Genomic DNA, 71,881 nt, shown 5'->3' with positions numbered 1-71,881 from the left:
ACAAAAAAAATGAATATCCACTGTATATACATATAAGTACAAAAAAATCACTATAAATCAATATTATATATAATTGAATACAAATAAATGAATATACACACCATTTTACACAAATATAAATAAATGAATTTATACCCTATTTTACATATATTTAAAAAATGGAAATAAATCACTATACACATATAATATATAACTACATGGAAATGAAAACAATACATAAATATGCAAACTTTTTCAATAAATGTATAAATACAAATAAATGAATCTATACCCTATCATACATGAATAAATACACGTAAATGAATATATAGCCTATTTCATATAAATATATAAATCCAAAATACATAAAAAATGAATTTACATATGAAAACTTACCAAAAAATGAATATCCACGGTATATACATATAAATACAAAAAAATCACTATAAATCAATATAATATATAATTGAATACAAATAAATGAATATACACACAATTTGACACAAATAAAAATAAATGAATTTATACCCTATTTTACATATATTTAAAAAATGGAAATAAATCACTATAGACATAAAATATATAAATACACGTAAATGAATACAGGAAATAAATATGCAAACTTTTTCTGTAAAGGTATAAATACAAATAAATGAATCTATACCCTATCATACATGAATAAATACACGTAAATGAATATACAACCTATTTTATATAAATATATAAATCCAAAATACATAAAAAATGAATTTACATACGAAAAAAAAATTAAATGAATATCCACTGTATACACATATAAATACAAAAAAAATCACGATAAATCAATAAAATATATAATTGAATACAAATAAATGAATATACACACCATTTTACACAAATACAAATAAATGAATTTATACCCTATTTTATATATATATTAAAAATGGAAATAAATGACTATACACATATAATATAGAAATACACGTAAATGAATACAAGAAATAAAAATGCAACCTTTTTCTATAAATGCATAAATACAAATAAACAAATGTATATCCTATCATACATGAATAAATACACGTAAATGACTATACAGCCTATTTTATATAAATATATAAATCCAAAATACATATCAATGAATTTACATATGAAAACATACCAAAAAATGAATATCCACTGTATTACATATAAATACAAAAAAAATCACGATAAATCAATAAAATATATAATTGAATACAAATAAATGAATATACACACCATTTTACACAAATACAAATAAATGAAATTATACCCTATTTTATATATTTTTTAAAAATGGAAATAAATGACTAGACACATAAAATATATAAATACACGTAAATGAATACAAAAAATGAATATGCAACCTTTTTCTATAAATGTATAAACAAAAATAAATAAATCTATACCCGATCATACATGAATAAATACACGGAAATGAATATACAGCCTATTTTTTATAAATATATAAAGCCAAAACACATAAAAAATGAATTTACATATGAAAACATACCAAAAAAATGAATATCCACTGTATTACATATAAATACAAAAAAATCACTATAAATCAAGATAATATATAATTGAATACAAATAAATGAATATACACACCATTTTACACAAACACAAATAAATGAATTTATACCCTATTTTATATATATTTAAAAAATAGAAATCAATGACTATACACATATAATATAAAAATACACGTAAATGAATACAATAAATAAATATGCAAACTTTTTCTACAAATGTATAAATACAAATAAATGAATCTATACCCTATCATACATGAATAAATACACGTAAATGAATATACAGCCTATTTTATATAAATATATAAATCCAAAATACATAATAAATGAATTTACATATGAAAACATACCAAAAAATGAATATACACTGTATTACATATAAATACAAAAAAAATCACTATAAATCAATAAAATATATGATTGAATACAAATAAATGAATATACACACCATTTTACACAAATACAAATAAATGAATTTATACCCTATTTTACATATATTTCAAAAATGGAAATAAATGACTATACACATATAATATAGAAATACACGTAAATGAATACAGGAAATAAATATGCAACCTTTTTCTATAAATACAAATAAATAAATCTATACCCTATCATACATGAATAAATACACGTAAATGAATATACAGCCTATTTCATATAAATATATAAATCCAAAATACAAATAAATGAATTTACATAAGAAAACATACAAAAAAATGAATATCCACTGTATTACATATAAATACAAAAAAATCACTATAAATCAATATAATATATAATTGAATACAAATAAATGAATATACACACCATTTTACACAAATACAAATAAATGAATTTATACCCTATTTTATATATTTTTTAAAAATGGAAAAAAATGACTATACACATATAATATATAAATACATGTAAATGAATACAAGAAATAAATATGCAACCTTTTTCTATAAATGTATAAATACAAATAAATGAATCTATATCCTATCATACATGAATAAATACACGTACATGAATATACAGCCTATTTCATATAAATATATAAATCCAAAACACATATAAATGAATTTACATATGAAAACATACCAAAAAATGAATATCCACTGTATTACATATAAAAACAAAAAAATTACTATAAATCAATATAATATATAATTGAATACAAATAAATGAATATACACACCATTTTACACAAATACAAATAAATGAATTTATACCCTATTTTATATATAAATATAAAAAATGGAAATAAATGACTATACACATATAATATATAAATACACGTAAAAGAATAAAAGATATGCATATGCAACCTTTTTCTATAAATGTATAAATACAATTAAATGAATCTATACCCTATCATACATGAATAAATACATGTAAATGAATATACAGCCTATTTCATATAAATATATAAATCAAAAATACATATAAATGAATTTACATATGAAAACATACAAATAAATGAATATCCACTGTATATACATATAAATACAAAAAAATCACTATAAATCAATATAATATATAATTGAATACAAATAAATGAATATACACACCATTTTACACAAATACAAATAAATGAATTTATACCCCATTTTATATATTTTTTTTTAAATGGAAATAAATGACTATACACATATAATATATAAATACACGTAAATGAATACAATAAATAAATATGCAAACTTTTTCTATAAATGCATAAATACAAATAAATAAATCAATATCCTATCATACATGAATAAATACACGTAAATGAATATACAGCCTATTTTATATAAATATATAAATCCAAAATACATATAAATGAATTTACATATGAAAACATACAAAAAAAACGAATATCCACTGTATTACATATAAATACAAAAAAAATCACTATAAATCAATAAAATATATAATTGAATACAAATAAATGAATATACACACCATTTTACACAAATACAAATAAATGAATCTATACCCTATTTTATATATATTTTAAAAATGGAAATAAATGACTATACACATATAATATATAAATACACGTAAATGAATACAATACATAAATATGCAAACTTTTTCAATAAATGTATAAATACAAATAAATGAATCTATACCCTATCATACATGAATAAATACACGTAAATGAATATACAGCATATTTCATATAAATATATAAATCCAAAACACATATAAATGAATTTACATATGAAAACATACAAAAAAACCGAATATACACTGTATTACATATAAATACAAAAAAAAATCACTATAAATGAATATAATATATAATTGAACACAAATAAATGAATATACACACCATTTTACACAAATACAAATAAATGAAATTATACCCTATTTTATATATATTTAAAAAATGGAAATAAATGACTATACACATATAATATATAAATACACGTAAATGAATACAATAAATAAATATGCAAACTTTTTCTATAAATGCATAAATACAAATAAATAAATCAATATCCTATCATACATGAATAAATACACGTAAATGAATATACAGCCTATTTCATATAAATATATAAATCCAAAATACATAATAAATGAATTTACATACGAAAACATACAAAAAAATGAATATCCACTGTATTACATATAAATACAAAAAAATCACGATAAATCAATAAAATATATAATTGAATACAAATAAATGAATATACACACCATTTTACACAAATACAAATAAATGAAATTATAAGCTATTTTATATATTTTTAAAAAATGGAAAAAAAAGACTATACACATATAATATAGAAATACACGTAAATGAATACAAAAAATAAATATGCAACCTTTTTCTATAAATGTATAAATACAAATAACTGAGTCTATACCCTATCATACATGAATAAATACACATAAATGAATATCCAGCCTATTTCATATAAATATATAAATCCAAAATACATATAAATGAATTTACATATGAAAACATACAAAAAAAATGAATATACACTGTATTACATCTAAATACAGAAAAATCACTATTTTACACCTTTACAAATAAATGAATTTATACTCTATTTTATATATTTTTTAAAAATGGAAATAAATGACTATACACATATAATATATAAATACACGTAAATGAATACAAAAAATGAATATGCAACCTTGTTCTATAAATGTATAAATACAAATAAATGAATCTATAACCTATCATACATGAATAAATACACGTAAATGAATATACAGCCTATTTCATATAAATATATAAATCCAAAATACATAATAAATGAATTTACATACGAAAACATACAAAAAAATGAATATCCACTGTATTACATATAAATACAAAAAAATCACGATAAATCAATAAAATATATAATTGAATACAAATAAATGAATATACACACCATTTTACACAAATACAAATAAATGAAATTATAAGCTATTTTATATATTTTTAAAAAATGGAAAAAAAAGACTATACACATATAATATAGAAATACACGTAAATGAATACAAAAAATGAATATGCAACCTTTTTCTAAAATGTATAAACACAAATAAATAAATCTATACCCTATCATACATGAATAAATAAACGTACATGAATATACAGCCTATTTTATATAAATATATAAATCCAAAATACATATAAATGAATTTACATATGAAAACATACCAAAAAATGAATATCCACTGTATATACATATAAATACAAAAATATCACTATAAATCAATATAATATATATAATATATAATTGAATACAAATAAATGAATATACACACCATTTTACACAAATACAAATAAATGAAATTATACCCTATTTTACATATATTTTTTAAAAATGGAAAAAAATGACTATACACATATAATATATAAATACACGTAAATGAATACAAGAAATAAATATGCAACCTTTTTCTATAAATGTATTAATACAAATAAATAAATCTATATCCTATCATACATGAATAAATACACGTAAATGAATATACAGCCTATTTCATATAAATATATAAATCCAAAACACATATAAATGAATTTACATACGAAAACATACAAAAAAATGAATATCCACTGTATTACATATAAATACAAAAAAATCACGATAAATCAATAAAATATATAATTGAATACAAATAAATGAATATACACACCATTTTACACAAATACAAATAAATGAAATTATACCCTATTTTATATATAAATATAAGACATGGAAATAAATGACTATACACATATAATATAGAAATACACGTAAATGAATACAATAAATGAATATGCAACCTTTTTCAATAAATGTATAAATACAAATAAATGAATCTATACCCTATCATAAATGAATAAATAAACGTACATGAATATACAGCCTATTTTATATAAATATATAAATCCAAAATACATATATATGAATTTACATATGAAAACATACCAAAAAAATGAATATACACTGTATTACATATAAATACAAAAAAATCACGATAAATCAATATAATATATAATTGAATACAAATAAATGAATATACACACCATTTTACACAAATACAAATAAATGAATTTATACCCTATTTTACATATATTTAAAAAATGGAAATAAATGACTATACACATAAAATATATAAATACACGTAAATGAATATCCAGCCTATTTCATATAAATATATAAATCCAAAATACATATAAATGAATTTACATATGAAAACATACAAAAAAAATGAATATACACTGTATTACATCTAAATACAGAAAAATCACTATTTTACACAAATACAAATAAATGAATTTATAGCCTATTTTATATATTTTTAAAAAATGGAAAAAATGACTATACGCATATAATATATAAATACACGTAAATGAATACAAAAAATGAATATGAAACCTTTTTTTAAAATGTATAAACACAAATAAATAAATCCATACCCTATCATACATCAATAAATACACGTACATGAATATACAGCCTATTTTATATAAATATATAAATCCAAAACACATATAAATGAATTTACATATGAAAACATACAAAAAAAATGAATATCCACTGTATTACATATAAATACAAAAAAAATCACTATAAATCAATATAATATATAATTGAATACAAATAAATGAATATACACACCATTTTACACAAATACAAATAAATGAATTTATAGCCTATTTTACATATATTTAAAAAATGGAAATCAATGACTATACACATAAAATATATAAATACACGTAAATGAATACAATAAATAAATATGCAACCTTTTTCTATAAATGTATAAATACAAATAAATGAATCTATACCCTATAATACATGAATGAACACACGTAAATGAATATACAGCCTATTTCATATAAATATATAAATCCAAAACACATATAAATGAATTTACATATGAAAACATACAAAAAAATGAATATACACTGTATTACATATAAATACAAAAAAAAATCACTATAAATCAATATAATATATAACTGAATACAAATAAATGAATATACACGCCATTTTACACAAATACAAATAAATGAAATTATACCCTATTTTATATATAAATATAAAACATGGAAATAAATGACTATACACATATAATATAGAAATACACGTAAATGAATACAAAAAATGAATATGCAACCTTTTTCTATAAATGTATAAATACAAATAAATGAATCTATACCCTATCATAAATGAATAAATACACGTAAATGAATATACAGCCTATTTTATATAAATATATAAATCCAAAATACATAAAAAATAAATTTGCATATGAAAACATACAAAAAAATGAATATACACTGTATTACATATAAATACCAAAAAATCACTATAAATCAATATAATATATAATTGAATACAAATAAATGAATATACACACCATTTTACACAAATACAAATAAATGAATTTATACCCTATTTTATATATTTTTTAAAAATGGAAAAAAATGACTATACACATATAATATATAAATACACGTAAATGAATACAAGAAATAAATATGCAACCTTTCTCTATAAATGTATAAACACAAATAAATAAATCTATACCCTATCATACATGAATAAATACACGTAAATGAATATACAGCCTATTTTATATAAAGATATAAATCCAAAATACATAAAAAATGAATTTACATATGAAAACATACAAAAAAATGAATATCCTCTGTATTACATATAAATACAAAAAAATCACTATAAATCAATTAAAATATATAATTGAATACAAATAAATGAATATACACACCATTTTACACCTTTACAAATAAATGAATTTATACCCTATTTTATATATTTTTTAAAAATGGAAATAAATGACTATACACATATAATATAGAAATACACGTAAATGAATACAATAAAATAAATATGCAACCTTTTTCTATAAATGTATAAACAAAAATAAATAAATCTATACCCGATCATACATGAATACACGTAAATGAATATACAGCCTATTTTATATAAATATATAAATCCAAAACACATATAAATGAATTTACTTTTGAAAACATACAAATAAATGAATATACACTGTATTACATATAAATACAAAAAAATCACGATAAATCAATATAATATATAATTGAATACAAATAAATGAATATACACACCATTTTACACAAATACAAATAAAGGAATTTATATCCTATTTTATATATATTTAAAAAAATGGAAATAAATGACTATACACATATAATATAGAAATACACGTAAACGAATACACGTAAATGAGTATGCAACCTTTTCATATAAATGTATAAATACAAATAAATGAATCTATACCCTATCATACATGAATAAATACACGTAAATGAATATACAGCCTATTTCATATAAATATATAAATCCAAATAAACTACTTTACTCCCTATTATATAAATAAATCTATACCCTATTATACGTAAATACAAATAAATATAAACCCGATAACATATAAATACATAAATACTGAATCGATACCCTATTACATATAAATAAATGAATTTACATATGAATACATACAAATAAATGAATATACACTGTATTACATATAAATACAAATAAATCAATAGAAACCCTATAATTTATAATTCAATACAAATAAATGAATATACACACCATTTTACATAAATACAAATAAATGAATTTATACCCTATTATATATATATTAAAAAAATGGAAATAAATGACTATACACATATAATATATAAATACACGTAAATGGATACAATAAATGAATATGCAACCTTTTTCTATAAATGTATAAATACATAAAAATGAATCTATACCCTATCATACATGAATAAATGCACGTAAATGAATATACAGCCTTTTTATATAAATGTATATATACAAATAAATGAATCAATACCCTGTCATACATGAATAAATACACGTAAATGAATATACAGCCTATTTTATATAAATATATGAATCCAAATAAATGACTATACTCCCTATTATATAAATGAATCTATACCCTATTATACATAAATACAAATAAACATAAACCCGATAACATATAAATACATAAATACTGAATCTATACCCTATTACATATAAATAAATGAATTTACATATGAATACATACAAATGAATTAATATACACTGTATTACATATAAATACATATATATCAATAGAAACCCTATAATATATAAATACTGAATCTATTCTCTATTATATATAAACCCTGTTTTACATAAATATATATAATTACAAATAAATGACTATATACCCTGTTACATACAAATACATGAATATAAACCCCAGTATAGAAATACAACTAAATGAATCTATACTCTATTATATATCAATTTATACCCTCCTATATATGAATAAATAAAACTAAATGAATATATGCCCTATTACATATAAATGCAAATAAATGGACACCCTATTTTATATAAAGATTTATAAATACTAATATACAGTGTATTATAAATACATATAAATACAAATAAATCAATATAGATCCCATTACATATAAACAAGTGAATATATACCCTGTTGTACATAAATACAAATGCACATACATGAACCTATACCCTGTATGAATAAATACAAATAAATGAAGATAGACCCTATGATATAAATGAATCTATACCCTATTATATGTAAATAAATGCAAATAAATTAATAAACACCCTATTATGTATTAATACAAATATATTTTATTCAAGGATCTATAAATACATACAAATAAATATAAATACAAATATTATATATAACTATATAAATACATATATATACCCATATATAATGAATATATACCATAATACATAAATATACACACCTATGTAAGTTACTGTGTACCCTATATATATAGCTGCATATATATATACACACACACCAGTATCTACCTATATAAGCTATTGAAAATTCATTTACTTTTACTATTTGATAGATTTTTACCAGAGCATCAGGTTTCCTCAATTCGTCTTCTCCAGACTACCTAATGTAACAACAATTTAATATCAAAGGATGTGTCCTAAAAATCTTATTTCCTGCACTCCCTATTCCCAAGTCTTCTTAGGGATAAGCTACTATCAATCCGGGCAGTTAATTTTATTATCTAACTCTTTCATATCATTTTTTACAAAGGTGGTAGACAAATAATACAACAGGCTTATTACCTGCACTGTTAACAAGTATGCTTTAGGATAAGCTACGACCAATGCATTTTAGTTTATGAAGCATTTGATTTCATTTTTAATGATAACTAAAACACCAGTTAGTTAATCTGAACTATCTCACACTGGCACCAGTTGTCCCAGACTGCCCTGGTCTGTACTGCAGACTTTGCTACTATGGATTCCAAGATCCATCACTTTGAATCAGGAAACCCTCATATGAGCCATTCCCCATCCACAGCATCACTGTCTCCTTTTCTTTCCTGACAATCCTGCCTCTTCCCCTGTGATCACTGCAACACCGAGTCTACACACACCAAGATCTTCATAATCCAACAATAAAACAACCTGCAGCACTTAATGACAGAAACCTCATGTAATTGTGGCACTCACAGCCCTTTACAGAGATTCTTTGGAGCTTACAATGGGCCACGTACTGCCCAATCCATGTGTCCTGTTCAACACCGCTACAAAAACTAACTCGGGAAAGTGAAGTTCCCCTTACGAACCAAAGCAGACTTTGTCCCTAAGGGCTCCTGTAAGACAATTGACAGTATTCCTGCCCTTCTTCCTACATTATCAGTGAACACTATCTTTTTTTTATCAAAGGATAATTAAGCTCCATAGAAAAATATCACAAACTAAAATATGACAATATGAGAGCAGGCAAGTGAAAGATCAAGCTACTGTACCATCCTCCCATGACTGAAAACAGGCATTAACACACCCATGCTTCTCCTCTATGGTAAAGGGAGGAGAAATCACCACTGCAGCTATCCTGTCACCACAAACAGCAATGGAAATGATTACGAATTCTTGGTTATAGGGTCTGCGTGCCTCAGTTTAAATCACCGCCATCTCACTTACATACTTATGCCTTAATTCCTGCTCACAAAAGCAGAACGGGGACATTGAGAACAGAGCATTGCTCTGCGAAAAAAAACTCGGAATATGCAGTGGTTTTTAAGCATCTGCACAGACTTTGGCTCACCATCTATAGACCTACCCATTCCAAATCATGCCTTGGGAAATTCCTTCATTTTGACATGGCTTAACGCACACTGCAAAGCTTACACCGTATTTATCCCTACCATCAGGACAGACTGGTTTCTTAGCACACAACCCATCATCCCACAGCCTCCCTATGGGTCACAGGGCACACAGGTGTTTAGTAACATGAAATAAACCACCATTGACCCTACACGAGAAGCAGCAGCATGAAGCACACTGCGGCGCAGCAACCCCTCCTCTGCTCACCCAAAGCAGACAAACTGGGCTTTGCTTTACACAACAAGGTGCATTCCAGACCTTTGGGAATAAATACTGCGTACACAACCACCTGTTTCGGTTATCATGGCATGGTTTGGGTTCGAAGGGATGTTAACGCTCATCTACTTGCACGGGGCAGGGACGCCTTCCACTGGAGCACGTTGCTCCAAGCCGGCCTTGAGCACTGCCACCCTCCTAGGGAAGAGCATCCCAACATCCCACCTCCTGCATCCCTTCGCACACACCGACAGCTTTCCCTACACGCGTCACCGCCGTAGCCCCGCCCCTCCGCAACGTCACCGCCCCCGCCAGTGGCGAGAGCCGCTCCCGCCGGTGACGTCGCATGGCGATACCGGGAGGCTCCGCCCCGCCCCGCCCCGTCCCTTCCCCCCCCGCCGGTTGGCCGCAGCCGCCGCCGCTCCGGGACCCACAGCAGGTACGGGGGGACCGGGGAAGGGGAAGGGGGGCACCGCGGGGGGGGGGGGGGGGTACGCACGGCGCGGGGCCGCTGGCACTGACACCGCGCCCGGACGCGTTTCCGCATCCAAACGCATCAATCCCGACCCCCTGCGCCGGTATCGCCCCGCTCCCACCGGGACCGCCGATAGGCGCTGCTGGGATCGCCCTGAGAGCGACAGATGCTGCCATGCCCCCCCCCACCGTGCATCATATGCTGGCCTAAACAGGAGCCTGTGCTCCCCAAAGCCTACACACCGCTGCCACCCTTTCACCCGGATGGGACCCTGTCCTACAAACAGGGGAGCCCGTACCTGTTGTACGGCATAAAGACCATGGAAGATGCTTTATACCCCACAACCTCCATCTCCCTGACATGCCTCACACACCTGGCTAAGGTACATGAGGCATATCAGGACCTCCCTGCCACCATGCGTGAGGCATCTAAGGGCTTCTCTGCCCCCATGATCTAATGCAGTGCTTGGACCCGACCCCTATAAGCCCCATGGTTGAGCAGGGGCTGCAGAGGTGGGACACCTCCCGCAACCAGTCACACTGACCCTTTCTCTTTCCCGCAGGAGCCACCATGGACCTGGTCCTGGCTGCTGCCGACCAGCACATCCTCACACCCTACGTGTACCCCTCCGGCTGGCCCGAAGGCGAGCCCTTCCGCCAGCTCCTCAGCCTCTTCGTCATCACCAACCTGGGGGCCCTCGCCCTCTACCTCCTCTTTGGCACCCTCAGCTACTACTTCATCTTTGACCATGAACTCAAGAAACATCCTCAGTTCCTAGAGGTGGGTGCACCCCAGGCCACCCCCCCAGCTTTTCTCCCATATATCAGCCCCTGCTCATGGGATCATAGAATCACAGAATAGTTTGGGTTGGAAGGGACCTTAAAACTCATCTTGTTCCAAGCCCCTGCCAGGGGCAGGAAGGGCAAGGACACCTTCCGCTAGACCAGGTTGCTCCAAGCCCCATCCAACCTAGCCTTGAACACTACGAGCTTCTCTTGCCAACCTGTTCCAGCATTTCACCATCCCCATAGTAAATAATTTCTTCCTAATATCTGATCTAAATCTTCCCTCTGTCAGTTTGCAACTGTTCCCCCCTGTCCTCTCACTGCGTGCCACCATTTCTTGTATATTTCTTACAGATTTCTTGTAGGCCCCCCTTTAGGTATTGGAAGACAGTTACGAGGTCTCCCCTGAGCCTTCTGTTCTCCAGGCTCAACAAGCCTGACTTAATCCCCTCCTCAACCTCCAAACTGAGCCCCTAGAAGCCCCCTACAGGCACCGAGATAAGCTCAGAGACCACCCCTGACATGAGTCTGGCAGAGATGCCAGACTGCCCTGTCCTCCTAAGGCTGGGACTGAACACTCCAGTTGTGGGTCACCCCCTGCCCCAGTAAACACCCAGCCCTACCGATACACTCATCACATCCCACTCTCCACCATCAACAGCCACAGGCTGCCTCACTCATCCCTCTGGTCCCCATCCATGCCCTCATTCATTCCTGACCAGAAACAAGTACCATCTGCACAGTGCATTAGACCCAGCACCCTGTCGTGCTGCGGGCATGGCTTTCCACAGACAGGCATCACACTGTGCCCCACACCACAGCACACATATCATGAGAGGCTGGGACATGGGGGCTCTGGGGGCTCTTGCCCACCTCCTGCAGTACCCTCGCCCCCCAGCCACTCTCTCCTGCTGCATCCTCACAGAACCAAGTGCAGCGGGAGATCACCTACGCGCTGCGCTCCCTGCCCTGGATCAGCGTGCCCACTGTCGCCCTGTTCTTCGCCGAGGTGCGGGGCTACAGCAAGCTGTATGACAACATCCAGGACTCCCCGTATGGTGAGCTGCTCCCCTGTGTCCCCAGCCAGGCCAATGCTTTGGCTAGTGGCATGCCCCTGTTTCTCCTGATGATGATGCACCTTGTACGAGTCCAGAACTGTCCACCCCTGGTACCTCCTGCCTCCAGCTGGTCCCACCTAATAGTCACAATCCCAAGTTCCCCTAAGGACAGCATGAGGAAGTGACCATCACCCTTGGCTTGGGGACAGACTGATTGACACATGTCCCACACCACAAAATAAGGCCTTCACTTCCCTGGGTGCTGCTCCCAATAAACCAGTGCCTGGCTCACTTTTTCCAAGTCCCAGGAGACTGTCTGACCCTATCTCCCTGGTGGGACAGACCCCAGTGTGACTCATATGTGCCTCCCTGGCCCCTGCAGACCCCAGATCCTCACTGCCTTCTAGGACCCCTAACACTCCTGTTCCCCCAGGCTGGTCCGGTGTCTTCCTCAGCATGCTGTCCTTCCTATTCTTCACTGACATGGGCATCTACTGGATACACCGTGGTCTCCACCACAAACTGTTCTATAAGGTACGAGATGGGTCTGGTGGGTTCCAGACAAGAGCCCTTATCCCATTCCAGGGCCATGACTAAGATGTTCCTCCCTGGGAGCATGTGGGTGGAACAGTGGGGTTGGTGTGGCTGTAGGAGGCCACCTCAGTCCACAACGCAGTGGGAACCAAAAGCCCATGAGGGTGTACATCTTTCTCTTGCCCTTTGAGTGGTGACAGCCCCTGGGCAATGAGTTGCCCCGGCCAGAAAACCCCCTAAAAGAGGGCACCATCACCATCAGCCTTGAGCACTGACAGTGCACCTTCTCCCTGCAGCGCTTCCACAAGCCCCACCACCTCTGGAAGATTGCGACGCCTTTCGCCAGCCATGCTTTCCACCCTGTCGATGGCTTCATGCAGAGCCTGCCCTACCACATCTACCCCTTCCTCTTCCCCCTACACAAAGTCACCTACTTGGGCCTCTACATCTTCGTCAACGTCTGGACCATCTCCATTCACGATGGCGACTACCGCGTGCCTCGCCTCCTGCGGCACATCATCAACGGCTCGGCCCACCACACCGACCACCACTTGTACTTTGACTACAACTATGGGCAGTACTTCACCCTCTGGGACAAGATCGGTGGCTCCTACAAGAGCCCCACGGCCTTTGAGGGCAAAGGCCCCCACGATTACTTGCGCAAGCTCCGAGAGAAAGAGCCGGGGGTACCCAATGGTGTCCCGGCTTCCAAAACTGAGTAGGCTTTCCCAGCCTATTCCTTCTCTGGGATGAGGTTCCCCGGCCGCATCTCATCCTGTTCCTCCCTGGCCTTGAGACTACTTTCCTACGGGCAAAGAGCCCCTGTCCCTTGATGGCATGAATGACACAGGATGATTCGTGGTGAGAACTCTAGCCTTCTTCCCTGCTCCCGAAACGGCGGAGTCCAGCCTCACTCTACATTACAGACCTGCCCTGCTCCCCCTGTTCCAATTCAGCTGCCTTTGGATCTCTACTAAGGTCCCTTCAGTACTGTGCTGCTGCTTTACAAAAAGAACAATGGCACAGATAGAACAATAACATGGCACAAGCAGAACAATAACACGCTCGCAGCAGGGTCTCCATTTGTGTGTGCTCCATGCCTTTGTCGCCGATCCGCCGCTGCCAACACAGAGTCCATTGGGATGAGTGCAGTCAAGTCCGGCCAAGATGCTGAAGATGCTGCTTTTTGGTTTTCTGTCTCTTTTGAGCTGTGTGTCACGAAAAAAAGCCGCAAACACCAACCTTTTGGAATTATGTGGATCCTCCCCATGGCTCCTCAGTGCGGCCTCAGGACGCAGCGTGATTCCTCAGTGCTCGACATGCTCTCATCCTTCTTCTCTCTTAGGGATGTCCTGCAGGGTGCTGAAGGGGTGTATCCTGGAAGCAGCATCCTGTAGGACAAAGAGAGGCATTGAGTCCTGTGGGTCCCTAGGGCTCCCTGAGGACATTGCGTTTGGGGAAGGAGTAGGAGCACAGGAGGAAGGGGTGGGGGCTGCTCTGCTCTTGAGGGCTCGTGGCTGGTTTTTCCTCTTAATGCCCGATGTGCTTCCTGCTGAAACCCGGTCATCCCACTTTGGGGTCTGACCTGCATTCAATAAATCTTACTTGCCAACTTGGCTGTTGGATGGTCCCTTTGCTCTCGCTCCTGAAGCCATTCATGTCACCTGAAAAATACAACATATAATATTCTATTGTTAGAATAGAAATTAAAATAGAAAAATAGAACATGCATCCAGACTGATGCAAAGCTGTGAGGATGGGCTGGGACTTCACCAGAGGCTGTTCACATGCAGCACGTGGAGAGTGCTGGAGTAAAGGGCACACGTATGTTTCCCTGGCATGATACAGCCAGGCTCCTATGCCTGGTGAGCCCCCTCCAGGGTTACAGCGACACAAAACCCCTTAGAGCAAAGGATTCTGCTGTTCCCTGCGGAACTATGCTCTATCTCAGCCATCCCACAGGCAAGATACAGCTGGAGGTCACATCACTGCACCACGTGGCACCCAACAGGATGAGAGATGCCTGTGCCACAAGGGAAAGCCTGCCCTGGGAGGTCCTGTTCTCCTGCTGGTGCAGTCACCTTCCTGGGCCATGCTGTGCTTTCACCTCCCTGCACAGCTTGTTCTCCCCCAGCTGCACAGGGAACCCTGACCCCTGTTTGCTGATTAACTTGGAGCCCGGAGAAGTGCCAAGGGTCAAGGCAAAGCCCACGTCAAATCACAGCAAACCACCACGGTAACCTTGCCCTAATATTTCCTGACATTAGACCCTTGGGAAAAGCCTTAGGCTCTCTCGTCAGCCTGTCTCTCTGCCTTCAGTAAGCCTAATGCACAGCAGTGGGCTTGCCAACCCCTAAAGTGTGCACAAAACCATTGCCGGGGTGGTCAGGCATATACCTTGGAGCAGGAAATCCATGGAAAGACACTTGGGGAGTGAGAAGCGGTCAACAGCCAAACGCAGTTATGTATTTGGGACCCTGGTGCTGCTGTTACCACAAGATGGAGATGTTGCACACCAGCAAGCAGGAGCTGCACCTGCATGGCCAGCCTTCCTCCTCCTTGCTGCCCCAGAAGCATGGGGCCCAGAGACAGGAAAGGTTTTGCTGTGCTGCAGGATGCATGAGCGGCATCCCGGAGCTGCCAGACGCTGCCTAAGGCACGGCTGGCCTGGGCTCACAAGACAGCACACTACTGGCTTTGAATGTCTTATCCTGTGTGGTTCCTTGGGACTGAGGGTTTATAGCCTGTTAGTGGCGAGCGTATGCTAATGCCTTTGGATGTTTGTCAAGCACAAAGACAAGGGAAGGCACAGGGAAATCAACTGCACTGGGGCGAGAGCGCGCTCTGAGATTGCAGCTCCTTGTGCCAAGGTCACTGGGACTGTTAGACCTGCCAGACAGCCACTGAAGGGCCCCTCTGTGGCAATAATTCCCTGGGCTGAGGAGAAAACCTGTCACACAAACCATAATAAGTACTTTAGTTGCAGAACAGATCCACAAATGCCCCAGGCATCCCCATTGCTTTAGCAAACTACAGCATCATCAAGGGCCCACTTTACCAGGGGAGATGTGCCCTCATCCTCCCACATAAACCAGAACAAAAGCAAATTCCCAGCTCTGCTCAGAGACCTGCTCATTGGACACACACCTTGGTTTGCTCACGGGCTCTCATCCCCAGCATCCCCACTTGTTGGGGCTCAGATCAGGCTGCTTAAACACTCCCCAATTCCAGCAACATGGAATGAATGCATCCTTTAAACAACTCTACCCACAGTCTCATTGAGGCTCTGTGGGGGGGCTGCTGTTCTGGCCCCCGTGGTCCTTTAAACCCTCCAAAACCTCTAGAGCTACACCAGGAAAAGGTGAATGGGAGAGGGGAAGGAAACCTGGGGGGCCAGGGGCTCCTCGCCTTGCTCTTGGAGTTCACAGTATTTGCTGCTGATGAAATCCAGATGGACCTTCAAATCAACTCTGCTCTGCTGCCCCTCCCCTCTACAGCAGGAGCCTTTTTCTTTTCAAGAAACAAAAAAATACCTTGGCAAAGGAAACGTGTGTTTCCCTGCACACAGAAAGAGCTATTCATCTGCTAGCATTTACCAGCACTGCATTCACCCAAGCAGTCCTTGATACCACCCTTGCACTCACCACAGGGACCTGGCACAGGGAGTTCCAAGGCAGGAGCAGGGACCATTGCTTGGAGTGCTCAACAGAGGCCAGGAGGAGGATGCTGAACCCACCACTCATCAAATTCCTCCCTTTACAAAGTGCTAACAAAGCCAGTTGCTAATTTCTTACTATTTCTTATCCTATCCCCGCACTATTCCTGATTTTTGGGAGGATTTGGCAAAGAACAGTCATTTCATGTGCAATGGGATGGACCTCCGGACATGGCAGTGCTTTTGGGAATGATGCCATGGCCTTTTTGGGTGCCTCTCAGCTGCCCACTCCAGAGTGAAACTGGGATTCCCATGCAATAAAACTCCCTCTGCCCTTACCCATGGTGACCTCCAGTCCTCTGGAGGGACATTACACTGAGTGAAGACCGCTAAAAGCTTTATTAGGAGGGCTTATAATTGTATTGACTTGGTAATTGAAATACATTAACTAGGTTTCTAGGTGAAAGCACCTCAGGGAAAGCACTGGACAATGTTTCTGCTGTTAAAGTAAGTGAAGGGAGGGGGAACGAGACTGCCTTGGTGCTGTCCATGGGATTTAGAAACTCCCATTCCTTCACTGCTGGGTCACATCCATTGTCTTTGAAGCTTTCCCAACAGTGTTAGAAATCCCAGGACAGCAGCAGGATCATCTCCCTTATGCATTTATACCACACAGACTTCACACATCTTTGGCTATAGGAAAGAGACATCTCTACTGGCTGCTCTTCTTTCCCATGACACGTAAGACATAGCAAGGAGCCTCAAACCAATGCATGGAAGACCATTGCTGCCCCAGTTGCATGGCTGTGCAAGGCTGGTGGGTGTTTAAAACCAAAGGGGGCTTCCTGGGAACAGAAATTAAAGGACCAGAGAAGCTGATTAGAAGCTGACCTGGAGAAAGCAGAGGGACCAGGTACACTGCTGTGAGCAGGACCTGTGGGAGCGAGCAGCAGAGAGCTTCCAGGAGGCTGGAAAGGGTTCCAAACCACAAGCCAAGCAGATCCTGAACACTTAAACCTCAGCCTGGGTGCTTGTACGAACAATCACGCCACTTCCCACTGATACTGGGGGTACTTTAGGCCTATGGCTGAGGGTCACGCACTGCTGGGGAGGAAAAGTGCAGCTTTGCTCTTCTGGGGGAGGGTGGGTTGAAAACCTCACGCATCCCCGCAGCAGGAAGATGCTGCAATGCTTTTGACGCGTTTTGAGTTTATCCCATTGACTCTCGTGCAATTTGCCTCCATCTCTCGTCATTCCGCTTGGCTTCATTCCAACCCCATCCTTTCCCTGTACCTCGCTCGGGTCCCGAGCATCCCCCGAGGAGGGCGCAGCGCCTTGTTCCGGGGAGGGGACCCCGCGGGGAAGGTTGGGGGGGTGTGGTGGGGAGCGGCTCCGCTGCCCATTGCACATTCTCTCCGGGCGGCGGCGCGGCGGCTCCGCTCCGCTCCGCCCGGCCCCGGCCGCGGCCCCCGGCGGCTCGAACATGGCGACGCGGAGCAGCGGCGGGGAGCGCCGGGCCGGGCCGTTCCCCCGCCGCCTCCTGCTGCTGCTGCTGCTGCTGGCGGCGGGCGGGCACCCCGCGCTGCTGCCGCCGCACGCCGACCCCGCGCCGCAGCCCATCCAGGTGTACGGGCAGGTGAGACGCGAAGGGGATGGGGGCACCGGGCGCGGTACCCACGGGGCTGGCGGCGGGGGGATGGAGGGGGTCCCCCCATAGGGATGCCCGGCGGGCCCTGGGTACGGGTCGCTGCCCCGTTCGAAGCGCGCTGCTGATCCCTGACCCCCTCCCGCTTCCCGTTTCTCCCAGAGCCTTCCCAAAGTAGTGGCACTGCTCAGGTTTGCGGGTTATATTCCAGGGTTCGTTTCCAGCGGGAGCTGCCGGGTGGCCAAGGGCATGCGCTAGGGAGATGGGCCAGGTTGTCCCCTCTCTGCTAGTTCTCCGGATGGGAAGCAGTTCCCTGCTGCGGGCGGTGGGCAGCAGCTCCTCACCCAGGGATGCTCGTGGTGAGCATCTCGATGCTCAGGAGCTGGGCAGAGGGAGGTGGCTGATAGAAGAGGCACCGTGACCTTCTCCTTAAGAAGGGCTCCTCCACTGCATTTTTAATCCATCCTCTACTGCTCCTTGAGAAAGAGGGGGAGAGGACTTGCTCATCAGAAAAAAAACCCATAGAAACTGCTATTTCTGAAAGTATCCCTTCTTGGGCTTGATTCATTGGCAAGTTTTGCTGGCAGGACCCTAAAGGCTCCCCCTTGCCCTCCCTTTTCCACACAACCATCACTTTAGGGGTGATAAGGAATTATACTCGAGCTGACCGGGTGCCTGCAATGGAAAGCTTCAGCCTTAAAGATTCTGCCCCACTTAACCCTCCTTGCTTATGCTGCCTGTGTCCTATCATGTGTCTGAAAGGCTGCTAGAGGGGGGACACGGGGACACCAGCCCGCAGAGGAACATCTGCATTTACCTCCTTAGATAACACTTTCACTTTGGGTGCCCTATGATTTCCCCTTTTTGTTACTTGTAGGATGAGAAAGAGCCGGCCGTGAGGCAGGGCTGGCTGCAGAGCTGCTCGAGGGGCACACAAGGGGCTGGTGCTGCTCCTAAAGCCCTGCTCTCATTTCCCCATGTAAAGGACAGAAAAAGCTGTTCCTCCTTGCCTTGAAAATCTGCTTCGCCTCCTCTTCTACCTCCTCAACATTTGGCTGGGTTTAGCATAACTCAGCTCCCCCATTTTAGAACAAACATGGCACTTGGTTCTCATCCACAGCAAGACATTTGTGGCACTTGCCCTTCTGTCTCCCCATGGCTTTCATCTCAGCCACCTGCCCGGGGCAGGTAAAGAGCTGCTTTGGTAGGAGCAGCCGCTATTGCTTGGTCATACAGCTGCAGCTAAAAGGCAGTGCAGTAACCTTGGTGCTATCCACAACAGAACTAATAGGAAGCAGTTCAACAGTTTGCCACTGTTTGGTCTTTCCTTGTTGCCTTGAGCTTTCAGAGGGGATTTGCCTGGAGAACAGGATGTACGAGTTTTAAAGCCCAGGTCCTTCGTGTCACCAGGAAGAGTTTATTGGCACTACACAGGGCTTTAAATCAGGGTCTGCTTTAATAAAAAGGGACAAGAGGGAGCCTGTGTGTCCTAGCCCCTGTACAGATCTGACCGCATGGAGATGCTAACACCTAGGAAGCCAGAAAGCTGTGCACGTGATGCTGAGGGGTCTCACAACTTGTCACAAGCACCTAATGATCCCCAAGTCCTCTGGGCACTGGCACCAGAAAATCCTGCAGTCAAAAAGTGGTCCTGTATCAGGGACATCATCATAAGAAGCAATGCTTGGACCGAGCATCCTAGTGCTGTGCTACTGCAGTCCCTTATCTGGGACACATCCTGCTCCTGTGCATTTGGCAGGTTGTTTAGCCATATGCTTCGTGCTGGCTTGTGCCCTGAAATTCCCTGCCCTTCCCCAGCTCTCAACTGTGGTCTGAACACAGCCTCGTAGGACAGCTTAGAGCCCAGCCTAGCTCTGAGGTTAAGGAAAGCACAGTGCAGAAGGTCAGTGCTGCCTGTTGCTACCATGGGTGATGATGCTGGGGGACCAGAGCAAGAGGGAAGGATGCCTCACACAAGCCAGAAGCGAGGAAGAAAGTCCTAACCCTTGTGGCTCCTCAGGAGCCAAACACAGTCAGTAACAAACACAGGCTCAGAGCCCTCTTGCCATAGACACCAAAGACATAAGATTCCTCGTCCAGATCCTCACCATAGATCACATCCTTGCTGGGCAGGCTTCCGCAGCTTGCATGTGTGGCAAAACTTTCTGGAACCTCAATGAATAAGATGCCCAGCAGCCTAAAACCCTGTGCCTTTGTAGCTTTACCTCTGCTTTTCTCACTCCAAAAGCACCAGCAACCAAGATACCAAACACACGATTCCAGATACCATCAGCTTTGAGACAGAGTGGGTTTTGTTCCCTTGCACAGCCCTCACTTCTACGGGACTCTTGGCGAGCGTTACAGGGGACAGACCGGCACAAAGAAAGCACTCACGTGAGACAGGTCTTTTCTAGGCTGCCACTGACAGCAGAGGAGCATCCCCATGGCAAGACAAATGCTGCCTACACCCCCCAGGTTCAGCAGCACTCCCCAAACCCCTTCCAGCAACCACAGCACCACACACTGCCCTCCTTTTCCTGTCACAGGCCCCTGAATACCAAGGCTGCAGCTCACCTTCCAGTCCTTTAACAGCCTCCATGCTCTTGCCTACACATCCCTACTCAGACCTGGATAAGGGTACTTGGCTCCAGGGTTTTATATTTCTGGGGCACATCCTGTAAATCCTGTCCCCTCTTAGGGAAAACCAGCCATAAACCGCATCACCTGCAAGGACTTCACTTAATGCAACAGAGAAGGGAAAGAAAAGCAGCCACTTTGGCTGCCTACCTGTGTGCTGGGCTGAAGCATCTTCGGTGCCCATAAGGCTGGTGTCCAGTGAGTGTCATGTCGTAGCTAGAACAGGAGGCCAGCCTCTGTCTGCCAGTCCTGAGGGGCAAGAGAGAGAATCACAGTTACAGAGAGCATTTACACTGCTGGGCTGCAAATACACACGTACAGGTCGAACCTTTGTCTGCAGACAGCCCCTTCCCTTCTTTGGAAAGGGCTTATCTGAAACCTCCCCCAAAATCATGCAACTCACAAGAAACCTTTGCCTTAAACCATGCTGAGACTAAAGGCATCTTATATCTAACCACTGGCTGCTCCTGCAGCAGCCAAATCACCCTCCGTTTTACTTCTTTGAGGCCTTGAGACTCCCCCCCCCCCCCTCCTACTCTGTGCCTGGCCATCACCTCTGTGCCTCCCCATCCGCTGAACCAGCATTACTGCCTGCCCTAACAACCAGCTCATCTCCTTCCCTTCTGGGGCAATCGACTTCATTGCTCTCAAGCTTCTCGTTTCCTGGTGACATCCAAACCTGCCTTCAGTGCAAAGGACAAGAGTGGCCTGGGTCATGTTGGCAAACTACCCTAAAACACTGTGAGTTTATGGTCAGGATAGAGCCTGAGCAGAGAGAGCTGAAGTTTCTCTTCTTCTGAGGCCATTAGGACATCCCAGGTAGGGAGTCCCACCTTAGCTCCCTTCCCTCCCAACCTGCAAACTGTCAAAGAGCCTTTCTTCTTTCAGAGAAGGAGAGAAGTGCAGGGCAAATGCCATCCAGCTATGTGAACGGACACATCAATCACTGCGTTGGAACTGAACCGTACTTAATTTTGACCTAGTTTGCCAGCCTGGCAGAGACCTTCCCAGATCAGACTTTAGATGATGGAGGTGCACTGGGTGGTGATGGCATGTCCTAACAAAGGGCTGAGGAGAAGAACTCCTCAGCCTTTTCATCCTTCCTCATGTTGGCAGATAGCCCTTCCCATCACTGCATCTGCCCCTTTCCCAGCCGCCCTGCGAAGGTTCCCAGCTCCTGGCACTCACTCTTGTGCCTGAGCTTGCCAGGAGAGACAGGTCTTTGGAAGCTACACAATTCCTGCTCCTGGCAGGGTAGCAGCCAGGAAGGTATTTGTGGGTTTATTCATTGTTTTCCCTTCAGCAGGTTCCTCTCAGATCCTGCTGTTGGACTAAGCAAGCGTTGCAGCGTCCCAGAGGCATCGCTTAAGCTTCTGTAGCTGTAATAACCAGCTCATGGCACGCTTCACCGGCAGCGCTTTAGACCTTTTCTGCTGCTTTACTCCGTGCCTTAGTTATGGAGGAGTGATTTTCAGCAGCACTTACCCAAATTTACCAGCGCAACCTCAATTCTCTGTCATCCCCCGACCTATGGGACCCTCTCACTGAGGGACCTGCTCATTTCTGGGGTAAGCAGGACTCATGCCTCAACCTCATCTCCCCCCTCCTTCCTCCTTAGAAACAACAGCTAACAGAGAGCTCTATTGCTGGTAGCAGAGAGAAAACAGCCTTGCAAAGCAGATGATTTCAGTATTAACAAAATTAACATGGGCCTGGCACTCTGTGAAATGAGTCACCCGTGTTTCATATCAATGATTTCAGACCCTGGCATTTTCAGTCCAAGCCACAAGCAGCGCTATGGCAGGCACAGCCTGTGTTTTCAAATACCACGGCAGGGCTAGAAGCAGATGCTCGGGCGCAGAGCAGAAGGTGCAGTAATGAAGCTTTAGTGGGAGCGTGGCGTGCCGGGAATGCAGCAGCCACCCATGACACTCGACTCTCCATGATGCCAGGCTATTGCGTAAGCCTTGCCGGGGGGGAGCAGAGGAAACCGGGACGCACAGGCCCGGCACTTGTCCACTGCGGCTTCCAGCGAGCTGGAATGATGAGGAGCCTGGTGAGAGCGCCGTGCCTTTTAAAGCCTGTGCTAACAGAGCTGCGACTTCACTTCTTACTCCTATCGGCAATAGCTTTCTTCAGCCCCATCCTCACTCCCCTGGCTATTGGGTACCAAATGTTTAGCTGATTCCCCTTCCACAAGCATCTCCTGACAGACTTCAAGTCAAGATTTGAGTTGCTGGCTAAACTTTGAGGGTTCCAACAGCCATTCATCACTACACAGATGCATTGCTCTGCAATACCCTCACTTATCAAGCCATAGTAATAACCCATTAACTACTCAGAAATCTCCTAGGCATTATTTGTAGGCATCCCATCTCCACTTGCATAATCCGGACAAGAAAACACATAAATGATCCTCAGGTCTCTTTTTTCTGCACACCCCTGATTTTACAGCATTGAGCTTCAGTCCCTATCAGTCGCACTGCGTCACCTCCTGATTAATAGCAAGCGCCTGGGTCGAGCTGCGGTCCAAGTCCTATAGCCAGAACATTAATCCTCAACAGAGCAAACCCATCGACACACACAGTTAGCTTCCAAGCTTACTCAGCACCTAGAATAGCCCCTAATGCTGTCCTGACACTTGTCGCTGCACACGGGTGCGAGGCACCGTTACAAGTCACTAGTGTAGCTGCTTGCAGTTCATCACAGCTAATGGTGTGATTTCTGCATGGGGATGTTCATGCTTCCCACGCAGAGCATCTCGACCTCACTGGTGGTTCAAAGGCTCAGATTTAGAGTCCTTCAGTGATGGAAAGGCTTGAGATGCAGCCATGAGATCAGCTATAGTGAGATACCCATGCCACAGTCTCTCGTCCCCTGGCCTGCTACCGCTGCATTCATCAGTGCAAGGGGTGAGCCACCCCTGATGAGCACTAACCTCTCTAAATCTGGGCATAACCAACTGAAAATGATGTGAGGGGAAGAGGAGCTGCCACTTAGGAATTGCGGGTGCTGAGGAACACAGGATCAGGGCACTCCCCCCAGCACTGGGTGCTTAAGGAGCTTGGCACTGCACACTTAGCACCCAGGTCCACTCACCTACCCGTTGTCATTGCCTCAGTAGGGCAAGGCAGTACTATTGTCTCAGCGGAGTACCACACATCGAGACAACATTCCCCCTCCCAGCCCAGGGTGGGTTGAGCCACAAGGGAGCTCTTACCTGCCCTGGGGTGTGCTTCATGGGACAGCAGCTCCAGGGGCTATTTTCTCTCCTCATTTTTGCAGGGGATTAAGTCATTGGAAGATACTGTTAACAGAAAAAATCAATATCTGGTGTGAGCAAAGCTAGCAGCATTAACTACATTAACCAGAGCTACAAACAGCCTCTGCTATGCCTTGGCTCCAGTTCTCCCCTCCTGGACTTCCTTTAGCATCTTGCATATTAGGAGGACAAGTTAGAATTTCATGCATATTTCATATACACTTAATCACTTGGCAAAGACCAAAGCACTTCCCCATTAAGAGGAGTTTATGCTAAATGATGTTTCTGTTAGGTACCAGCCATTGCCCTTTCATAGGTTAAACCAGTTCCTGAGGAAGGTTTCCCCTGTTAGGGGAGGTAGGGAAGCCTGGAACAGTGAGCTCCTACCAAACAAACCTTATCCCAGCAAGCAGGGCAGGGTTATTCATGCTGGGGATAACCACAGCCTTATTGCAAAGCTAGGGCAAAAAAAGCATCCTGGACAATGAGACATCAAGTGCTTTTCACTTGGGCCACAATGCCCCACGTGTCCTTTGCCAGACAGCAAAGACCTGGGGTCCTGTTTGTGGCTCCCCTGAGCCATTTGGGTCCCCACAAAGCTCCAAAGGGCCATAGCAGGGCTGCTGGCTGTGGTGTCCTGCACCAGGAACAGGCAGACACTAATGGGTGAGGCTCCTAAACCTGACAAGCTGCTGCATGAGCCCCTTCATGGGGAGTAAGGGAGACTTACAGCATAAGGCATCCCTCTGTTGTCTTCTCTCTCTTTACTAAGGCACGCTCCAGCAGTCTTCAGCTACTCCTAAACATTCAGCTGAACACAGTCCCTATGTACTCAGTGCTGCTTTTTGTTCCTGCCTCCTAAAAGAGGACCAAACCTTGTTCAACCCCAGTTTGGCCTTTATACAGGGGCTCTGCCCTAATTATGCTGCCTAAAGTCATATGCCTAATGAATAAGGAGGCTCAGCTGGCTCCAAAAAGCCCAGACAGGTGTCCTTGGCCTTTGGGACTGACACAAGTGTCCCTGCTCTGAGAATACATCTACCTGGGGCTTACCATGTCTTTTAGGCCATGGAGGGGAAAGCTGTAGAGCTTTATTGCTGTGCTCAAAGCAAGATGCAGGCAGGAGTCTCCTGTGGTTTTCAGGTTCTGAAGCTGTCCTAGTGCTGGATTTCCTGTAGAGAGCAAAAATGCAAAGTGCTACTGAAAGAGAGATGTAGGAGATAACAGATGGGGTTATTCTGCTTTTAAAGGACAGGAGGGTGATTGGAGCTGGGAGCTGCTCTGGATTTCAAACCCAAAGCTGTCTCTATGGGCATCAGCAATTCCTTCTCTGCCCTGTTTCCCCTGCATCCTCAAACAGCATCGCTGCTTTATTTTCCAGCGGGCACACAAGGCTACTGCTGGCTTGCTTTGTAGCTGCTGCTGCCTGACCTAAATCTCTGCTGTGTTTGCTATCTGGGTACTACAGCATAGTTTGCATGGTGGGGGGGGGGGGGGGTCCTCTGGCGAGGCAGGCAGTGTAGCTTGGAGCCATGGAGGTTTGATTAATTCCCCCCTGCTTATATGAACCTATTGCATAAGAGGGATTTGAGGGCTTCTGCTTCACTTGCACCCCTCTCTCTTCCAGAATAAAGACCTTGTTTTTCCCAAGCATTTTACTTGCCAGTCAGTGATGGAGGTTAAATCAGCCTCTTACCTCGTTGATCCTGGGGTCACAGCAGGAGCCACAGAGTACCAGGCCTAAGGAAGGCTTAGCCCTGTATTTTTACAGCTTCCCATGAGCTTAGGAGTCACCAGCCATCGGCTGAGCTGCAGCTATACTGGTGTGCAGGGGCTCAGGCATGCACATCCGTGGCTGAGCTACAGCCACTGCTTGCTGCTCATGGTTACTACAGGCTTGCCCAGAGGCTCTTGCACCCTCAGCTCCAGCCACAGTGGTGCTGAGATAGCTTCCCCATCAAAAGTGGTCCTTCATGACTGGTGCTGATACAGTGCTGCCAGGTACCAATGCACACACAGGGGATAACGGGATCGTGTATGGCTGCATTTGTGTTGGAAACCAGCACGTCCTTCATGGTACAGAAGAACTTGCTGCAGACCTGTTTCCCTGTGGCCCTTCACCTAGTTAGCCTGGATTTGAGATCCCATCTCTGTCCTTGGCTTTAGTTTTCATTCTCACATCTCCCAAATCCTATTTCTATAAAGGGAAAACTAGCACGCATATTGCCAACGCGCTCATGAAAGATGCTGCTTTACGTGGTGCCATGCTGGACCACCACTGTGTGGTGTGGAGCTGGGCCTCAGGGTGCCCTTTTCCTTGGTGTTCCAGGTCAGCCTCAACGATTCCCACAATCAGATGGTCGTTCACTGGGCTGGAGAGAAGAGCAACGTGATCGTGGCCTTGGCCAGAGACAGCCTGTCTTTGCTGGGTCCTAAAAACAGCGATGTAAGTCATGCAGCCCGGTGCTGCCCTGGGGCTCCTGCTCTGCTGCTGTACCAGGCACGGTGTCACTGTGGGGCTTCTCCTTTGCAGGTTTACGTATCTTACGACTACGGGAAGAGTTTTAAGAAGATTTCGGAGAGGTTCGGCTTCAGCACAGGGAACAGCAGCGAGGTGGCCATAGCTCAGTTCTACCACAGCCCAGCTGACAACAAGAGGGTGAGGAGGCTGCAGGGCAGGGCCACTTCATTGCCACCAACAGCACAAACATGCGTGGTCCTCGGTGCCATGGTGGCAGTGCCCATAGCAGTACAGCTGCTCCTTGGTACAGGAGGAGTATCTGTAAAGGTACTGCATCCTTAGCAACTCGTCCCTATAGAGTGACAAGCTGTGTTGCCATCACTAGTGTTGTTACAGAGCTACAGCCGCAAATGTTAATTCAGGCTTTATCTATCTACACCAAGGTCACCTTTCTCCTGGCAGGCAAATTCCTTTCTTCCAGAGTTTGCCCTCCCAAAGGCTCCCCCGGGATGCGTGCCTTTGTTATTGCTAGCCTGAGCTCTGCTCTGACCTCCTGGAGCCTGACTGCCTGCTCTCCTTCTTCCTTGCTGGTCCCTCTCTTCCCAGTATATCTTCGTGGATGCCTTTGTCCCGTACCTCTGGATCACCACCGACTTCTGCAGCACTATCCAGGGCTTCTCGATCCCCTTCAGAGCAGCAGATCTCCTCCTGCACAGCAGGAACCCCAACCTCCTCTTGGGCTTCGACAGGTCTCATCCGAAGAAACAGGTGAGCACTTCTGCTTAGATGGGAGGGCCAGCATCCTGCCTCTGCTGTGGCATTCCCCCAGGCCCCATAGACCTTACAGTGAGCCAAGAGACACCCTGCCCTATGCCAGCACCATGTGGGTTCACGCTTTGACTGTGCAGGGTGTCTGATCTCAGACCACTGCATGCAGAGCTGTACCAGACTGGCCAAGACACCCATTTCCTACAGGTCAGTCTGGTTTCTGACCTCTGCAGCAGCGAGTTTGTAGTACCTGTAGCATGGCTTCCTTAAAGATTTCCTCTCCCTTTTCCTTCATATATTCTGGTCCCTCCAGGCTTCTCCTGGCTGTATTGATCTCCCCAGCTACTGCAGCTGTAACTCGCCACGGAGTGCTGGCACTGAGGCAGAACTGACCTCTGCAGTATTTCATGTGGGCATGTGGTTTGGCTTTGGGTCTTGCACAACAAATTGCTTCTTGAAAACAAACACTTTGTTTTTTCCCCTGGAGCTATTGGGCAAAGATTGTAAGTAATTACAACATCTCCAGATAGACCCAGGCAGCTTAAGCAAAACAAGCATCCTCCAGCATGTGAATGGGGATGCATACAGTCTGCAGTGTTTGCAGTCTGGTGGTAACCGGGTGCGTGCTGGGTGCCACTGATGCCTTCCAAGGGGGATGGAGCTGGCTAGGAGCAATACCTTCCCTGCTGGCCTGGCTGTTGAGGCTGGGGTCTGGCTGCCTGTATCCATGTACCTGCAAAACAGAGGCAAAAGTCACAGTTTGGGTGCCACCACAGTGCTTGGTTTCAGGGACACCTTTGGGGGACAGGATCCGCAGGGGAGCTGATGTGCCTGCGGGCTGGTGTGTTCGTTGCTGCTGCTCTCATTGGTGCAGTGGAAGATGCTATCTCTCCTCCTGACCTTTACCTTACTGATGTTCACAACAACAGCCTGTCGCTGTGCTTGGGGATGCAACAGCCTCCAAGGGGGAGGAGGCTCTGCCCAGATATTTACCCTTGCTGTCGCCCTTCATCGGTACATCACACCACGTTATTGTTATGTCTGAGTTAGTGTAAAACCAGGTGGGCAACAGACAGTGGGAAATCCTTTGGGTAGGGACAAATTTTGTGGGTTTAGGTTACTCTCCTGAAGCTATAAAGATTGCTGTTGTTCCAGGGAGCTGCCATGTAAAGAGAAGTCATCAAAGTAGTTAATGGTTTTGTGATGGACACATGTCCATCCTGTTTTTGCTGTCTCAGACTGGGTCTCCTTAAGGGATTGGGTCTCTTTTGGTTGTCCAGTCCCACTGGCATCTTTCTTTTTGTCATTGCAGCTCTGGAAATCAGATGATTTTGGCCAGACCTGGATAATGATTCAGGAACATGTGAAGTCTTTCTCTTGGTATGTATCACACCTGCGTATGTACTGATACCTGCCCAGCTCCTGTCTTCTCTCACTCCTCACTTCCTGCCCTGTGCAAACCAAGGACATGGGTACCAAACCCAGCAGAGACCCTGCACCATGAGGACAAGAGACAGCCAACAACACATACAACCAGGGGTGCTCCACATTTACCCTGCTTCTTACCTGTCCCCAGCCCCATCTCTTAAAAGCATTCCTGCTCCTTGTTACTTGCTGCCTTCTGCATTGCTCTGGGTGCAGAGCTACCACCACCACCTCTCTCGTTGTCCTTTCCAGGGGGGTTGAGCCCTATGACAAGCCAAATACAGTGTACATCGAGCGGCACGAGCCTTCTGGGGCTTCCACTGTCATTCGCAGCACTGATTTCTTTCAAAGCCGAGAAAATAAAGAGATAATCCTGGAGGACGTTGAAGACTTCCAGCTCAGGGACAAATACATGTTTGCAACCAAATCTGTGGTGAGTATCATGCGAGAAACACCACCGAGGGTGATGCTCGGTGCTTTTCTGCAGGCTGGGCAGAACTAGGTCAGCTTGGGAAGTGCTGGGATCCAGGAAAAGCCACAGGATGCCTGGGAAAGCCGGTGAGGAGAAGGGGGATGTGGTGCAGCAGCTTGGTGGTCAGGAGGCCGCTTGTCAGAGAGGATTACTGTCAAACATGGACGAGGTCCATGTAGCCGAATGTGCTCCAGCCTGGAAAGAAAGCTGGATTTTCAGTCTCCTTTCCTAAGAAAAGAGGATAGGTGAAAGCTGCCTTTTGGTCCCCCTGCAGCCAGGGCCCCCCTATACCTTCTGCAGCTGTGGGACAGTTTCAGACCAACCTGAAAGCAAGCTAGAAGGCATCTGTGCTTTCTCTGAGGGCAAGTCCTTTCTAGACAATCAGAGCCACAACACCAGAGGGGTAGAGTCCTATTCCTTCCAGAAAAGCCAGCATTGCTTTCCTCTCCTGCTGCTGCCATTGAGCCTGCTTTAATGAGCAACCTTTGCCATTTAGGGGTGACTCCTTGCAAAACCACGTAGAGTTTCCTACGTTGCCAGGGGACGTGTTTGCAGAGCACTTTCTGTTTCTCAGAAGTCTCTCTTGCAGGTAGCACAGCCTGCAACTCTTGGGTCCCATCCCCTTGGCACTATGCCTGCTCTGAAGCCTGCTGTGGTTTGCAGGAGATGTTATCTAGGCTTGCTGTTGGCGTTTGGTGAGACACGGGGGGGTGGTTGTGTCTGTGGAGAAGCCACCAGGCTCACAGGGCAACATCCTGAGAGTGCGAGGCAGGTTTGTATAGGGGCCTTTCCATGCATGAATTCAATCTGGGGGTTCTTTCTGCTTCTGGAAGGCTCAGAGTCACTGTCACGCTTCTCTGTACAGCTCTAATCACTGGTGTTGCATTAAACAACATTGAAATCCCTTGTATTCCGTGCTCAGGCAAAGACTGATGGGAAACACAGGCTCTGGGAGGGAGGCCAGCCTGGCTGCAAACCCCAGATTTGGAAATGACATCCCCAGGTCTGGAATCAGGCACTTGCATCAAAGCTGGGCTGCAACGGGAGCAGCGCAATGGGGAGAGGCCAGGCTGGGTGTTAGAGGCACCCAGGACTCTGACTTGTGCTCCTTCCCGTGGGAGTCGCGGTTGCTTAGCAATACGGAGCCTGGGAAAACCAGGCCACTTATTTTTGGAGCCTAAATCTGGGTTTAGGTTCTTACCATTGGCATCCCATACGAAACAGGTTGCCCCCAGCCTGTTACTTTTTCGGCTTCCTGCTGGCGCCTTTCGTTTTGTGCAAATTGCTAAAAATAGGGAGGAAAGGACAAACTGCTCTGCAGAAAGAGGAGGAATTAAACCCCTAAATCCAGCCTCCTTACCTCCACCTGAAGACCTTGAGCAGGGTGCTGGTCTCCATCAGTCACAGGCCATGTTTTGCCTGCATACAAATAGAGACCCATCACACTGTGTGGGTCTGCCCCAGGCTGCCTTTTGGCTGCCGCGGGAGATGAAGGTGATCTGGGGGGTGAGAGCTGCTCCTAACACATCCCTCTGCTCTGCCGCAGCGTTTGCCAGGCGGCTCGCAGCCGCCTTCGGTCCAGCTCTGGGTTTCCTTCAACCGCAAGCCGATGCGTGTGGCACAGTTCGTAACCAAGCATCCAATTAAGGTAAGTGATGCTTTCCAAGGGGACCTCCTCCTCTCTCCCTCCTGTGCCAAGGATACCCTCAGATGTCAACACCAATTCTCTGCCTTTCACTAGACACTGCAGGAGCTGGACCTCGTATGATCCTGCTTGGGGAGGGGATGGGCTGAGCAGAAATACACATGGGTGTAGGGAAGGGTAACGTTAAGCCAGCTAAAAGGAAACACTAAACCAGTCTGTATGTAAACCCTGCTTGTATGCCCACACCTATGAAGCCTGCTCACCTGTCATTTACATTCCTAAGGAATATTATGTTGCCGATGCCTCGGAGGACCAGGTGTTTGTGTGTGTCAGCCATGATGACAACCGTACCAACCTCTACATCTCAGAGGCAGAAGGCCTGAAGTTCTCCTTGTCTTTAGAAAACGTGCTCTACTACAGCCCGGGAGGAGCTGGAAGTGACACCTTAGTCAGGTAACGCGGGATGTGCCTAAGGGGAATATCAGACATAATCATTGTAGCGTTTGATCAAAGCATTGCCCTGATCTCCAGGCTTGATATTCTCCCACTCCCCAGACCAGGGAGGCTGCGATTCACTGATCCTACCTTTGCATTCCCTCGCAGGTATTTTGCCAACGAGCCCTTTGCAGACTTCCATCGTGTTGAAGGCGTGCGGGGTGTCTACATCGCCACCCTGATCAACGGCTCCTTCAGCGAGGAGAACATGCGCTCCGTCATCACCTTTGACAAAGGGGGGACCTGGGAGCTGCTGCAGCCCCCAGCGCAGACGCGCTATGGGGAGCGGATAGACTGTGAGGTAGTGCAGGGCAGGGAGAAGCATCCTCCAAAAGAGGCTGGAGCACAATCCCGCTCGGAGAGCATCTCTCCAAGTGGAGATAGCCAGACTCGGTGGGACGAGGGCACCCGATGGAGGGATAATGAACTGTGTTTTACCTTTCCAGTTCTCCCAGGGCTGCTCCCTCCACCTAGCCCAGCGCCTGAGCCAGCTGCTGAATTTCCAGCTGCGCAGGATGCCCATTCTGTCCAAGGAGTCGGCACCAGGACTGATCATCGCCACCGGTACTGCGGCCATGCAGGGGCTTGGGGCACGTTGTTGTTAGGACATGAGGAACCTGGCAGCATCTAGTTTGTATCTGCAGGTTACCAAAGTACATTTTGCTATCCTTCCTCTGCTGCAGTCCCCATACAGTAATTACAGCATGTACATTTTACTGCAGCACAGTGATGTGAGAAACCTTGTCTGCTTCGTTCTGATCCTCCTTCCTGCCACTGTCCACATGAAGGGTGTCTCGAACATACAGAACTTCCTGTTTGTCTCGCTCTGCTACTGAAGAAGACACTTAAACGTTTTGTTTGATGTTATTTATAGCCATAGCTTTTTACCCAGATGCTTTTGAAACTTGTAATAGTCTTCAAAATATTTGCTTTTTGAAGGGATTAATTTATAGTGTGAAAAATCAGCTCTTCAGTCAGATAAAAATAGTTTAGAGGTGTCTGGCTTCATTTTAAGCAATCTCTTTGCATGCCTCAAGAATGATTTCTCCCATTATCCTAGGTTCCATTGGCAAGAACATGGCAAAGAAAACCAATGTCTATGTCTCAAGCAGTGCCGGAGCAAGGTGGAGAGAGGTAAGGATGTTCTTTTGCTTGCTGGCCCAGCCAAGGCAGTGGTGTAGCAGGTAGGATGGTGGCAGAAATATAGATAAGTGATGTGCAGCTCTTGGGCATTAAAGGTGACCTCCGCCTGCGTGTCCAAGAGCTGTAGCTGGAAGGTGCTGAATGTCCCTTGAAACCAAGGCATAAAGGTCTTTAGGTGAAGGACCAGGCATGGGTTGGCATGGAGGTGAACCTCTTAGTGCTCTTGGTGAAGGTGGTGTGTTCAAGCACAGGAGAGAGATATTTCTTCTTTTCAAGTGGCAGGATTTGCCCTCAGCACAGGTCATCTGGCCCCTTTTAGACAGGGCTGACAGCCAGGACTTAGGATGGGAGAGTGTCTGGAGCCATCTTCCAGAAAAATGGGATGTTGCTCTCGGTTTATGGGGAGGTTGCTGTTTACTAAGTGGGTGTTCTGGTCTGCGGCAGTACTTGTGGTCTGCCCGTGCGTTCTGCAGCCAGTGTAACATGGTATTCCAACATCTGCAAGCCATTTAAATCTGTGAACTAAGCGGCCTCCTTTTCCTCTTCCAAGTGCTGCGCGGTCTGGGATGAGGACTGGGAAGCAGCGGTGGGGACACCCCACAGCTCCTGACTGCTGCCAAAGCCAACCGTGGGTCAGAGGCTGGCCCTGGATGAGAGCGGGCACCTCTGAAAGCAGGGGGACCTGTTGCTTATCCCTATGGGAGCCCTGAGGAGCCCTCATGGCTAGGGATGGGGATCAGGAAGCGGAGACTTTGAGGTGCTTCAAGGCAGGTTTGTGCTGGAGTGCAATTTAAACGTGCCGAGGAAGCGCTGACCCACGGTTAACAGCTCCCGAGTTCCTCAGGCCCTTTGTATCACGAGCAGAGGTGCAGAACGCCACTCAGCAGTGTCACCCCTGAGCTGAGAAGCAGTAACCCAGCTCCCCCCTGTTGGCTTTGGCAAGCAGCAGGCTGGAAGGCTCAGTGCTCTCCAGATCGCTGCTATGATCTCACAGCACAGCATAGAAAGAAACAATACATTCCGTGCCCTGCCTAAGAACGTCCCCAAGTGCGTTCTGCGAGCAGATTCAGGCACGTACATGCTTCCTATTTTCACCCTCAACTGCACTGAGCTCCTGGGATGGGATAGGAAAGGAAAGGTGATTTTTTTTGTGTTGGTGGTCACTAAAAGCTGTAAGTGAGCATGAAATACAGGTTCTTTTCTGCAGGGTGGGTAGAATCATAGAATAGTTAGGGTTGGAAAGGACCTTAAGATCATCCAGTTCCACCCCCCCTGCCATGGGCAGGGACACCTCACACTAAACCATCTCACCCAAGGCTTCATCCAACCTGGCCTTGAACACCGCCAGGGATGGAGCATTCCCAGCCTCCCTGGGCAACCCATTCCAGTGCCTCACCACCCTCACAGGAAATAATTTCCTCCTTATAGCCAATCTAAACTTCCCCTGTTTAAGCTTTAACCCATTACCTCTTGTCCTGTCACTACAGTAGTAGTGTAGCAGATGTATAAGCTATCTCCAGAGCTTGTTTCTGCATGCCATGTCCCCAGTTTGAGCATTCAAAACACCTTACACATACCTGCAGCCCGAGGAAGGTGGCAAGCCCTTGCTGAGTGTCAGGAAAGCCTGGCAGGCATGACCTGCAGACTAAGGGGGGAGCAGTGGGCTCTGGTTTGATGTAATAGCACTTTTTCCAGTGTTTCTTTCCCTGCACGAGGCACAGTGCTGCTCCTAAACACAGCTCTACATTTAGGGAAATGGGGCTGGCTGCTTTTGCCTACAGATGTCAGCCCATAAACACTTGGATCTGGTGCCTCCAGGTACTTGGCTCAACCCAGGCGACCCCAAACATCAGCTCGGGTCAGGCAGTACTCCTGTCAAAGCATGCTTTCCATCCAAGCTTCTCCCTTAACTCAGCACAGCTCTGATGCACCCCTTGGCTGCGTTTCTCTTCCAGGCGCTGTCTGGACCCCACTATTACACCTGGGGTGACCACGGTGGCATTCTTGTGGCCATCGCGCAAGGCACCGAGACCAACCAGCTCAAGTGAGTAGGGGGGAGGCAGTGCCCTGTGCCCAGCAGAACCTGTTCCTAGCAGCATTCCCAATCCTCTTTCTCCAGGTACAGCACAAATGAAGGGGAAACCTGGAAAGTGTTCACTTTCTCAGAGAAGCCGGTGTTTGTGTACGGACTGCTCACTGAGCCTGGGGAGAAAAGCACCATATTCACCATCTTTGGCTCGTACAAAGAGAATGGCCACAGCTGGTTGATACTGCAGATCAACACCACTGACGTGCTGGGTAAGGGGACAAGTGACAGAGCCATCGCTGACGCTGGTTCTGTCAGTGCCCACCCTGTAGCTTTGCAGGTTGCACACACTAATAAGCCCTCACACCAGAAACCAGCCAGTCCCACGCTGCACAGCCTGTGCCCAGTACCCCTGGGGGTGCAAGAGAGCTCTTAACATACCCTTTCTGGGGGGCTGAGATCGAGGAGGTGGCATAGGAAAGGTTTTCAGAAGTCCAAAGCAACCAAGGGACCTCAGGCTATGAGCCAAACTACTCCATCATCCAAGGCTCATACATTCCCACTGATGGGTGCCTAAATGCAAATGGGGTGCAGAAACGCTTTTGTTGCTCTTCCCCTCTATTCCGGTTTCCAAAAAAAACCCCAGTGAAATGCCCTGAAGTCCCGTTAGCAGCAGACCAACCCCACTTTGCTGGCTGTCCCATGGAGGCAGGGGATAAAGGGCATCTCCTGTGGAGGCCATCTGCTTTTAGGTGCCTGTCCCTCATACCTCATGTCCACACAGACACAACTGCTGAAGGCATTCAATGTCCCCTGTGCTCTTCCCCATCACTTCCATCCTCACTGAGCACTTTGTTGAAGAGGAAAGGGGAAAAAAAAAGAGAAAGGATCCTTCTGAAGGCTTGTAGCTATGAATGTTTTATAACCCATTTCAGCTTTGATTGCAAGGCAGCATTTTAATCAAAGAGCAGTTAAACCCAGCAGAGGAATTTCCCTGACTAAAATTTATAACCAATTCCCTTGACGTTTTGTTAGAAATGGATCTGTTTGGTAACCAGAACGACTCCATTTAAATGAGGCATCACAGATTCACTGTCACCGCGACGGAGCTGCTTGTTGCCTCCTGTCACTGAGTGCCGCTGCACGCCCTGAGCTGAAATGCTTCCTGCTTTGCCTTTTCTTTTGGGCTAGAGCCATGCAGCCAGGGGGGAGCCACTCGTTTTGTGCCGGAGGAGGGCAGCGGGAGGGAAAGGACAACGGGCATTATTGCAGTGCATGGCTGGGTGCCAGTGTGCCTGCTCTCACTTCCAGCATCCTCACTGGGCACACACCAGCAGCAGTGCTGAGGGACATCTGCTGCTCTCTTGCCTTTAAACCCTTGTTCTGGGGTGCCACAAGGACTGTTCCTCTCTTTCCCCTCCCCTTGCTGCTTCTCTTAGGGGTCCCTTGCACAGAGAATGACTACAAACTGTGGTCACCCTCCGATGAGCGAGGCAATGAATGCTTGCTGGGGCATAAGACTGTCTTCAAAAGGAGGACTCCTCATGCGACCTGTTTCAATGGGGAAGACTTTGACAGGCCTGTCATGGTCTCCAACTGCTCTTGTACAAGGGAAGACTTTGAATGGTAAATATCAATTAATTTCTTTTAGTTTGGATTGGAAGTTTGAGATAAATACCTGTGACCAATCGCTCAAAGTGAACAAACATCCAATTTACTGAGCTCTGTGTATTGTTGCTTGATTTTATAGCACAGAGGAAACTAAATAGACTGAAAACATCCTTTCATTAACAACAGGGCATAAGACTTAATTAATGTCTTTAGAACCTTTCAGGAGCCTCTGAAAGGCTCCATAGAAGTGGAAAGCATTGTTAACCCATCACCTTCTTTCAAATGATGACAGACAATTTCCCATCACATAGAGAGATCCTCCACCAAAAAACTTAGGGACCATTTAGCAACAGGGATGCAACTGGACCTGCTCTATCATTGTATCTGCAACTAGCACATTACTGACCCTGCACAGCTCTCACGATTAGGAACCATGCTCTGGCCACCTGATGCAGAGGTTTGGGGTTAGAAAGTGAACTGCTGTGCAGGGTCTGACTGCTTGAGTGCCCAGTACACAGAGTTAAGGACAGGGGTCCAGCTCTGCTTGTCCGATGCCGAGGCAGAGATTGAGTCCAGCTCATCATGAGCAGACTGAGAATAGGGCTTGTAGGATCTAATTGCTGCCTCAGAATCACAGCCCTGGACTCCATGTAAAATGAGATTGACACAACCTCTTCCACAGTGTTTTCCAAAGAACAGATCGCACTGTAACTCCCATTCTACCAACAGGAAAAGCCAAGAGACCAGTGAGCTAAGCCAACTAGCAGAACTGGGGCTTACAGCCAGGCTTTCAGGGCACACTGGCTCAGTTGTGCCTTGCTGCCTCACCTGCCTACTTTGGGCAAGCTTATATCCAAAACGCTCTTGAAGCTCCCTGGAGAGAGAAGCTGTACGATATTATTGTGCAGCTAAATACTGATAATAACAGACTTCTGAGATGCTTTGGGTCCTTTAAACTTCTATGCAGAAATAGAGCAGAGCAATAGTGTAACACAGCTGAGTTTTTGCCTTCCATCCATCCTTCCTTACACCTTTCTTCTTGCAGTGATTTTGGGTTTAAACTGAGTGATGACTTATCATTAGAAGTTTGTGTCCCTGACCCTGAATTTGCTGGCAAACCATATGATCCACCAGTCCCTTGCCCTGTTGGCTCAACTTACAAGAGGACTCGAGGGTATGTATTTGACTTGGGAGAGGATTTATCCTAGTGGTGATTAAAAAACCCCAAATGACCACAAAACCCCCACACAAACACCCCATAAGTGGCAGTAAACAAACTGCATGTTTAGACATACATTGCAACAAAGCAACACTGCTTATGCTAGCTGCACACGTTAATAGCTTCCATAAGATAAACTGCATGACTGTGTATGTTGCAGCTATCGAAAGATCTCTGGGGACACTTGTACAGGTGGAGACATCGAGTCGCGGCTCGAAGGGGAGCTGGTACCGTGCCCTTTAGCTGGTGAGTACGTACAGGACTGCTTTGTGCCCACCAAACTTCACCTCTCTCCCTCTTTTCTCCTCTCAAAGCACTGACACAGCCTCCTGCCCCTGTTCTGCCAGTGTTATTTGCATTCTGCTCATTACAGCTCTAATTTAATCTGCCGTCATGAGCTGCGTGATTAGCATGCTGCAGCACAGCAGCTCAAGAGCGAGCCTGACACGGGGAAGAGGCTTGTGTAAGGCGCTCACAGACCCACCAGCGTGAGGTTTCCCTGTGTCATCCTAAGATGGTTGAGGGTGCAGAAGATATTCCAGCTGCAAACCAGAGCAGCAGGTGCCTGGGGAAGCATTCCCTCTGCTGGGATTCATGCCAATGCCATGCTTAGTTTTGCTCCTCGTGCAGAGCATGACACGTTATTCACCCCTCTGAGCCCTCTTGAGCTATTTGGAGAGCTGTTAGTCATGCTGAGAAGGGCCCTGCTGACTGAAAAGTAAACCTGCAGTCCCCACCGGGCTGGGCTTTGAAGTGCCGTGTTCCCAGAGTATTTACTGATCGTCTTCAGATACGTGTTGGCTCGCACCATGGTAACACTTTCATGTACCGTATCTGTTTCGTATCTCCCTATTATCTCATTAGGGATGCACAGCCAGAGTTACTTACTGACATTAGCTTTACTCATTAAGAGCATTATTGGCCTTTACCAGTAGCGTGCTAATGCCAGGGAGACTTTGCCCCGGACCAGGATCCCATTACACTGGATTCGGCGCGATACAGAAACAAAACCCACTCTGGGATATCAACTGCAGGGCCCGTGTCCCCCAGGACTTGCAGATTTCCATCACTCCCACCTTTTTATGAGGTTTTTGAGGAGCAGGAGATCAGTATTTAGTTTCCAATTGGCAGTGCACTAACGTGGGAAGGAAGGGTCACGGCACATTTTGCCGTGCTCGGCTCCTCCTGGAACAAACAATGGTTGCAGTGTGCTCCTGGGCACACACGGGACCTGCACAAGGCTATTAGTGTGTTCCCATTAACCTAAGCCCACTGAGACAAAGGGCCTTTGCCTTCCTTACGCTGAGGTGCTAAAACAAGTACCAGGAGTAAGACAAAATACCTATTCGCCCCTTGAGTAGCCTAAAATGGCCTCTGAATAAGGCACCCTGTGTTCTTGCAGAGGAGAACGAGTTCATTCTCTACGCCACCCGCTACTCCATCCATCGCTACGACCTTGCCTCTGGTGTCAGCGAGGAGCTGCCCCTGGCTGGGCTACGAGGGGCGGTCGCCCTGGACTTTGACTACGACCACAACTGCTTGTACTGGGCTGATGTCACTCTTGACATTATACAGGTGAGGTGGGGAGTGCTGGCCACCCGTGGCATCGCCTCCTTGCACCATACACACCCCTCAGTGCAAATGTTTGTCTTGGATACTCCTCCCTCCGAGCTGTCTGTTAGTGACTGTGCTCATGAGCAAGTTCCTCATCTGCTTTTCTGATTTATTCCTTTCTTTGCAGCGTCTTTGTCTCAACGGCAGCTCCGGGCAAGAAATAATCATAAGCACCGGGCTGGAAACAGTGGAAGCGTTGGCCTTTGAACCTCTCAGTCAACTGCTGTATTGGGTCAATGCTGGGATTCCCAAAATTGAGGTACAGCTATGCTCACCGGGCTACACTGATGTGTCACAGTGCATCTTTGAGGTGCCTGAGCTCTAAGCTGGCTTCTGCCCTGAAATCTTATTGCTGATGGGACATTACTGAACACTGACCCACATGCCACTTCATTGGATCTAAACACAAACAGGCTATGACAACACTCAGCCCTGTGTACTTAAACGAGGTCACTTTGTGAGGCTGAATCACACAGCAGAAACGGGAGAAAAAGCAACAGCCTTGTGCAGTATGCACAGCCACCACAGGGCACACAGAGTGCTCACTCTGCCATGTAGAAACATCAATAAATGCATGGATCTACCCTCTTTTATTACCTCAGGAACTGCTCCCTGTGCCCACAGCAGCTGTTTTATTAGGGAGCAGTGATTACCTACCATAGATTGCATGTAACTTTAACCAGTACAACTGCCTCCCATACTGCCCGCACTAAAGGCGCCCCTCCTGGCTTTCGGTTACCATTCTAGGTTGCCAATCCAGACGGAGACCTGCGACTCACCGTCCTCAATTCCTCAATCCTTGAACGACCCAGAGCCCTCACTCTAGTTCCCCAAGATGGGTAAGAAAGAAAGCATCGCAAGTAGCCTTTGTGTTCACCAGGGGAATCATTCTGGTCCTTCACTGCTACCCTCATAAGAAGCAAACATGAGGAAGTGTGCTGCATGGAAAGCTTTTAAGACTCAGTCCCAAAGGGTGGGATGGGGGGACAGGAGTGATGGCAGGCAGCACAGCAGTCCTGCCCCATGCAGCCCCTTCCTGCCATTTCATACCCAACTAAAGCAGGAGCAGAGATCACAAACTGTTTCTCCTTTCAGTTTAACTGCTGCTTTTCCTATCTGTACATATCTACTAGTAAATAACTCTTCCTGCCAGTAAAACTGGTCTGGTCACTGAGGAAAGCATTGCAGTAATGCATGAGAAACTGAGCTGTACTCAAATTCAAGAGCCAAATGGAAGCTACAGTTTTGGTGCACTGCAAATAGAGCCCTGACAAACCTGAGCTGTATTTAGGCATATGTGCTAAAGCAAAGCAGTTCAGTGCAAGGTAACCTACAGCTGCACTCACACCACAGAGCCTGCAGCTAAGGAAGCCTCTGTGCTGCTTGTAGATCTGTTGGTAGCATTCATTTGAATTGCAAAGAGCTCCCTTTTTCCAAAGCATGTCTTGCAAGAGATACGGAATGTAAAGTATTCAAACCTCTGCTCATGCCCCGTTTCCTTTTGATGAGCTGGTTTGTTACTATGTCGAGTAATCTCTCTGCCTCTTGCCAGGCTGATGTTCTGGACAGACTGGGGAGATTCCAGAGCCGGCATTTACCGCAGCGACATGGATGGGTCATCGGCTGGGTGCATCGTTTCGGAGGGCGTGCGGTGGCCAAATGGCATCTCTGTGGATGACCACTGGATCTACTGGACCGAAGCCTATATGGACAGGATTGAGAGGGTGGATTTCAATGGGATGCAGAGGTCTGTGATCCTGGACAGCCTCCCTCACCCTTATGCTATTGCTGTGTTTAAGGTATGTATATGGCGGCTCCTTTCCCGTCCGCACACATTTCCATAGCATGCATGCTAAGAGCAAAGCCTGTGTTTCAGAATGAAATCTACTGGAACGACTGGTCACAGCTGAGTATTTTCAGAGCATCCAAAAACAGTGGCTCAAGAATGGAGATCTTAGTGGGTCGATTGAATGGGATCATGGATATGAAAATCTTTTACAGAGGAAAGACAACAGGTAATGGCATGAGTGCGTAGATGATACTTAGGGATGTGATTTAGCAGAGCTAGCTCCCAATGGGAATATGAACCCAAAACCCGGGATATCAGGTGAAATTGGGCTTCCCACTGCATCTCCAGCCCTCTGTCCTAACAGCGTCCCCTTCCTCTCTGCCCTCACACCAGGGGAGAACGCCTGCATCACCAAGCCCTGCAGCCTGCTCTGCCTGCCCAAGTCAAACAACGGCAGGAGCTGCAAGTGCCCCGAGGGGGTGTCCAGCACCGTGCTGCCCACAGGGGAGGTCAGGTGCGACTGTCCTCGTGGCTACATCATGAAGAACAACACCTGCATAAAGGAAGGTAAAACCATGCTTGGTTCTTGCTGTGGCTTTATACTGAGGGGTGGCTCCTGCCATTGCAAGAGGTCAGCATGATCTTTCCAAGGAGGAGTATGGCCTGTCCTCTGAAAGCGCAGCGTCATGCCTCGTGCCAGCTCGGTTTTGTTTTCCCTTTTGCACCAGAAAACACGTGTCTGCCGAATCAGTACAGATGCTTCAATGGGAACTGCATCAACAGCATTTGGCAGTGTGACAACGATAATGACTGTGGGGACATGAGCGATGAGAAGAACTGCCGTAAGTGTCCTGAGGTGGTGTTTGCCTGTCCAAATTTAGATGTCTGCTGTGTTGGCAGTGCACCTGAGCCTATGGTGTATGCTCCCTTGACAGTCATGGAGAGCAAGAGGTGCTCCTTTGATAGGCATCTGAAGCCAGTCAGATGAGTTGTGTCCTGCAAGGGCCAGTATTTCCCCCTTGACCAATTCAGGTGTAAACGTCTAAAATGCAGCGAGACTGATGCCAGCTCTCACAGGAGGGTGTGTGTTTGTCCTTGCAGTAATTGTCTTCTGAGCCTAATTGAGGACACAGCCAATGATGAGGAAAAGAGTGCAGATAGAAAGCGACTTTCTGTCTGCATCGTGCAGACATAGGCTTCTTGTTGAGCTAATAAATCAAGTTCACACATTAAAGATGGAGGTCTCATTTTGAGTAAAATTAGGGACTGCCAATGCATGCAGGAGGGGCAGATGTTCCATAGCTTTGCAGAGCTTGCAGGGTTTGGAATAGTGCACCATGGAAAAAAAGGCTGGGTTTAAAGACAGGAGCAGCATCGAGCGAAGCTTGTAGGATGCCATCCCTCTCGCTTCACTTCCATGCATTGAGTACACGCACTTGGGCAACAGCAGCTGTTTCCCAACCACCACCTTAACCTCCTGCTCCTCCTCCTCTCCTTCCTCGCTGTGTTAGCTACCACTGTGTGCGATGCCGAGACCCAGTTCCGCTGCCAGGGCTCAGGGACGTGCATCCCACTGTCCTACAAATGTGACCTGGAGGATGACTGCGGGGACAACAGCGATGAAAGTCACTGCGGTGAGTGCCCTCAAACCTCCTTCCCTGTCCCTGTGTAAGGGCACAGTGGTTTGGGGCAGGGTGTTACGTGTTTACTGGGTACTGGCTGCTCCTCCTCCTCCTCTCCCCTGGTCCTGACATCATCTGAACTGCGTGTGCTTGTTCGCAGAGGCCCATCAGTGTAAAAGTGATGAATTCAGCTGCAGCTCAGGGATGTGCATTCGTCTCTCCTGGATGTGTGATGGTGATAACGATTGCAGGGACTGGTCCGATGAAGCGAACTGCACTGGTGAGCACGTTGATGTGACCAATAATCTTCCTTTGCAAACACTTGCAGCCTGAGATGCTATAAATACCAGCTAACATCTTGTGCCTCAGTTTCCCTGCTTGTGAACTGCACCACTCAGCCAGGCAGCCTGCAGCTCAGTTTGGGGTGGATCTAGAAGATCCCTTTCAGGCCTCCAAGCTCCTGCGTGCTCACCTCCTGTGGCATTTACCATGCCTCAAGCCTATTGGGTTTATAGCATGGCGCAGGGGATCTTCACTGTTAGTATTCCGAGTGCGTGGCTATATAAGGTTTAAATTATAATGGTATCACTTATCTCTCATGTGAGTTTCTCCAGGGAGAACTGTTACAGGAAAGGAACCTACTTCAAAAAGTGTATCAGGTTTGTAAAGCCTGAAGTTGGAATTATCTAAGAGGATCACAGTTATTGGAGAAACATTTCATCTGACTTCAACAGCGGCAATTATTGCTCTTATCTCAAATAATTACATTTCACACTGAATATCTAATAGAATATTACTGCCACAAGATTGCAGTATTTTGAAATATCTGCAAGTGCATGTCACTCGCTAGCCTAAAATCCACCATCGTGCAATTTAATTAAGTTGAACACTGCTTTTCTGCTCAATAACGACAAGCGCTCTCCTGGATGAAGAACAGTATTTGTCTCTAAAGCGACAACATAGACTAGGCTTCAACCAAGATACGCCACAGGCAGATACTCTTGTGACAGGAGCCTGAGGAAAGCCAGGGCCCTCCTCCCTTGGAAACCCGAGGAGAATTGCATTTCTAATTTGGTTTGGCAACACAGAACAGCCTTGCCTGCCTTAATTAAAGGCTGTCTCTGATCTGTCCTGCCCTGCATGGGGGACCGCGCCGCCCTGCCAAGCCTTGCTTATGCTGTGATGTTTCTTGCCATCTCTGGCAAGATGCCACCGCTGCCACCTTTTCCCACTCACTCAAAGGGCTGAGATCAAAGGGAGATCTTTGGGAGGGCTTGCTAGCCTCCAAAAGCCATCCCCCATGCACAGCAGGAGAAGGAAAGACCACAGTGTGACCCAGGAGATCCTGGAATCTCTTGCCAGGGGCCTGACACATATTGCAGCTTGGTGGGGACGTGGCAGTGCCCCACACTCAGACCTCCCCCCCCCCCCGGCTCTGGTTTCAGCAGTATATCACACGTGCGAGGCCTCCAGCTTCCAGTGCCACAACGGACACTGCATCCCACAGCGCTGGGCGTGTGACGGTGATGCTGACTGCCAGGATGGCTCCGATGAGGACCCTGCCAACTGCGGTAACATGAGGATGGGGTTCTGCAATGGGGAGGGAGGGATTGCTACAAACCCACCGAGATAAACCTGCAGCAAATGCAGGGGGATGATTCCCATCCCTCCAAAAGCAGGGAGAAGACAACTGGGGCTCTGCTGTGGCTACTTAAAGGCAGCCTTAGACACCCCCCCCACCCCCAGCATCTACCCAATTCTGCATTTCAGAAAAGAAGTGCAACGGCTTCCAGTGCCCCAACGGCACTTGCATCCCAACCAGCAAACACTGTGATGGCATCAACGACTGCTCCGATGCCTCGGATGAGCAGCACTGTGGTGAGTACCGGAGCTGCGGGGAGCTGGCGGGGTTCTACCAGTGAGGGCTGACAGCCCTTCACGGTCTGCCAAAGCCTCTCTCACTGGGAAAAAAAGCCCCGGTGAGATAATGGGAAAGCCTTAGTTAGCATTCAGGAGCCCCTCGGGAAATCAGCTGGTCTGTGAGTGTCAGCAAAAGGCCCTGGCAGGGCTGTTGCCCATAGGAAGGATGCGCTGTCAGGAGCTGTATTCAAGGAGGTGACCAAACCCTTCCTGGTGCCTGTGCCAACCTGCTTGCACCCCAATGCGTTAGCGGGTGAGGAAACTTTGTGTAACTTGCTGAAATCTGGCTGCTGCACTCAGGTCTGCAGATCACAGTGGATGGCATTCCTTCTGCCAAGGACAGCAGAGGTGCCATCCCTTCTCCTCCTCACCTCTCTAGAACCCCTGTGCACCCGCTACATGGATTTTGTGTGCAAGAACCGGCAGCAGTGCTTGTTCCATTCCATGGTGTGTGATGGCATCATCCAGTGTCGAGATGGATCAGATGAAGATGCCAACTATGCTGGCTGCTGTAAGTGTGATATTGTGCATCTTTGCAAAAGGAGGTTGGGTAGAGAATGAAACCAGATGCGTGGAGAAGAAAATGTATCCCCCAAGGTACCAGAAAGCTGCCACATCTCCTAAGAGGTGTCTCTGGTAATGCTCTGTTTATAAATCAGTGATTGACTGCTTCCTCAATGATGAGCTTCCCTCAAGCCCTTGGTCTTTACCTCTCATGCTTCTCTATGCAGCCCAGGACCCCGAGTTCCACCGGACCTGCGACCAGTTCAGCTTCCAGTGCCAGAATGGTGTGTGCATCAGCCTGGTATGGAAGTGCGATGGGATGGATGACTGTGGCGATTACTCTGACGAGGCAAACTGTGGTGAGCAGTACCTCAGGGTCTCTTGTCACTGTAGCTCCAGCCCCCTTTGAATATCAGGAGCATTCTTCATGTTTTAGATAAGGACTTGTGTATAACCTGATGCGGCTGGCACATCTTGTGGCTGACTAAGTCATATGTGACCATATTTACTCCACAGATTCCCAGCCCAAAGCAGACAGGCAGTTTTCAGCCAGACTCAATATTTACACCACTGTTCCCTGGGGAGCTGTAGGAGCTGTACCCAGCCAGATGAAGCAGCTGCCTCTTCATTTCAGAGTTGCAGGGCTTGCTTCTCCCTTTCTGCCAAGCTCTGTCTGAATTTTGCTGGTTCTGAGACCATAGGTGGTGTCTGTCCATGAAGCACGCAGATGTAATAGTGATGACAACAGGAATGGGGATGCTGGGGATGAAGAGGAAGGACTCTGCCCATGCTGCTTAGGCAGATAGATAGTGTGATGCTCTCTGGATCAGCCGTGGCCCAGCCTGAGATGCTCCCATGCCTCAACTCTGATGAAGAGTGGCGAGATAACACTGGAGCTCACAGGGCTCTCCTCTTGTCAGAAAACCCAACAGAAGCCCCAAACTGCTCCCGGTACTACCAGTTCCAGTGTGGCAACGGGCACTGCATCCCCAACCGATGGAAGTGCGACGAGGAGAACGACTGCGGGGACTGGTCTGATGAGAAGGACTGTGAGGGTAAGGGAACACAGCACTCTGCTCACAGGAGCCCTGGCTGAGGCTGGGCTGTGGCATGCTGAAGGACTAGTTGTAGCATCAGCTGCCTTCCCACAGGGCTGCCTGTGCCAGCTCCCATGGCTCCAAAAATCCCCTATAAATGGCCAAGTGTGCACACTCGTGCATCTTTTAACTCTGTGGTTTTGGAAATGCCGATTAGCAGCTGTGTAGATACGATGCAGATGACAACTGGGCTTGTAACATCTTGCCTGCTGCTCACTGCCTTCCACTGACAGTGGCCCTCAGTCTGATGGGAACAGCCCATATGCAGGAACAAGGACTTCAGCTCAGCTCTCCCCGGTGTATTTGCAGGTTCTCCGGTTCATCCCATCACTACATCCATCCCACCGACGTGTTTACCGAACCACTTCCGTTGCAACAGCGGCACCTGCATCATGAACAGTTGGGTCTGTGATGGCTACAAGGACTGCACCGATGGCTCCGATGAGGAAGCTTGTCCTACCTCACGTAAGCTTTTCTCTTCCTCTGTAGGATCGTGTCCACAGGGACTGTTGGCCTTTTGGTCTCAGCTCCTTACCAGATAACAGGGTTGAATTACAACAGGTCCCTGCTCAAATGACAGGTCTTAGAGTGCGTAGAGACATGGGAAGCAGGGCTGCAGAGCGGGTTTTCCAACTCACTCCTATGCTGAAGGTTAAAAGAGGGGTTTTTCTCACCGTGGTCGTTTCTAACGCTTGCTGAGCTCCGAGCTGGTGCAGCACATCTCCTGCAAACCAGTTGCTTTTCCAGCCCTCTGCAGTCAGAAGAGAGGATGGCTTTGGACATCCCAGCACCAGCCACCTACCTGCTAGATGGGAAGAGATTGCCATCTAGTGGAGTCGAGACCTGGAGACAGGTTTTGGTCTTTGGTGCCTGTGGCAGCCTCATGGCTTGGGTGGTTTCCTCACTGGCTGCTGTGTGCAGGACCCAACGTGACGGCCACCTCCCCGGCGCTGAAGGGACGCTGCAGCAGGTTCGAGTTCGAGTGCCAGCAGCTGCACAAGTGCATTCCCAACTGGAAGCGGTGCGACGGCGTGCGGGACTGCCAGGATGGCACGGATGAGAGGAACTGCCGTAAGTGTGAGGAGGGGACAATGACTCTCTGGCCCTTTCCCTTGGGAACCTCTTTGTGAGGACAGTGGAGCCACTGAGGAATGTTATTGCTGGTGAAATCCTTGCAGTAAATGCAGCATTAGAGTAAAAAAGACCCAACCAAGCAGAGATATTCCCATTAGAAGTCCAGTGGGGTTGTTTTCTGTGGGATAAACTCCAGGTTCTTCTGATGCCATCATGCCAGAAGATGCAGCCACAATGAGATAGCCCTGTGACTGACACACTCTGCTTGATATGCAGCTGCCCCACCACCCTGCCAGCTTTGTAGCAGCACTGGCACTGGAAACAGCCCAGTGCTGGTGAGGAAACTTTAATGCCTTGAGTCCTGAAACCATTCTGCCTCTTTCAGCTACTCAGAGCACCCTGTCATGCCCTAATGGTTATAAATGTGAGGATGGAGAGACCTGCATTATGTTGACAGAGCGGTGTGATGGATTCCTGGACTGCTCAGACAGCAGTGATGAGAAGAACTGTACCGGTAAGCAACAGCCCTCTCCCATTTCCCATGCTCTGCTCTGTGTTAGCACGCAGAGGAGCTCTCCTGATTACATGACCTTGCATTCATAACATCCTAGACACATCTGCCTGCGTTCAGCTGTGCAGCCTGCCTCCTCACCCATTTATACTCAACTTCCCAGCCAGCTTCTGCACTAGCAATTTGTCTTTTGAGCCTCAAGCACAGAAAAACAACTTGAGGATGGGAGCAAAGCTATTTTACATAGTGAAGCAATGGTCTCCAGCTCTGTCCTCCTCTGCAGGGTGACCCTGGGAAAATGGCAAGTCCCCTGCTGCCATCACTGGTCCTCCCACACTGGCCTTTGGTGGTCCTGTGGAGGCACAGGGGATGCAGGCAGCAGCCGGCCCTGGGCAGATAACAGCGATCAATCGCTGCCTCTGGACAGCCATGAGGTTGAGCTGCTTTTCTAGTGACCTGCTTGGGGGTTTGAGCATCAATCAGGTTATAGTTCTTTAATTATATATTGATTGGGGGAGGCTAGCAGATTCAGGAGAGGGGGAAGGAGCTGCTGAGATTCATGGCTTGGCTGCTACACCAAGGGGAAACCATCTCTTTTCCCTTGGATATCTCGCCGTGCCTGTCTGCGGACCTGCATCCCTGCTGGGTTTCATTTCCAGATTGTTAGGGAAAATGAAACAGCAGTTTGGCTCTGCTCCACTTGGTTTCTCTACAGCATGAGGAACGAAGCTGAGCACCCAAGCCACGCCAGGCCATGGCATTTGAATGTGGGCTCTGATACGTAGTCCCTGGAGGGAGAGAGCAGGGAATGGCCTAGTGGGAGCAGGGCATAGACTGGGGCCATTTCAGACAAGCACCACCAGTCTCTGCCTCTGCCAGCACTGGACTTCACAGCCCTGTTACCCCCTAAATGCCTCTCCCAAGGTCAGGTGGTGATTCAACTGCAGAGCTTGCGTCAAAGCAATCCCCAGACTACTCCTTTAATTACCAGCCTTTGCTTGGGTCCTTCTGAACACAAGATGCGATAAGGAAAATCACACCAAGAAAGGCCCTGGATAGCTTACAGTGACAGCACGGATCCATTGCACAAGTAGAAAAGCGACTTAGCTTGCACTGATCCTTTTGCACTCATACACTTCCAAAATGATGTTGAGTATTTCATGCAGACAGACAAGAGGTTGTGGGGAGAGCTGAGAGCACCAGGGGTACGTTCCTGCTCTGAACTGCCTCCTGACAAGCATGTTCTTCTCCACTGATAACACCCACCTAAATTACACATCTAATTCAAATGGTGCAGACACTCCCTTCAGTCATACTGCTGTTCCTGCCTCCACCTGTTTGGGCTACAAACACAACTCTTGTTTCTGTTGTGGGAAAGGACTTGTTTCCCGGCGATAGGCTAACGTTTGCCATTGCCTGCTTAGATGACACAATCGTGTACAAAGTCCAGAACCTCCAATGGACGGCTGATTTCTCTGGCGACATCACTCTGACCTGGGCTCGGCCAAAAAGAATGTCCTCGACCTCCTGTGTTTACAACATCTATTACAGGTACACCGCCCACTGCACTGCATGACCCGGTGCTACTCATATCAAGTATAGGGTAGGAGAAGCATGAGCAAAGGTATCAATATGCCCGTGCTTACAGCAAAGTACCGTACAGAATCAGGCCTGAAAGACTGAGCTGTGCAATCTAGTTCTGCTTGGAAAACCAAGGCTATGTTTGTTTTCTCCACTACTCGTGTAATGTAGCTTTCTTGGAGGTGGAGAGGGTCTTGCTTTTGTGGGACCACTAACATTGAGAACAAAGTAAAGAAATGAGGGCACAGAAGTTACAGAAAACCTCAGAGGATAGTGCTGATAAGTCACTAAGCTATGTTTAGTTCAGGCTCTCAAAGAGCATCTTTCAAGTTGGTGGTGTGGCTTGATTGAAAAGAACACTAAGCAGCAGGCTCTTAACATACAGATAGATGGCTTCACTCTTTGGGACAAGCTGTGTCCCCTGTATTACTAAACACCATCCTGACTGGAGAGGTGGGACTCTCTCGTGCAGGACAGTTGGTGAAAGCATTTGGAAGATCTTGGAAACCCACAGCAACAAAACCAACAGCGTTTTGAAAGTCCTCAAGCCTGACTGTACCTATCAGGTGAAAGTCCAAGTGCAGTGTCTCAGCCGAGTCTACAACACCAATGACTTCATCACCCTCCGGGCACCAGAAGGATGTAAGTAAACCTGCACGGATCATACCAGTGACCTGGTGCATGCTGCTTTGGCTTACGCAGTACTTACTGCAGAGGTATCCCTATTACATACAAAAGGAGTCTTTCCACAGGCCTGGGAATTGTGCTGGACTGGGAAAAGGGCCATGGGTTCCCAGCCTAGAGTCAGCCCTGCACTGAGTCACTAGCCTGCCTTCTTTCTTCCCCATGGCTTAGTGATTTAGTATCCCTGGGAAGTTCATCCCTTCTCACAGTGCTGAGCCTGTGGGATTGTTCAGTACCACACACAAGGAGCAAGAGCCTTCTATCTGCAGATTGGAGATCAGACGAAGGAAAGGATGCAAAAGAGAGCAAAGATCTTGGTGAAATCCTAGCTTCACTGCTGTTACAAGCAAGGCTTCATTGCTCCAGAGGGAGGTGATAGGGATTTGGGACACAACTGTGGGAATAAGACATCTCCCATGAGCCAGACCTGCTTGGCCATCCCCTCTTTGTCCTAGACTTTCCCTGTGTGATCTGGAAACACAACTGCAACAGTCACTAACACCTTGGTTTCTCTCCCTAGTACCAGATGCTCCCTTTAACCTTCAGCTGTCCCTGAATAAAGAAGCTGAGGGTGTGGTGATGAGCTCCTGGAGTCCCCCTGTGAATGCCCACGGCCTCATACGGGAATTCATTGTGAGTCCACGGAGGGATAGGGAAGGCTGTTGGGGGCTCACAGCAGCGTGGGCTGGCCTGTCTGAACACAGCTATCCCTGCAAAGGAGGGGGGCCAGGAATAGGGCATTTTGTAGAGGCAATCTGCTGAGAGCATCATAGGAAGTTGGGAGAAGAAATGCTGCAGAGCTGTAGGTAGCGCTGCCACCCTAAGTTCATAGCTTCATTTCTGGCTCCCTTTCTAAGCTTTCATACTTCTTTTCATCAACATTTTGACACAGAGGGTCAAGTCACCCTGCAGTGGAACCCTCATCCTTTGTTTTGGTGCTTCTAGGTGGAATACAGCAGGAGTGGATCCAAGGAGTGGTCATCTCTTAGGACCACGAAGAACTACACTGAGATCAAGAACTTACAGGCCAACACATTGTACACAGTTAGAGTGAGTATTTTCAAGGCTCTGTCTATGCATGCTCTCATTACTTTTCACTGCATGGTCTAAGTCCTGCACAGTCAAGTACTTGCTAAAATAGTATGCTGTTAAAACCCTGCCCTTTAACGTCAACCCACAATGGGGACTTGGCATTTGCACTGCTAATGTATATAGTTTCAAGGCCTGAATTAAGGCCCTTCATTTGGCCATCCCAGGTGGCCAGGCTGTATTATGAAATCTGCACTAATTGTCCATTCCAATGTCACTGTAATTGCACTGGATCTGGGTCACAGACAAATCTGGTCCTTACTATATCACCAGGAAAAGCAGCAGATCGACCCATGGGGAATATATGCACATGGGAGAAGCTGGGTAATTATAGACAGAAGTAATAAGAATAGGAAACAAAAGTCTGCACGCTGAACCCTGGGAAATAACATGCTCTGCCACTGTCCACCCCTCCCTGTGCAGAATGAGCATGGATAGCTCACGGGGAGGTGGGATTAATGAGACCCCACTCCCATAAATCAGTGTTATTCTTACAGTAGGCTGGAGCAAGTCTTTCCTTCCACGGTATTACTTCCCATATTAATCTATTCCCAAATAAGTCTTTGGAACTAGATTCAGAGCTTGCATGGGCTTCACCAGCATGATTCTTTGGACCGATAGAGTCCAAAGCTCCTTATCTTGCTGGACTTCTCATAAAGATCTCATAAGAGAACAGTTATCTGCAAAGAGGATGCACCTCCCTCCTCTTAGATTCCTTTAATTGACTTAAAGTAGTCTGCTTTATCTCTGCAATACCCATTTTATTGCCAAGTAATTAAGCTATTGTTTGCTTCAAAGTCCTTTTCCCATGAGCTCTGCCATGTCCATAACCTTGCTTTAACCTCATTCTCCTTTTGCATTATACAATGTTGGCATTATACATTTGTTCATATTAACCAGCCCTCTTGTTTGAAAAGGTTGCTGCGGTAACTAGTCGAGGAGTGGGAAACTGGAGTGATTCCAAATCCATAACCACCATAAAAGGCAAAGGTAAATGTTGTTGTTTCAATCGACTTGGATAACATAACAAAAAGGCAGAAGCTAAGCCTGAAGTGTTAGCATCAGCATACCACTACCAGCATAACCACCCCTTTGTCCTCTGTTCTTCCCTATGGAAGGCTGTACACTATTTATTACTTTGCTATACCAGACTGAACAGGTCTCTGACTCTCCCTCTGAACTCTGTGGCATGTAGGATGGGTGTACTGCCCTGGAAGTGGGCAAGAAGCCTATGCCGAAGGTGCCCCTCTCTCCTAGACTGCAGATGGATTCCCTCTGGCTTACGTAGGCTATATCCTACCTTCAGATAGGCAAGACGCATTACCACCAACTCCTTTTGAAAGGATGCTTGCTCGTTCTTCTCCCTCTTAGGTTACGATTATGAAGGTTTCTGCATCTCATGTAGGTTAGACCACTGAAAGGCCGCTAAAGCTCCCAGCAACTACCACAACATTACAGTCTGACAGCAGATAAATTCAATCACAGTCAATTTTCCCCCCAAACTGTTTTTAGAAAAGCCTTTTGAAATCGTTTGTATTCACGCCAAGCTTTATCTCCCAAACCCGCATTCCGATGTCAAAATCATCTGCTAATTTGTTAGATAAAAGTGTATCCTCACTCTGCTGACAAAGGAAGGAAAGGAAACACCATGCTATTAAAACTGCAGGATTCAGATAAAAAAACAGAGGTAGAAAGAACTGTACCAATTTTCACTTCTGGCTTTGCAAGAGTGTTTGGCAACTGTCCCCACCAAGACCTCCTCCCCTCCCTCAGAAGGCCATTAACTGTGATATGAGCTTGTCCCGCTGAGTTCAGAAGTAAAATACCTGAGCCCAAACCTCTCTGCTTCCAGCCTGTTCTGAGCAAGGCACGGATAAGGCAGACTGTGGGTGGTTGACAGAAAATGATGGAAGTACAGCCTGTCAGTGTCTTGTCTGAGGGATGTATGGCTTACAGGCAAGGCTGGGGCTGGAAGGATGGGGGATTCCTGGTCTGAGAGCTGGTTGTCATAATGAAAGCCTGTATTTTACCTCTCAATAAGTATTTGCACTTCTTTGTGTTTCTCTTTGCTTCCAGTCATTCCTCCTCCTGTCATACACATTGAGAGCTACAGTGAAGACTCCGTAAGCTTCAGCCTAAAAATGACTACTAATATCAAGGTAACATTTTCACCTTCTGAAACTGAAAGAAAGGGATGCATTGAGTAAGTGGTAAATACTGGATGGGATAAGCTGTCACTATGTAAGCGCTGGAATTAACTTATTTCATGCTAAATCATTTCTTACTACTCATAAACTGCCCCAGCTCTTAATTAGGATGGAAAATACAATGCAGAGACTTTCAGCAGTGACTCTTTCACTGTATGGAAACTGGCTGAACTGAGGGTTCCTGTTCTGTGTGCCCTTGCTGCTTGACAGGTCAGCGGTTACGTTGTGAACATCTACTGGACGTTTGACACACACAGGCAGGAAAAAAGGACTCTGATCATAGAAGGAGAAAAGTCCATCCAAAAAGGTAAATTCTGTGCTAAGTATAAAATTCTGCTTTAGTCAACAGCAAATGGAAGGTTTTACAGAAGGATGTGTTCTACTTTTGCAACTAGTAGCTTCTGTTTAGTATAAAGTACATCTGGAAAGGACAAGCCAGCAAATCCCTGGCCTCTGTTGCCAGGACTTGGAGATTTCAAGCAGATTTGGGATTTAGCCCCCAGAGCTGCACTAGCCTTTTCTCAACACATTTTGTTTATGGTTCTTTATCTGCTCTGCAAAAGGTTAGCAATTTCTTGGGCTTGTATACATGCCCCTGTTAATCAGATTGCTGGTTTGGAGTGTACAGCGTAGATGCAAGGCAAGCATCCCAATACAGGAAAGCATCCCGATACTGGAAAGCAAAGCACTGGCTAGCTTAGATACCCGAGTCCCATGTGCTTCTGTGTAAAGGAAATGACTCAAAATTAGTGAAAACACTAACCAAGGGAGGCAGGCTCCTGACCAAGCCTGTTTGGTGATGCTGACCCTTTCCTAGTGCTCTCACCCTGCCATCACAGTACTTTGCCTCACCTAATAGTGCATGTTTCTCTTCTTGCTCAGTGGCAAATTTGACAGCACATACCCCCTATGAAATTTCTGCTTGGGCTAAGACGGAGCTGGGTGACAGCCCTCTGTCTTTTGTACATGTCGTGACCAGTGGGACAAGACCTGCATCACCAAGTCTCAAGGCCAAGGCCATCAATCAGACTGCGGTGGAGTGCAGCTGGACTGGACCGAGGAATGTCGTAAGGCACCAGCTCTTTTCTCCCCCATCTAGGAGGAGGTCTAGCTCAAAACCTCAAAACACAAGCAAAATCTAAAGTCAGGATTATTTGTTGGGATAGAATTCCAAAGCCCTGAAAATCTTATGCCCTAAAAAAATAGGGAAAGCACCTGATGCCCTTAAACAGAAGCACAGAAAGCTTCATGTTGTCTATTTGTTCAGCCACTGATGCAGTGAAGTGGCTGAAAGACAGGTAACGTGATGCTCCAGTGGTCTGTCAATTAACTGCTGTGTTATTGGAGATGAGCCCCAGATTTTAGGGTGGGGAGCACACAGACAGACAACCTGAACTTGGGCAATAGAGTGCCCAAACAAAAAAAGGGTCTTTTCTTCATGTCCCTAGAAAGTGACACCCAGTTTGGGTGGATGCTCTGGGCCATACCAAACTGTATTGTCCCTGTTGTGCTGCTTTCTTCACAGGTCTACGGCATCTTCTATGCTACATCTTTCCTAGAGCTGTACAGGAGCCCTCACAACACCACCACGACCTCCCACAACATCACTGTGCTCGTGCAGCGGGACGAGCAGTACCTGTTTCTGGTAGGCTCCTTTTCTGTTCCCACTCCTATCCGCGCTGTGGGCTGTAGCTTGCTCCTGAAGCTTAAAGGCACACTATTAACCACTGCATCATCCCTTCAAGGTCCGTGTGATGTCTCCTTACCAAGGACCACCTTCTGACTACGTTGTGGTGAAGATGATCCCTGACAACCGGCTTCCCCCTCGACACCTCCACTCAGTGCACACTGGAAAGACTTTTGCGGTCATTAAGTGGGAATCTCCCTATGATTCACCCGACCAGGACATGGTAATACCTCACAGCACCTTCTCCTGCCCCTTTGCGTGCAAAACCCTGGCTCAAAGACAGATCCCTGCCCTGCTGCTAATGGGGAAGTGAGTGTGAGATAGGTTTACACTCCATTCAGATAGTCAGCATCAAGATCCTGACACCTCAGAGACCTGCATTTCCTCTGTTTGCATTACAGGTCTATAACATTCATGCTGCATTTAAAAGGAGTCAGGTCTGGGATAGCTGTTACTGAGTCTGAAAGCAAACTTGGGCATGTGCTGAAACACCTTTCTGGCCTTCAGCTTTGCCCTGGACTCCATTGTGGCCAGTATCACAGTATGCTAGAGATTGGAAGGGACCTCAAAAGATCATCTAGTCCAATCCCCCTGCCGGAGCAGGAACACCTAGATAATGTTACACAGGAATGTGTCCAGGCGGGTTTTGAATGTCTCCAGGGAAGGAGACTCCACAACCTCCCTGGGCAGCCTGTTCCAGTGTTCCGTCACCCTCACTGAGAAGAAGTTTCTTCTCAAGTTTAAGTGGAACCTCTTGTGTTCCAGTTTGTACCCATTACCCCTTGTCCTATCATTGTTTGCCACTGAACAGAGCCTGGCTCCATCCTCGTGACACTCCCCCTTTATATATTTATATACACTAATAAGGTCACCCCCCAGTCTCCTCTTCTCCAAACTATAGAGACCCAGCTCCCTCAGTCTTTCCTCATAAGGGAGACGCTCCACTCCCTTAATCATCTTTGTTGCCCTGCGCTGGACTCTCTCCAGCAGCTCCCTGTCCTTCTTGAACTGAGGGGCCCAGAACTGGACACAATATTCCAGATGCGGTCTCACCAGGGCAGAGTAGAGGGGAAGGAGGACCTCTCTCGACCTACTAACCACCCCCCTTCTAATACACCCCAGGATGCCATTGGCCTTCTTAGCCACAAGGGCACAGTGTTGGCTCATGGTCATCCTGTCGTCCACTAGGACTCCCAGGTCCCTCTCCCCTACACTGCTCTCGAACAGGTCGTTCCCCAACCTATACTGGAACCTGGGGTTGTTCCTGCCCAGATGCAGGACTCTACACTTTCCCTTGTTATATTTCATCAAGTTATTCCCTGCCCAACTCTCCAGCCTGTCCAGGTCTCGCTGGATGGCAGCACAGCCTTCTGGCGTGTCAGCCACTCCTCCCAGCTTAGTGTCATCAGCAAACTTGGTGATAGTACACTCAATTCCCTCATCTAAATCATTGATGGATATATTAAATAATACCAGTCCCAGTACTGACCCTTGAGGCACTCCACTAGTTACAGGCCTCCAACTAGACTCAGCCCCATAGACTACAACTCTCTGGCTTCTCTCCTTCAGCCAGTTCGCAGTCCACCTCACTACCTGATCATCCAGACCACACTTCCTCAATTTAGCTGCAAGGATGCTGTGGGAGACTGTGTCAAATGCTTTGCTGAAGTCAAGGTAGACCACATCCACCGCTCTGCCATCATCCATCCACCGTGTTATTTCCTCATAAAAGGCTAAGAGATTGGTCAAGCATGATTTCCCCTTGGTGAAGCCATGTTGACTGCCCCTCATAACCCTCTTATCCTTGATATGCCTTAAGATGGTACCAAGGATAAGGTGTTCCATCACTTTCCTAGGGATGGAGGTGAGGCTGACCGGTCTATAGTTACCCGGGTCCTCCTTCTTGCCCTTTTTGAAGACTGGAGTGACATTTGCTTTCCTCCAGTCCTCAGGCACCTCTCCCGTTTCCCAAGACTTGGTAAAGATGATGGAGAGTGGTCTAGCAATGACTTCCGCCAGTTCCCTCAGCACCCGCGGGTGCATCCCATCTGGACCCATGGATTTATGGATGTCCAGATTGCTCAACTGGTCTCTAACCCATTCCTCATGGACTAAGGCAAAGCGCTCCGTTGACCTGACTTCATCTAAGGTCTCAGGGGTACAGGGCTCTTCAGGACTGCCCGCAGCAGAGTAGACAGAGACAAAGAAGGCATTCAGTAACTCTGCCATCTCTGTATCTTCTGTCACCAGGGCACCCATCCCGTTCATCAGTGGGCCTACATTGCCTCTGGTGTTAGTTTTGTCTGCCATGTATTTGAAAAAGCTCTTTTTGCTGTCCTTGACCCTTCTCACCAGGTTTAATTCTAAGGAGGCCTTAGTCATCCTAGCTGCCTTCCTACATCCTCTAGCAGCAGCCTTATATTCATCCCAAGTGGCCAGCCCTTCCTTCCATGACCTGTAAACTCTCCTCTTCCACTTGAGCATACCCAGCAATTCCCTATTTAGCCACGCAGGTCTCCTGGCCCTCTTCCTTGACTTCCTATGTGTCGGGATGCTCCGATCTTGAGCTCGGAAAAAGCAATCCTTGAATGTCAACCAACTATCTTGGGCCCCTTTACCTTCAAGCAGCCCTGCCCATGGGATTTCCACTAGCAATTGCTTGAAAAGGCCAAAGTTTGCCCTGCTAAAGTCCAGGGTTGCAATTCTACTTGCTATTCTACTGGTCCTACCACACAAGACCCTGAATTCCACCATCTCGTGGTCGCTGCAACCAAGGCAGCCCTCAACCCCTACTGCTTCGACCAGACCCTCCTTGTTAGTGAGGATGAGATCCAGCAGCACTCCTCTCCTGGTTGGCTCATCCACCATTTGCAGGAGGAAGTTATCATCCATACACTGGAGGAACCTCCTGGACTGCGGCTGGGTTGCCGAGTGGTCCTTCCAGCAGACATCAGGGAAGTTAAAATCCCCCACGACGACCACGGCCTGTGACTGTGAGGCCGCTCTCAGCTGCCTGTAGAAGGCCTCATCAGCTTCCTCACCCTGATCTGGTGGTCTGTAACAGACACCCAGAACAGTATCCCCTCTGCCAGCCTGCCCCTTAATTCTCACCCACAGACTCTCAACTTGCTCGTCACCTGTCCCTGGACAGAACTCGGTGCATTGTAGCTGCTCCCACACATAAAGAGCAACCCCACCACCCCGCCTGGCTGGCCTGTCTTTCCTGAAAAGGACATAGCCCTCCATGACTATATTCCAGTCATGTGAGCTGTCCCACCACGTCTCTGGAATTGCCACCAGATCATAGTCTCCCGATTTAACACAGGTTTCCAGCTCCTCCTGCTTATTTCCCATGCTGCGCGCATTGGTGTACAGACATTCCAGGGAGAGAGCTGAGCACACCGATTTCACCCTAGGATTATAGGAGGCCTCCCAGTCTTCATCAATTCTGGAGCGCTGCCCCACTGGGGCAAGCCCAGCTACAGCCCCATCCCCCTTTGAATCTAGTTTAAAGCTCTCCAAATGAGCCCTGCTAATTCGTGCCCCAGCATCCTTTTGCCTCTGTGAGATAAACCTTTCCCACTTGTCATTGTCCAGACTGGTGCCCTATAAAACCAGCCGTTATCAAAGAATCCAAAGCCCTGCCTGTAGCACCAGTCTCGAAGCCAATCGTTTATGAACTGAATCTTCCCATTCCTTCCCACACCATCAGTGGAAGATGGAAGGAGTGAGGAGAAGATCACTTGAGCCCCAGACTCTTTCACCATCCGCCCCAAGGCCCTGTAGTCTGTCTTCATCCCCCTCAGACTGCGGGAAGCAGCTTCCCCCTGGAAGACCGGCTTCCTGTCTGGAAGACCGGCAGCGGGTAGTAGTCTGTCAGGTGCACCGGGTTGGGGAGCGCCCTGGTGATATCCCTGATCCAGGCTCCAGGCAGGCTACACACTTCCCTATGATGAGGGTCAACTCTGCATATCGGGCCCTCTGTTCCTCTCAGAAGGGAATCTCCTACTACAATGACCCTTCTTTCTTTCTTATCAGAGGCAGTCTTGAGGTGTGAAGTCGGCCGCCTTTTCCTATATGGCCTCGTAGGCTGGCCTTGCACCACATCCTCACCTACCTCTCCTTCAAGATCCAGGGCCTCGAACCTATTACGGAGGGACACCTGGGGAAGCAGGGCAGGAAGGAGGGAGGGTTTCCCACGACGTTGAACTGGAACTCGCTTCCAACCCTCGTCGTCTTTTTGGTCCCCTACCTCTGCGCAACAGCTACAGGGCAGGGGCTGTCTCGGGCATCCCCCTCTGTGTGAGAAGGCAGGGGGTCCTTCCCCTTTTGGGGGGTATCTCCCTGGAACCGTTCCGACTGGCCCGCCAGGGAGTTACTCCACCAGTCGATCTCCCTTTCACACTCCCTGATGGTCCTCAGCGTCTCAACCTCCTCCTTAAGTCTTGCCACCAGGCTAAGCAGATCTTCTACCTGCTCACCTCCCGCAGGTGGAATGCCGTCCTCCCTCCCCCGGCAGCAGCAGGCTCTGGCACTCCCTGCATCCAGAGACCACGGTTTGGTTGGGGTCTCTGTCTGAGTTGCTGCAGTCTTCTTACTGCAAGCTCTCCTTCTGGAGGCGACCACACTGGTCCGCAGTCCGGGACACCAGCAACAGGGGCAGCAACAGGACCTGCTTGCTCCTCCCTGCGCCCGGTGGGCAGCGACATCGCTGCCCCTCCGAGGCTCTTTCAAGGCAAGCGGCAGGGGCGTGGTCACCGTCACCATGGGAACGCCCCCCGCCACGTCAGCCGCTCTCTCGCAAGGGCTGCTGGGGCTTCGGGGGTCGGGACATGTCGGGAATCGCGATATCTCTGCGCTATCCCCTCTGATTTTCCTCATCTCCGTTGACCCTCGCGGTCGCTGAAGCGTGCCGGCTGCGGCTGTAGCTGGGCTAGCTCCGATCAGCTGACTGGAGCCCAGCACACCGGTCAGGCGTTGGGCCAGGCGTGCCGTGGGCTCTGCCTCCCGCTCCAGCCCCAACAAAGCCTGGTTCTGTTTGCTGGCATGCTGGCGTACAGTCAGGTCTCGCTCCACTGAAGGCGAGGCATTTTCTCAGCAAGCTTCCCACTCCCACTCTGGTGCAGAGACTTTAACAGCAAAGGCTGAGGGGTATAAATCTGCCTGACAAAACGGGAAACTTTGGCAGGGCAGGAGGTTGCGTTGCGTCCTTTCATTCATTAAGGAATACAACCCGAGGTTTTCCTCCTGCCCTCGTCTGTTCCAGTAACTGCGTTTTCTGTGTCTGTGAACACTGATCTCGGGCAGTGAGTCAAACCTTACTTCCCAGGCTTTCTGTGCAGCACAGGCATGGTTTAATGCATGTTTTGCCCCCCGCCATCCTATCGTTGTACGAGGTTACTAGCAAGTCTGTAGCAAATTAAGACCTTTCACTGTGTGCCTTTCCTCCCCCTCCAGTTATATGCTGTGGCAGTTAAAGACTTAGTAAGAAAAACAGATAAAATCTACAAAGTGAAAACTCGGAACAGTACAGTGGAGTACACCATTAAGAAACTTGAACCGGGAGGCAAATACCATGTGGTTGTTCAACTGGGAAACATGAGCAAGGAATCCAGCATGAAGATCAACACAGGTAAAGAGTACTACTGGGTGGGTGCCAGGGCGAGTCCTTTGCAGCACTGTCCCTAGAGGGAACACAAAGCCTGTCCTGCGCATCATCCATCCCACCCCTGTGCTGTTTGGGGGCTGCAGGAGTGTTTCTGCATTGCTTAATCCTCTCCCACAGCCAAAGCCCACTTCTGAGAGGCCTCCCTGCAGCTCCCAGGGAAGGCAGTTGAACCCCTGAACAGCAGGAGCAGAGAGGAAGCCTCTCAGACAATGCATGGGGAATTATATTCCTGCCTGGATGGAGATGGGAAAGACACCTGTTTGGCTGGCTGTGGAGGCAGCATGAAGTACCATTACAGTCCTTCCATAAAACCCACTGAAAGCCGCCTTCCAGATTACACACCACAGCATCCTCTCTCCCAGTACAGCCCTTTTCTAAGCAGAGTATTGCGCTGAGCCCTTAAAGATAACTACGTTTTAGAAGTGACCCCGTTGCTGTTTCTCAGCCAAAAGCAGAGTGTCACCACTGTTAAAACCTGACCTGCCATTTTTCCTCTGCAGTTCCACTGTCTGCACCTGATGCCTTAAAAATTATAACAGAAAAGGACCATATTTTGCTCTTTTGGAAGAGTTTGGCATTAAAGGAAAGTAATTTCAATGAAAGCCGGGTAAGTTGTGATATATCTCTTGTCCTACAGGCAGTGTTTCAGAAAAACCTAGAGCAGAGTCCCTGCAAGGCTCCTTTCACAGACTCTTTATAATACACCAACACCCTCTGATCCTCTAAGTGTCTTTGATGAGCCCTCTAGATAGAGCTCGCTTCAATTCCTACCACAATTAAGGAACTAAAGCTGATAGATCCAATCGGTCACCTTTTAAGGGTATAATTATCCCCTTGGAAAAGGTCAACTGTCACACGTGTGGAAGGACTGGGAATAGGACACTGCCCAGTACATCAGTAGTACCCGAGAATTGTCATTATTGAGAGTCTGATAGCAAATCTGCGGCACATTCTCCGTCAGCAAACAAGACATCACCTTTACTGGACCCTGTCTTTTGGGTGGTCTGGGGTAGATGCCAAGAACAGAGTGAACCAGACACACCAAAGTGTTTTCTCCACCCTTAGCCGGCCAAGCTCGATGCACGCTGACAGGCACGGACAGAGACTTTCCCAGCTGATAGCCCAACACATTGCAGCAAAGCTAGGTACAGAAGGAAAAACAAGCATCAAAGCCCTAATAGGAAAGGCAAACCTGACCTCTGCCGCTGAGTAATATGGGGTATGTATCTTTGTTTTCACAACTCTCAGGGTTATGAGATCCACATGTTTGACAGCTTGATGAACATCACAGCTTATCTCGGGAACACCACGGAAAACTTCTTCAAGGTTTCCAACCTGAAGATAGGTCATAACTATTCCTTCACCGTGCAGGCCAGGTGCCTGTACGGTGGGCAGATGTGTGGTGAACCAGCCACGCTTCTCTATGATGAACTAGGAACTGGTAAGTCCCTGTCATTTTCCCCATCCTCCTTAACAAAGAGCAATGAAAGCCTCACAAGCTCACTAGAGAAATGCGCTATCAGTTGCAAATAGCACTTCTCTCCCTCCCTTATCATAGGTGAGGACTCCTCTGCAGCAAAAGCCGGTAGATCCACAGATGTGGCTGCCATCGTGGTACCGGTGCTGTTCCTGCTGCTGGTGACCCTGGGGATTGGCTTCGTGGTGCTGTACATGAGGCACAGACGGCTGCAGAACAGCTTCACTGCCTTTGCAAACAGCCACTACAGCTCCCGCCTGGGCTCGGCCATATTCTCCTCGGGAGATGATTTAGGTACGTAAGGCCTTGGTTTCATGCAATGCCATTGCAGGATACAGCGAAATCAGTGCAAGAGCTGACTTCTCTGTCATGCTTTAGGACACCTTTGGCATAAACATCTCTATAGATTTGATTTTGTCCTAAGAGTACAAAGCCCAGGATGGATGTTTTTAACAACTTCACTTAAACCACTCCCTCTAATGCAAATCTGAATATAACAGATATAACAACCAAGTAGGAGCATGAATAAGGCCACAATCTACTGGTTTTGAGGGCTGTTTTAGTAGCCTCTTTAGTCATGTGCCCTATGACATGCTGCGAGCAGCATAACAGCACTCTGGGTTTGTTTTTCAGGAGATGAGGATGACGAAGCCCCAATGATAACTGGATTTTCAGATGATGTCCCCATGGTCATCGCATGAAGCGCATTTCTGACTGTAAAAACCAAATGGTGTAAATATTTTATTTGATAAAAATAGTCGATGGTTTATTTTAAAAATGCACTTTGAGTTGCAATACGTTATTTTTATATGGGCCAAAAAAAGAGAAAAGAAACTTAAAAATACACTTTGTAGTAATCAACTGTGAATTGCAGACTAGGTCAATTGAGTAACAAATTGCTTTGATTTAACATTAATTTAGTCTTACAAGGCTATGCTTGCTGGGCATGCTTTTAAGTCTGTGAGATATTTTCCGTTGACTAAATTGGCTACTCCTTTTATTTTTCTAAGACAAGAATAAATTTATTTAAACATAAAATTCAGGAGATTATATATGTAGAGAGAGAGAAGTAATATAGTCCCTGAAGGTTCTGCTTTTACTTTACGAAAATCCTTGGGTTTTGTTTTATATGGAAGTATTTTTTGTTGTGTTAATTTATTGGGAAATCTGCGTGAGAACAGATTTCCAAAGTCGTCAAGACATTGTACACGTTATTGTGTAGAACATGTGCCACTTTATCTTGCAAGGCAGTTGTATCCTGGCACCCCCACCATTTTACATGTCTCCCCCTTACTGAAAGACCCAGTCTTTCAGCAATCTCAGAGCCCAAGTCAAGACTCTGTGGCGCATACTTTGTGTATGAGCTTAGTTTCCTGCTGCCATACCTATAAGCCAAAAGCATCCCTACCAACCACTGCTCATTGCACATGGCCTAATTCATCTATACTTTACATCAGTAACGTCACTGAAAAAGATTTGCCATGACCTGAACTTAAACCACCCTTCCCAGGTAATCAGGACACCTCTCCTCTGTGGAGCTTCTCCAAGATGCTAGTATGTTGGTGGGACAGAAGGGGGAGCCTCTACTGTACACAACTAGGAAACAGCCTCGCATACACATTTTCCACAGTCACACAGAGCAGCCAATACTAAACATCTGAATTCATTTGGTTTGGAGCAGGGATTCGGTCTTCCTCCATTAGCATTTCCTAAAAGCAGCTGTGGTTATACCTTCGAGTACCTTACAAATAACATACAGATGCATATGTATTATTTTCCCATCGCTAGTCATCTCACGTTTCCAGTAGACATAATACTGGCTACAGAGCTAAGCAGTAGAAATATCTGGTTTCCACTACCGAGCTTTTCTTTGTGACAGCACAATGTGAACCTCCCCATGAATCCCAACTATTGCCAACCCAAGAGCATAGACACAAGCGGATGTTCCCAGGTCACGCTCTATATATGCAAAACTTCACACCCATGAAATACAGCACACTGTTGTGTCACACTGCTTTCTTTGTTGAAATCCAAAGTATTTTTGCTGTGTAGATTAAGTTATAATTGCAGTCTTCCTACAGATGAAATGAGAGAGGCCACCTATGTTTTGATATGCGACTTATCCATTTGATTTCACATGCAGAAGATGTGTAAGAAGTCAAAGTTCTGTATGGTTTGATACTCTATAGAAATACTAACTCTATTTTCAATTACTCATATTACCATTCCCAGTGACAGGGTTTTTTTCCCCCAAAGCTGGGACCAAACGATAATGGATTTTTATAAGTAACAGCAAGCTTGCAGAGTTACAATATTTTTACCTTGTTAGTGGGTCAGGTGCTGAGTAAATCCACCCAGCATGTATAGCTCAGTTTGCCTAGAATTACAGCTAAAGAAACCAGAATCTGACCCAGACACTAAATGATTCTAAAGATATAAACCAGATTTTATGCAGGGAAGTATAAAGCCTAAAAGCAGAGCTGGAGTACAGAACCCCTTCCTTGCAAAGCAAATGCATCTGGCACAGGTATCTGTAACTACAATATAGTATCCCAGAAGCTGGTATGTCTCTGGTGAGAATTACTATTGGTTAACTACTGCTCCTTTACTCCCCTAGGGTAAATCCTAGTCCAGTAAGGGGAGTAGAATTTAGCACATCTCTATCTGGCAGGCAGATGCCAAGGGGAACCCTTGTAACCACTTTGTATTCCACAGAAATCCCGTTGCTGGATGCTTTCAAGCATCAGCTGGGGGACAGGTCACTTCTGGCCACTCTGAAAGGCTTTTGTACCCGTGGTTCAGCAGCACTCGCAGTACAGAGCTCAGTCTATTGCCAGCAAAGCATTTTGATGTAATACTCAAAAGCAGGATCTGTGCCTCACGTTCCTGTGTTACACAGGGGTTGGGGGGGGGGCACTGCAGCAGCCAGGCATTGTGTCAAGCCAGATTCACCTTACGTAGACAGTACTGTAATGCAGAGGCATTCCCTACCCTCCGAGACTTTCCCTTCAGTGCAAAAATCACTGCTGTGCTCTCAGCAAAGCAACTTCACAGGGCTAGTGTGTTTTATATATATAGATAGATAGAGAAGTCTGAGCCCCAGGTGGGGAATGAGCTGGATAGATGCAGTTCTGGGTAAATTTATTTTTATGAACTTTTGAAGCACGGAATCTTGTTCACAGAGACAATATAGGGGGTGGGAGGGTGCTGGTGTAAATACAGTACATGGATGTGGATGCACATTTTGTTCTGGTTCTGTTTCAGTAGCCTTATGCAAAGTGACATAACGTGTTACCCTAACTTTTGGGAAGCGATTTGGGTTTACTTCATAGGGACCCAGTGAAATGCTTGGATCCATGAGGAAAAAAAAAAAAAGGAGTATGGGAAGTACCTTGGTAACTTATTCCAGTTAATTTGTGTTTGCATCCATTTCACTGCAGCTGCCCACTGGTACTCTGAAGTCCATTATAAATGAAAGACTAAGGTTGAACACTAAAATCTGGTGGGGTTTTGGACTGTGAGGTGCATTTTGCTTCGGCAGAGGTTTTGTAAACATTTTTTGGGGGGGGGGGGGTGCAGATTTTGGTTTTTACAAGAAAGTCGAGGAGGTGCCATTTTCTATGCTCGAGACCTGAACACCTATTCAAGGCCAAAAAAGCTGATTTATCAGCCTCAATAAATCACATCCCTCCTTTGACTGTCATCTGCCTCCTGCTATGTAAAACAGCCCCAGCGGCAGCAGTGCATCCCCAGGCCACCACCTCCATGGGGCACCCACTCCAAGCACACCCAGGAGCAGCTCCTCTGCTGCTCAGCCATCAGCCTGTACCCCAGGTAGACCCTTGGAGGGTTTCAGAGGGGGGTGAAGCCTGTCGTGTTGACCACAGGGGAAAAGGGTGTGCAGAGATACTCAAGCTGCAGAATAGCTGGCGTGCTGCAAGTTCACACCTTGGCTAACCCTGCCATAACTTGTTCCGTGTGCTCCTACCTTGACACAGCTTCAGTCCAGGGAAAACACTATTTTCCTTGGACAAAGATCAAGTTATATATAGATGTATAGGAGCGCATACCCAGCCAGAAAGGGGAGGAGAGAGCATATGAGTGTGAGGGAGCAATGCAGGCTACTACCATCCATGCCTACTACCATCTTTTGGCTTTGTGACCAAAGGGCATTGGTGGTTTCAAAATGGCATTGCTTCCTGCTGGTTTCTAGAGACTCTGGGACTGGAAAGCTCTCTGGGTAGAGAGCGATCTGCCTTCCTAGAGTCACCAAAAGCAGCCTCAAATTCACATTAGCCGCTGAAGAAACCTCCCCTGAGCCTGTGACTCCCACCGAGCAGCACACTATTGGGATCTGCGTGCTTGAAATCTCTTTGTAGGAGTAGTATTTAATGACAAGCTTCAATGATTTGCTGGTGGAAAAGCAAAAGTGTGTTCAGGAAAGACTGAAATAATGTTTTCCAAAACAACACTCGAGTCTCCTTCAAATGGACTTCAGAAGGGAAATGGTGCAATTGACTTAGTTACTCTTGGATCCAGAGAGCATCTTCACTATTGGAAGTAGCTGTAACATCTATAATTTATCCTTCAAAACGTGCAGCTGTCTACGAGCAGCCAGTCTCTAATGAGGCTTTTTAGAGGTAGTGTCAACTTCTAATCTGGTTCCTTAAGTGAAGTTTAATGCTATACCATTTAAATTGCTTCTGTGTCTTTTGTCCTTTCTCCATTCATTGATTTCTGCTATGTGTTATTGCACAGTTTTGAAGGAAGTTTTGTCTGTCAAGGTTTTTTTTCCCCCCACTTAATGATAATAATAAAAATGGACTGGGTAAATGAAACTGTTTCTGCCTTCCAGATTATTACCTAGTCCCTGTGTGTCTAGTGCAAGAAAAAGGCCGTGGTGTGTAACCTAACAAGATGAGCTGAAACAGGAAAACGGAGCTGTCTGCAGAAGGAACAGCAGACTCCCACTAAGAAGGTCCCAGTAACATTCATAATGCAATCACCTATCTGGCTGGTTCTCAGTCCCTTCCCTCAAGGTCAGCACCAGTCAGTAAGCAACACCCTCAGACACTGGACAACATCTGAGCCTTTCCAAGCTTCACCTCCTTGGTTGCAGAACAACATCTCCAGCACTAAGCCCACATCCCACACAATTTCCCTGGTTAAAATCCATTTCCACAAGGCCACGTGGTGTGTTTGCACCGTTTGGTTGTTGCTCTTTGAAACCCTGTGTATGTAACTACACCTGACACACGCAAGCATCTGAAAGCAAGCAGAATCACTACTGTGGAGAGAGGTAATGAGCAGGCAGCAGTCTCTTCACACGTACCTCATTTTTTAGCCTGCATAATTGGAAAGGCAACATGCGAGCTGGTGGACATAATTGAGGCATGCAAGCATCTGAAGTGTTGCACTTCATTAATGTTTAGCTTAGGGCAACATTAACAAACAGACATTCCTTCCTCCTCGTTGCCCCCTTCTTCATGAATGAAGCTGACTTTTCCTATTGTTGCTGAAATAGATTGCTTCCCCCCAGGAGGTACAAGAAGTTACACCTCATTCCCATGCACCTATTTTCAAGTAGTTAGCGTGACTCAAGCTTCATTGCCAAGTGTCACTGAGAAAACCTTGACAGAGTAAAAGCTCAAGAGAGAAGAGATCTGTTCATGCCTCACCTCCTTACAAAACCTGCAGATTTTTATGGATAGGGAAGACTTCCCCCCCCCATTCCTTTACTGCCTTCACCATTTATCAAGTTACTTCATAATGAACTGAAGAAACACTGCCCTCAGAGCCCGAGCATCTAGCCTCACCTGCCCACAGTACCACTTAAACCTTTCCCTGGGCTGCCAATGGACACCAAGACCCCACTGGCCCTCACCCTTTGGATCTCTCGCTGAAGAGCAGCAGGGAATTCCAGGTGCAGACTAAACCCACCTGCCCTGGAAGTCTGCACTGGGGTATTTTTTTCCCTGGCTCTTTTCTTTGCATCTTCTCCCTTCTTGTTGTTTCTATGACCTTTCCTTATTATCTAGCATCTGAACAAGCTCTTGAAAGATGCGAGAGTTTCTTGTAGAGTCTCCATAGTACCCGTGCGAGTAGGTACACGCTGCTCTCAAACACTTTAGGTCATCGTATTAGGCAATGACTCCTAGCAAATAATGGTATCTTAAATATCACTGAGCATGTTGGCAGTTCCCAAAGAAACCTCCCAGCTTTGTGCATTATGTGACTTCATGTTCTCTCTTTGAGACCCCAGTTGTCACTTGGTTTACCACTGAACCCTAGCATGCCACAGGAAGCATCCAGCTTTGGTGTTATTTCTATTATCAGTATGTTTTACTTGATTTCAATTATTAAACTGTTCTCATCTCAAGAGATGCAAGTGAGCATTCCCACTGCAAGGCGTTTTCCCCACTATGATACACATAAGAACCCATCGAGGAGGAAGATTCCAACTGCCAGAGCAGTTTCAGTTGGAGCACATGGCACAAATCCAGCCTGGAGGCCCGGATCCAGGCTCCCTTCACTCTGCTGCTCCTGAAACTACATCTCTCTTTCCCACAAATAACATCAGGGACTGCTTCCAGTGCACAGCCTGCAACCACAAAGAGGGGGAGGATGCAGATACGCTGATTTAGGACTTAGGGAGCTGCCTGCAGGAGAGAGGAAGCCAGGTTGGAAATACAGCAAGGCTGAAACTGCAAAAGCCCTTCCCAGCATGGGTTAAGCATTTCAATGCTCTGATCTTGAGAGAGAGCAGCTGAAGTTCTGGCTCACTGCTCCTCTTTTGAGTAAGCAACCCGAGTTTCTGGTGCCAGACTCCTGAACGTTAGTGTTTAGCCTTTCTCGGCAGGAAAGATGAAATAACTGAGGCTATTTCACAGCAGAACTCGAGCTGGAATTTGGGATGGAGGAGCCAAGAGCTCTCAGATAGCCCAGCCCGTGCTCGAAGGAGGGAAAAGAGGGTCTGTGGGAAGGAAAGATTCATGCTAACCGTCAACATCTTGGCTCCTGCCACAAACCTCTGAACCTGCCAAATGTGGGATGCAAGAAAAATGGTAGTCCAGGGCTCTTCCAGGATGTGTGGTTTATTTCTTCCCTCTAAATTATAGGCATCCAGAAGCCCACATCCCCCAGATTCTCATAGCTAGGCTCACATGATGCCCAGGAGATGTGCTGTCCCTGGGCCTTGCAGAGCAAAGCAGGGTGAGGACCAGACCTCATATTGGGCAGGAGAACCTGTGTGGGGTTGGGCTGGAAAAAAATCCCACGGCTTTGGGGAATGATGGAGGGTGATGAAAAAGGAACTAGACAGATACATGGGAAGGAAGCCTGGGAAGACAGTGAATGGGGATGTGAGCTCAACAGAGTTAATGAAATACATCCTGTAGCTGGTTACAACCTGACACTGACTGTACAGGAGGGAAGTGTATTTTAGAGATGGAGGATCTGAGTTAGAGATGGACAAGGTGCAGCATTCACATTACCAAGCCCCACACCTCCAGGGTGGATTGGCCAAACCAGAAGGCTGATTTTCCCTGGATCTTTCTGTAGCCAGTGGAGGGAAGCAGATGCCCTCCAAGGAGGGATTCAGAACCTGGATAAGCCATTCTCCATCTTTTCTCTACACTTCCTCATTCCCTTCCCACTGCAAGAATGGCAACCTGAACCCTTTGTATTTTCCTAAGATCCTAAAGGGTAATGGCAAGATGACAGAGCAGAGGCCAGAGGTTTCTCCTGGCCTGGGCTCTATGTAGCATCAGCAGGATTCAGCCTTGCCCAAGGTAAGAAGGTCACTCCGGGTCTCTTCTGTAGCCAGTGATGAGACACAGCAGTTCAGAGAGTGCTTCCCCTCGCCTTAAAAATAGGTCAGATACTCTTTGCTATAAAGGGAACTCAAGGTGACTACCTCATACTGAGGCTTATGATTGTAAAACACTACAGCCTACGTGAAACGAATCCAAAACCCCATAAATTGAGGTTAGAGCATCCCTTGGCTGGATGCGGCCCCTTTCTGCTCCTGAAGCACACGTGCTGCCTTCAGAGCCCTGGAGGCTGGAGAGGAGACCTCACCAAGTATCTCTGCTTCTTTAGCAGCCCTTCCCAAGCAGCTTCCCAGCAGAGAGCAGCTTGGCAGGCCCTCTCCTAACACCCTCCATTCTCCCCCTTTGAGGGCTGCTGGCCCAGCATTGGGGTTAGGCTGGCTTTCTGAAATTACACAGCTTTCCTTTCCCCCTGCCATGGCTTTCTTGAGATCCCTCAGAAAGCCAGAAACAGAAGCCCAGGGGCCAATTCCCAGTTGCATGTTCCATCACAAGACCAGCTTCATTTTCTATCCAGTTCCACTTTGCAGTAGCTATACGTAACTCATGGCCAACATGTTTCTGTACCCAGGAAATTACCATGGCGGACTCAGAGCTGGTAAAGACAATAGCATGTTTGGCTCATTCACTTGGATCGGCACCATTTCAAATGTACTTTTCCTCCTCAACTTATTTAACCTCGCAACCGAGAGCCACAAGGATGATGAGCTATTTGTTTCAAGACCAGATCTCCTGGGAGAACAGGCACAAAGAATAGAAAGCAGCCTGGAGAGATGGAAGAGAGAAAGGGCTTCGAATGCATCGCCCTTGGAGACCATGCCAACGACCTGCTAGAGTCCAGCCATCATAAATAAATAGACTCCGTTTATTG

At 46.1% G+C, this 71,881-nt stretch overlaps 2 protein-coding genes and 2 long non-coding RNA genes across 5 annotated transcripts; 2 read left to right on the top strand and 2 right to left on the bottom strand.

Annotated features, from left to right (window-relative positions):
* Positions 1–12,363: 12,363 nt before the first annotated feature.
* Positions 12,364–15,809, top strand: SC5D (sterol-C5-desaturase). The gene is made up of 4 exons (XM_061476130.1): positions 12,364–12,596; positions 13,527–13,659; positions 14,093–14,193; positions 14,490–15,809. Exons 1-4 carry the CDS (start codon positions 12,387–12,389, stop codon positions 14,913–14,915), a joined length of 870 nt encoding a protein of 289 aa, XP_061332114.1. The 5' UTR covers positions 12,364–12,386; the 3' UTR covers positions 14,916–15,809.
* LOC133281019 (uncharacterized) lies at positions 15,767–25,620 on the bottom strand. The gene is made up of 3 exons (XR_009747341.1): positions 25,351–25,620; positions 22,281–22,379; positions 15,767–15,857 (listed from the first exon to the last, which is right to left on the bottom strand). It is a non-coding gene; the product is annotated as an uncharacterized LOC133281019 (long non-coding RNA).
* SORL1 (sortilin related receptor 1) lies at positions 19,302–64,219 on the top strand. 2 transcript variants are annotated; one of them, XM_061476129.1, is made up of 48 exons: positions 19,302–19,484; positions 27,722–27,838; positions 27,926–28,051; positions 28,460–28,621; positions 29,934–30,001; positions 30,299–30,479; positions 32,065–32,166; positions 32,447–32,616; positions 32,767–32,959; positions 33,105–33,222; positions 33,719–33,792; positions 35,757–35,845; positions 35,921–36,099; positions 37,267–37,453; positions 38,484–38,612; positions 38,818–38,903; positions 40,060–40,232; positions 40,399–40,530; positions 41,019–41,110; positions 41,824–42,070; positions 42,148–42,286; positions 42,454–42,627; positions 42,789–42,902; positions 43,572–43,694; positions 43,843–43,962; positions 45,131–45,253; positions 45,453–45,560; positions 45,982–46,113; positions 46,334–46,465; positions 47,027–47,161; positions 47,513–47,668; positions 48,125–48,274; positions 48,663–48,791; positions 50,213–50,339; positions 50,842–51,011; positions 51,574–51,686; positions 51,999–52,103; positions 53,060–53,132; positions 54,219–54,301; positions 54,560–54,656; positions 55,232–55,416; positions 55,875–55,994; positions 56,095–56,259; positions 61,494–61,668; positions 62,205–62,311; positions 62,953–63,145; positions 63,263–63,475; positions 63,815–64,219. In XM_061476129.1, exons 1-48 carry the CDS (start codon positions 19,332–19,334, stop codon positions 63,880–63,882), a joined length of 6,507 nt encoding a protein of 2,168 aa, XP_061332113.1. In that variant the 5' UTR covers positions 19,302–19,331; the 3' UTR covers positions 63,883–64,219. The 2 variants fall into 2 exon arrangements, with proteins under 2 accessions (XP_061332113.1, XP_061332112.1); XM_061476128.1 differs by having other exon boundaries at positions 45,128–45,253.
* LOC133281020 (uncharacterized) lies at positions 28,872–29,917 on the bottom strand. Its single transcript, XR_009747342.1, has 2 exons — positions 29,208–29,917; positions 28,872–29,108 (listed from the first exon to the last, which is right to left on the bottom strand). It is a non-coding gene; the product is annotated as an uncharacterized LOC133281020 (long non-coding RNA).
* Positions 64,220–71,881: the final 7,662 nt, after the last annotated feature.

Source organism: Pezoporus flaviventris, unplaced genomic scaffold, assembly GCF_033815535.1.
Source record: "Pezoporus flaviventris isolate CSIRO_AGI_PZ_B2104156 unplaced genomic scaffold, CSIRO_AGI_Pfla_v1 ptg000093l, whole genome shotgun sequence".
NCBI lineage: Eukaryota > Metazoa > Chordata > Aves > Psittaciformes > Psittacidae > Pezoporus > Pezoporus flaviventris.
The sequence above is the reverse complement of the archived record's forward strand: the minus strand, read 5'-3'. Positions and strand labels throughout refer to the sequence as shown.

Excerpts from the sequence above, each read along its gene's own strand:
- SC5D (XM_061476130.1), top strand. The coding sequence starts at position 12,387 with ATGGACCTGGTCCTGGCTGCTGCCGACCAGCACATCCTCACACCCTAC. Across the intron at positions 12,597-13,526 it reads AACATCCTCAGTTCCTAGAG|AACCAAGTGCAGCGGGAGAT; the intron begins GTGGGTGCACCC and ends GCATCCTCACAG. Across the intron at positions 13,660-14,092 it reads CATCCAGGACTCCCCGTATG|GCTGGTCCGGTGTCTTCCTC; the intron begins GTGAGCTGCTCC and ends CTGTTCCCCCAG.
- SORL1 (XM_061476128.1), top strand. The coding sequence starts at position 19,332 with ATGGCGACGCGGAGCAGCGGCGGGGAGCGCCGGGCCGGGCCGTTCCCC. Across the intron at positions 38,904-40,059 it reads GGTACCGTGCCCTTTAGCTG|AGGAGAACGAGTTCATTCTC; the intron begins GTGAGTACGTAC and ends GTGTTCTTGCAG. Across the intron at positions 43,695-43,842 it reads CAGCGATGAAAGTCACTGCG|AGGCCCATCAGTGTAAAAGT; the intron begins GTGAGTGCCCTC and ends GCTTGTTCGCAG.